We start from the raw sequence: 69,938 nt of genomic DNA on the forward strand, positions 1-69,938 counted from the left end.
CTTGGCAACCAGTTGCAGCGTCTCCCAGAAAGGTAGACAGCCTCTCTGTGATGCCACAGCAACCCAATGCAACATCAGACAGGGAGGCATGCTACATTATTAACCAGAAAAAGCCAAGAGGGGCTGTCGAAGACCAGATCATGGACAGGAAGGGAGAGAGTGAGAAAGAGAAGTGTGGGTGGAGGAGAGTGGGTGGGTGTATGAGCCCAAACTGCTGGTTGTTGCAGTATGAACTTCAGAGGGGAAACAGCACTTCCACTTTTGTCTTGACATGCATGACTGGACATGCATGTGTGTACGCTGCAAAGACATAGTAACACACACGCACGCACACACACACACATGCAAAGAGAGAAAAAGAGAGTGGCTGAGTTAGAGAGAGAGAGATTTTGAAGCGGTTACATTCAGCCAAATCCACAGGGGGATCAATAAGGAACATCTGGGTCTGGGGTGGACAGGCCGGCTTTTGTTTGCAGGCAGTACATTGGCCTGACACCTCACCCAGATTCTCTCTGGGTTTCTACACAGAGGGAGGGAAAGAGGTTGGGAGGGAGGTGAGGAGAAAAGGCTGGGGGTGCAATCGGGAAGGGAAAGGTGTTTGCTTTTCTGCAGGCATTTGTCTGTTCCAAGGCCAAGGATTTACAATCATGAGTACGCAGACCATTGTATGTTGGGAAGAAATTCTATTTTTATATATATATTAAAAAAAAACCCACAAGCTTTATTTTTTATATAAAAATGTTTTCATCTTTATTTTCAACAGATATAATGACATGAGGATTCAGCGTCTTGGTGATAAGGACCTGGGGTATGTTTGGGTAAGATTGCATCAGGACTGCGAAAAATTTAAATCCCCCAACTGTATTTCTGTCATTCAGAGTTTTCCTCTATTTCCTGTTGAGACAAATTAGCATATGACATTTAAATGTAATACAAGTATGATACTAAGAAAGATATTGCCAGTCTGTATGTTGAGCAGGCAAAATGTTCACTATGTTTATCGTCTTAGTTTAGCTTACCACCGCTATTAGCTATTCGATTAGCACTAAGCACAAAGTGCACTTGGGTCTGATGGGAACGCACTGCAGGTGTGATGATTGCAAAAGATGCAAACTTTTGAAGACCAAAATGACCAAAGTGAAACGTCCATGATATTTGTTTTACGTTTTCTAATACTTCCACCGTTGAATGCACTGTATTTGCAGATGCTGAGAATTTACGGCGGTGTGATAAATTTGCAATAGATCTAATTACCACAACATCATTTTCAGACAAGGAACCTAGGGAGTGTTGGGGGCCTGAGGGCAGTTGTCTGGTTCACCTGTTTTGTAATTCAGCCCACAGACAACAGGAACGCTACTGCTGTAGACTGTAAAGGCTAAAGGGATAAAATAGCTGCAAACAACAAACCTCTGCGCTTAAAGTTACCACTTACATGCTTTGTTGTTGACAACAAATTAATTAATACTTTCAATACACTCTTATAAATAACCGGATGTGGGAATTCTCTATTGAGTTAAGAGGGCGAACTTTAAAGAACTATAGAGCTCGGCAAAGTCACAGCGACAGAAGCGAAAGATCACCTCTTCTTCATCAGGTAAATCAAACAATCCCACATTCTCTGCAATTATGTGCAATAAAAATCTTGCCGAGGGGGGACGAGACTGAAGTCTTTATAGTTCTCACACACTTGAATCAACTTCAAGCTCTTATTACTTCCCCTGTGTCTATGTTAGGCTTCCTAAGGAAATGTATTTCTTTCCTTTGAACTGTTATAGAAGGGCTTCAGTTTCCACAGTCAGATGTCTTTAGATACATACAGCTCTGGAGTAATGGCCGCTCACACTTCTCTCTAATAGCCCCACAGAGTGTATGGACAGGTGACTGTTTGAGCAGGGAGCCAGTTGGCAGGGCTCTGGGGTTAGTGTTGTGCGGCGAAATTTGTGATGGGTCATCTCCCCATCACATAACGAGGCGGTGGGAGGAAGAGTTGGGAATTACTACATCAGATGTAGACTGGCGGGATGCAATCACCTTGGTACGCCTATCATCAACATGTATTATGCATGGGCTGCTGCACTGCAAAGTTATACATCTACCTGTCAGTGAGTTGGCCAAACTCCACCAACCCAGCCAGCCTCATTGTCTGACTGGGACTGGCTGAGCCAACCCCATTTATATTGAACACCTTTTTTTATACATGTATGCAATGCAGTTATAATTTTTTCAATGCATAGAAATGTTTAGTTTTGCAGCATAAAATATCACTGTGATTGAACAATACATAGTTTGTTTGTTTGTTTGTTTGTTTTTTTTTTTTGAGAACTAAAATTCCAGGTAGGTAGTTGAATCTGCACTCTTGTTTCATGTTTACAGAGATTCGTGCACTTTCTTCAGTCTGCCCTGCTTGTTGGGGTAGGATAGAGAGACAGACGGGGAGAGCACAAATAAAAGCTGGGGAGGACTGCAATGGAGGAGATGAGAGACGCTGAAGTGGAAGGAGAGGGAGGAAACTAAAAAACAGAGAGAGAGTTGGAGGGTGGTTGACTTGGAGGTAGGTGGGGAAGAGGGAGGGGGTGTGTGTGTGTGTGTGGTGGGGGTGGGGGGCAGAGGAGAGGTAATGAGGCCAGTGACTGGCTTTACACCTCGTCTCTGTGGAAACTAATTGGGAGAGAGCTGGAGGGCACTAATTTGAGCACTCTGCTGGGTAAATGTAGTGCAACGAACTATGAAGGGTAAATCAATGTACTACCTCTCCCAACACCTCGCGTTCTCTCTTTCTCCACTTCATACTCCCCCTACCATTATTATTTCCTAATAAAAATTCCATTGACTTCAACTATGCTTGTGGGCATAAAGGTATTGACCTGCGTAGATGTGTGATGAGGCACAGCTCGCTAGAAGACGAGTTCGCCTAGTTAACCAGAAAAACATACTGAATCAAAATAACTGTTCAATCAAACCAGTGCCACGAGGTGACAGCGTTGTTCCCAATGAGCTCTGCTCAGCGGTACATGCTGTTTAGTTTACAGTACTGTACGATCAGCCAGTGCACTCTACAGTTTGGAGATGTTTTCTTCCCACAGCAGCAACATCAGAGGGATGAAGCGATCGAAATAGAGCGATGCTTACTTGGAGTGTATTCTGTACAGCGTGTGTGTTCTCTCCCTTAGTGGCATGGCGTCTGATGGGAGAAAGGGAAACATAATGTATAGTAACCCCCTGTAGTGAGCCAAAGGGTGAGAGAACAAGCCAGAATTTGGGAAGTCTTAAGGGGAATTATCCTCACCCTCGGGCTCGGGGATACAGCCGGCTTTTCAGCTGCACATAACAGAGCAGCCCTGCTCTTCATTGACATACACAGTGAGCTTCGACACTGCAGAAAGACTAAAGGAAAGAAAGACGGAGCTACGTGCTTTACTGGGAAGAGGAGCTTCAGTGCTTGTTATTCATCAGAAACACCCATTTTGTTCGGACGTGTATGTATAATTATTGATGTTGCTTTATTTGCTTGGAGTTATTAAATTAAGAGGACAAAAAAAGTTGCTGCCTTTGAGGTTGTACTACATTGAGTGATTATGTGTGTTTGTCTAACTCCACCTTTCATTGTGGGATTTGGAGGATGCTGATCTGCTCTGTTCAGCGCCATCTGCCCCCTCTCTTAGCGACTGTGCCTTGCAGCTCGGCCCCCTGGGAAATAGCTGTGGATAAGTTATTCAATTAGAGGGGCATTATTGGCCCGCTCTCTCAGAGGACAGAGCTGATGATGCTGTGATTATACCGCTCTGCATTCCTTTATGGCTGTGCACTCTCTGACTGTGTTTGCCTCTGGATGCGTGTGTGTAACTGCAAATCAACAAAAAATGTTTATATTTTGAATGGACATGAGGAGGGAGGAAGAGAGTTTTTAAAATAGTGGTCTATCAGAGGTGCCTCAGGGATTGCAAATGAGCCCAACTAAGTTTGAGTCACACACTCAATCTCACACATAATGGAGGACCTCATATCGACTCAAAGAGGATGATGTCCCTTCTGAGTGACTAATAAGTGTGAGACAGAGATTCTGAGAAACTTCCACTGGTTTCTTACTCTTCCATGATTGAAGAAGAGATCTAGATACTGTTCAATTCAACTATGCCCATATGTTTGATTGATTCATTCATTTTATGGGTTTGCAGCTGGTTTCGCACAAATACAGCTTGTCTGAGTCAGTACTGGGGCTGAGCCACCTTGGAAAAATGTTTATTCCTGTTGACGATGGGCATACTGCAGCATGGCTACTATGGAACTATGAATAGTCTTGTATAAGATTGGTTAAGTCTCCTTGCTCATTGCGCTATGGCTTTCTCAGATTCTTGCAGGAGTCGATTGATTTGTTTTTGTCACCAGAGCTATGGTGACAAAAAGAAACAGTGCTAAAGACAAAGGCACGGACAGAGAGACAGCTCCTCTCAGCAGGCAAACACAGAGGCCCACACACCCAAATCCAAACACATCCCCTCTCTGCGGACCAGTAAGGTGGTCTTTAAAGTGCTGCCATGATGGGACTGCCCTATCTGCCCAGTGCAGACCCACAGATGCCCTCCCGGGGGGACAGGCTAGAGGGGAGCAGGGCAGCGGGCCTAGAGCCTCATCTGCTCTGCCCAGAATACAAATAGGTCAGTGTGTGGTGGGAGAGGAGGGGCACAGAGAAGGACACACACACACACTCAGACACAAACACTGACCACGAGGAAGAAGGGGGTTCTGCCAGCTGAATTCCTCCATTGGCCATGATGGGAAGGGCCATCTGGTATCAATGTGGTGAAGTCAAGCAAGCTTGCGCACACATTCGCATTCACACCCACACACACTCACATCAGACATGACTTTGTTTGATCTATGAGTGATTCAGGGCAGCACCTGAACATCATGTTAGTGACCTTTCACTCAGACTCTCATATATGCAGGACGCACCTCCCAGTAGCGCGACAGTCTTTCATCTTTAACACCATTCATCTCGGACAGATGCTTTAAGCGTGTCGGGCGTGGACACGTGCAAGCATTATGTTCATCCGGTGTTCATCCATCTTTATTTCTTGTTTTATCATGAATGGCGTTTTTAAAACAGGACATTTCCTATTAAACCGTTTATCTATCAGATTCGTGGGAAAGGGGGGCTGCTGGAGCCAATCCCAGCTCGCAGCTTGCAGCTCGGGTGAGGGCGGTCACCCGGGATAGTCTATCACAGGGCCAACATATAGGGACATATAGGGAAACAAACAACCCTTCACACTCACAGCCAATATACAGTCAACACTTAATCTAAATGTGCATGTCTTTGGACTGTGGGAGGAAACCCACGCAGACACAAGGAAAACATGCAAACCTCCACACAAACAGGCCCCAGGCCCAGGCATCGAACCCACGATGATCTTACTGTAAAGCAACCGTGCTGAACACCATGCTGCTGTGCCGCTAATTGGTGACTCAAGCCAGCTCAGTATCAGTGCAGGTATTATTCAGGTTATTATTCTTATTCTTGTTAGTTAAGTACTTATACACAGAAATCTGGAACTAGTTACTCTGACAAGGACACCAAACCCTAATGGCTCCAAATACCAGCCCCCTCCCCCCCCCGAGGAGTGTATAATCTCTGTGTTGACCTTGCTTTAAGCTTGCAGTTTAATTCAATTTTTGTTGCACTGTACTCAATCCTTCAGATTTCTCCTGTTTTGGAAATTCCTGGAAGTAAGAAAAACTTTTGCCGGGGTAAAAATAGACATTGTTTGGCTGTGATGTAATCCTTGGTCTGTATTCTGAAGTTTTCTTTTTCACTGTTGGTGCAGGCTCAACGTATCGCATAAAAAGGGAAACTGATTTATTTTGGCTCGATATCAAAACCCTGGCCTGATGAGGGAAGGCTTGCACAGAGTAAATCAAGTAGAAAATAAGCCAGGCTGAATTATTTTCAAAAGCCAGCATACTATTAAGACAGAGCAGGCCCGTGGCTGCAGCTCATGAAAAGAAAACATTTCAGGTTTTCCATCATACAGTTTCTTGTAGCTAATATCAGCACCTCTTGGTAGATACATAAACTTCCAGAGGGATGCCAAGCGCTTTACATCAGGCTACTGCAGAAAGTGTAAGGAAACACGTGCACCGCAAAATGTGAGCAAGACCCCTGCTATGTGTCTATGTGCCCGAGGCGAATTAGAGAGTTGAAGGGGTCTGGGTAAGCACTTGCTCGTGTACTTTGTGCCAATGTTTCAGACACTAAAATAAAAATTGGTTCTTGGAAGTAAACCTTCAGAAATTAGATTGAGAGTGTGCTTGGAACAAGGAATTGATTTGTCTCCCGGACATTCACATCCTCTCACCGAGATGCTACAATTGAAATTATTACGAGTTCAGTCTTCCCTGCTGCACTTGGATTAGCAAGATAAGTTCAGAACCACGGCTCACAAATATCTCAAGCATCCTTGTCTCCACCCACCACAGTCTTATGTTTGGAAAAAAAAAAAAAAAAAATCATTTGTTGTGCAGCAATCTGCGTCCTTTTGATTAACACCCCCATTCTACTTCCTTGGCATGCCCCCGCCTCACCTCTCTTTCTTCCTCCTTCTCTTTCTACGCACATCCATCTCTATGATTATTTAAATGGGTGCCAGAAAAACACTGTGACCCGTCTAATTTGGGCTGTGTGAGAGCGTAGACAGGAGAGAGGGGCCCTGCAATTCTCCACACTCCCTTTTACCGAGCGGGGAAGTGGCGGGTGAGAGAGAAGCTGTTGCCATGGCTACGTGCTGGCAGCTTCTGTCCTTGTGTTTGGAGAGCACTGGCTGTTCCCTCTCTACCCAGCGCCTGGGAGGGAGAGGAGGGAGGGGAGGTAGGGAGGGAGAGAGAGGTGAGCGGAGGATGGAGGTGAGGAGGGAGAGTTTGGGAGGGGTTGAGCTGCCAAAGGGGGGGCGGGGGGGGGGGGGGCAACACGAGGTCTCACCGCAACAAAACCAAAGGGCTGCTGGTTGGAAAAAGAGCAACAAAAGAGCAACACTGAGGGGCTCTGGTGGCTGGTCAGCCCCTGCCCCTCTCTCTCTCACACACATCAGTGTTGATGGCAGGCTTTGACAGCAGCGGGGGGGTTGTGGAGGTGTGGAGGTGGGTAATTGCTTCAGTGCTGCCACACTATTCAGGTGTCTCCGTCTCTCAGATGATGAGGCAAATCTCGCAGCCGCCCCTTCGCTGTATCTCCTGCTTAAAACACAGATTTATTATCTCATCATTTACTTTTTAACAGGTTTGCCGTAGGGAACCTTTCCATGCCTCAGTGTAAAGGTCTTGCATTTTCACGCGGTGGCTTTGTAGATGTCTGATATTCAATTACAATCTTTCCATGCTGTCCTTGCAACATTTCTTGCGTGAGTACACGTGATAATGTATTTTCAGGAAAGCTGTGGTCTTGCAGGTTCCTCTCTGGGTCTTCTCACCCACTAAGGTGATCACAGTACTGGACACAATACGGAGTTGGAAGTTTGTAGTTGCTTCTTCGTCCTCTTAAGCTGCGATTGCTTGGTCAACTAATTCAAACTATCTCTGTCATTTTTTCTTTAGTCTTTATGCATTTACATATTGTAGGAGGTTTACTACCCCCCCCCCCCACTACCTTCAAAATGCCCTTACATCTATCTCAGCTTGCTTGTTTGCAACTCTACATTGGTGTTAAAGTTCATTATAGTGGTGTAAATGTGTGCAAGAGTTTTGCAGTTGCTATTAGACACAGCAGGCTGAGGCCCTGGTGGTCATGAAGCCCCCCCCTCCACACACACACACCCGACCCCGCCCCCACTGGCAGGAGGCTGACCTTGGCAGGGCCTGACAGAGAGCTGGCCTGGAGGGGGATCCACGGAGCTCCACGCCAGCCCACTGAGCCAACCCACTCAGTCTGTGCAGGTGTACTGACGCCTGGACAAACACATGCACACACACACACACACATGCACGCTTGCATGCATAGCCACTAGACCAGGGGAGGCCCCCTGAGCGAGCAGATGTCCTGACGCTCCAGTTTTTGTTACCTTTTCTTTTGGATTCCTCATGGTCATTCTTTTTTTCTTTGCTATTTTGTTGTGCATTTTAATTTTTTTTTTTTTTTATTCATTGCAGGTTCTCGTTTTCTAACTCCTTTTTCTTTTTTTATTTGACTTGATCCTACACTATCCCTAGCTTGTATTCTACTTGCATACATGTCTCCACTTTGTTAAATATTAAAAGATCATTGAAACGTAACTAAATCCCACCAGTTAAAGCTGCCATATATAACGACTTGAAGATTCATGTATTCCATGCTTTTTCTGTTGCCACTGTGCAAATTGTTTGTATCTTTAAATCAAAGAGAGGCCTTCCTTGTTTTCTTCATTGCTAGCCTGTGGACTGATTTCTGTGTAAAGGACTCTGAAATTTTTGTGATGATGATAATGATGATTATGATGATGATGATGATGATGATGATTGTTCCAGCGCCACTCTTCTGTTCGCTCACAGCAATGTTACCTTACAAAGTCGATCCGCTTATGGCTCCCAGCAGAAAGTAAAAAACATTTACTCCAGTTTTAAATTACTCATTGCACTCCCAGTGATAGTTTAGGATTACCACTGACTCAACCAACTGCCTGACCCACGCAGTGCAGTAAGACTGAGCCAATCATAATTTTGCATGGCCAAATCTGGTGCAGTCTTAAATAGAATTTAGAATTAGAAGTTAAAAGTAACACGTTATAACTTTTATCAGAATGAAGCCAATTACATATCATGATGTCACAGTTTTGGTTAATACCCAGGAAACTCACTTGCACCAGCCCATGATGTCGAAGCACACATGCAAACAATAGAATTATGGCTGCAGTTCACTTGGCAGAGCCCAACGGTGTGATTCGCCACGAAGGTTTTCTGAATGTTACAGTAAATTTAAACATTTACATTGTAGTATCTTCTATTTGAAGCATATGATCATTTTAAATATTTCTATCCCTGTAATGAACCAATGTAGAATTACAGGTGTAAATGCATGTAGGAATCAATAATTTACTCCTTACGCCTCGTTTCACCGTTGATCAGTATAACAACATTCACGTAGTAGAATATTGTATGACTTGAGAGAGGGCAAATCATTTGGGAGCTCAGCTACATCTGACGCAGAGGTCCCTTTGGAGACGTAAGCCTCAGCTCGGCTACATACTGATGTGGCAGAACGAATGTACTCTTGAGTTATACATACTGCAAACACTTTCTCATCCCAACTCTCAGCTGGCATCATTTACTGTGGAATTTCAGTGATCTATTGCAAAAAGTCATCAAAATTACGTCGGCTTATTAGATATATCATGGTATTCTATCATACTGGCCCCTCTGAATCCGCTGCAGCACTGAGCGAAACACAATATATGAAAAAGTCAACTGATGGCTCCATCTTTCAAATCAATCGGGTGTATGAAATATTTTCTATCAATCTTGTTTCCTTTCTCTGTTTCTTCCAACATGAAAACAAATATTTGTGTTGTGTGTTGTAAGTTGTGGCTTTGTTTGTTATCTGCAGGAAGACGATGTCATCACGCTCTCTCATTGGTTAAGTGTTAATCACCAAGCAGAAAACTAAAGAAAACAAACATATATCAAGCCAGAAGGGAAAAAGCAGAATTTCCACATTTAATAGAAACATCGTCCTGAAACCTGAAATACTTTTATGAATACCAACTTTGATTGTTTTGACTGTTTTGATATATATGGGTTTTGCAAAATGAAGTGGACTGCTTTAATGCCCAGCTCAGCTCAAAATTATGTCTTTAATAGTCTAATCTTTTCACAAATATACTTTCAACATGCCGTCCTTCTGCTCTCTGCCCTTTTCTATTTCCTGTCACTCTAAGAAATAAGTGCATAAAAATGTCCCAAGGTAAAAGAGCACATATAACCAGCAGTGTTCCCTTTTTATTGCATAGATGAAAAGACTGGATATTTAAATAATTCTGATGACTGCCAAAGTGGAAATGTTCATAGTTGTCCCTTCACATTGGGTCACCTTAAATTAAAATTATAACATTGAAATAGCAGACACTCACCGGCCATTTTGAGTATGTCCCGACAAAGTTATTGTTTAATAACTTTGTTAAAAGTTCCTTTATGCACAAAAATATGTTCAGCTTGTTGCGACTTCATTCTGATATTCAAGCGTCACGGTGAAGAATGATGTTTGTTGGACACTCCTGCACGTGTTCATCTTAGGAAAGAGGAAGGTTTTTCTGTTCTCACTTTAAAACGGGGCTGGAGCAGTATGATTTTGCAGCATTGCAACGAGACAAGAAGCCAATCACATGCGCACCGTGACACAGAAATTGTCACGTTGAAGCTTGATTCCTCTGCTGTAAAATATTTACCTATTCATAGTTTCATGTCAACAAACACATCAAGAAGTCAAATCAGAAGAATTGATCAAAGTTCAGTCAAAAAGGAGATTAAAATATAATTAATAAAAGTATATATTTTGCCATTGCAGCTGTACAAAATGTTGGAGTGGAGCTTTTCATGAAAAACACAGTACAAAAGAATCTGTGTAATCCTCAGATCCAACAGCCACAAAACGCATCATTGCCTAAAGTTTTGTTGAAATTGTCGAAGTTATTGTGCGTGACAGGCAGGCAGTGAGACGAAGAGGCTGAAGCCAATCCATCCATTGTACTTCTTGGATTTCATTTTGGAGGACAGAAAACCTTGACTCGCAAAAGCGTTTTTCATTTCATGTTTGTAGCCCCATTGTGTTGGGCATTCACAGCGAGAATAGAGTGCGACTGCGGAGGATAAAGAGACGCATCAGAGGTGAGCACTTTATTGCCCACAAACCGGAGCTGTGTGACAGCATGAATATATATATATATATATATTCTTGTCCATCCTATTTTCAAGGTTTCAAGTTGATTCTTCGCAGCCATTGTGAGTGTTCCTCCCAGCACTTTACTTTTTTATTCTTTTTGATTCCTATTCTGTTAGTTTTTAACTCTATACTGTATTTTAAAGCCTTACAAATATTTTAAAATGAACTGTGAAGTATTTTTCACTGCGTCCTAAAAGGGAAAGGTAAAGTTCAGCTCATTGCTCCCTCACGAGTTACTTTGGACAATGGTTAATGAAAAATGTGTCCTTCTATTTCATATGTAATGATCATAGTCACTCAAAGTCAACCAACTAAAACAGAACATCCTCCTCTTCTTGAGTGGTTTTTCCTCCCCCCCTGTTTTCACCCCCTCCCTCCTTCCTGACTGTGCAGTAACAGGCTGTGTTTAGCTTCTCCGCTCTCTACTTCCTCGTCTGGCGTGTCTGTTCTTTCAGTCCGGAGTCTAAAGTTCAGCCAGAGACAACAGGAGGGGAGCATCACATCGCTCACTTGTAGCAATCCGAAATTCAAAACACAGACACAAACACCTACGCACACACATTTTCCTTTTTCTTTTTCTTTTTTTTTCTGCAAAGTCAAATAGAGTCTTCTCCAGCACAGTAAGAACGCTCGCCCCCTCTGCGTCGACATTTTGCAGCGTGTGACTAAATGATGAATAGTGTTACAATAATTTGATGAGATTGGGTGAGATGATGCAAGGGAGAAGTGTGTAATGATAATGCTCTTCTTGATGTCTTACAGCTTATTATGCCGCATCACAAATGATTCCCCCAGACACCCACGCCGTCTTTGAACTGCTCCCACCCCAGGGTGATGTATTAGCAACCTGTTTGGAGTTGGCATAGCCCTGGGAGAGGTGCTTGTGTCTCAGGTGCTTAATAAGCCCTACTGGGGGGCGACAGGATGAAGCTGGTACCCCACCGCCTTCAGAAAAAGCTCCCTTCAAACACCCCATCCCAGCCTTGCTGTGACCCCTCCCCCATGACCGTCAGGCCATCTCTCATCATCCTCTCTCATGCTTCCTCCTCTTCAAACTCTCCTCGACAGATCTCTGTGGCCGCCACCTCCCTCTTCCATCCGCACTCCTCCCTCCTCCACCTCCCTGAGAGTGCCTGTTTTGCGCTCTGCTCCGCTCTTCCCGCCTGCCTCCCTTCTACGCCTGCCAGGACTCCTCAGGCACCAGTTACACAGTGAGGATTTCATTTGAAAGAGCTCCTCGGGACGTCATTACAAGGATCATCACCGGGCCTCACAGCTGATGTTACATTAATGTTCCATCACACATACAGCCTTCAAAGCGCCTATTAACTAACCAGCCCTCTCATCACACAGATCAGGATTTTCCTGTCAGATTGGTAATATCACATTAATCTCACTGGATACCAACGGATGAATAACTATACGTTAGGTGTTTGCTGATTTCGTCCAGCTGTACGGCTTCGTGCAGATGAGGAGACGGCAGACATGTCAAATGTTTCCTGAGAGGAGATTGACAGTGGAGGAAGTAGGATAATGTTTTTCAACCAAGTCCAGCTCAGTGATTTTGCCACAGACTTGATGGACTCACGCCGTCTGAGGTGTACGATCCCTTTTGTTCGTCACTGATATCATCTTTGAGAATTCAATGTTTGTGCATATTTTTTGTCTTCAGTTATGGTCAGTTTACGTGACCACGTTTTCATGCTTCATGTTTTTTCTCTCGACTGATTTCAAATGTTGTCTTGCTATGAGATGGTTATTTCAGCGATCCCACTAGACAAAACAAATGTTTAACGGCACGTCAGTTTTATTCAAGTCTGGTTATGTTGTCGTGTTTCAGAAATAACAACTATTCTTACTTTTCACTGTTGATTTTGGTGGCTATATGTGTATTTGCAGTTGATCTCATAGAAGCCAGACCACGAACAGCTTTTTTCCAGGTTAGCTGATGGTGCAACACAAACGTTTTCACTCTTATAAATGAAAATAGGGGAGAAATTGACGAAACACTCTTTGCTAACCTTTTAAAAACGTATTTAAACATTTTAATCATTACCTGTCAAAAACATCTTTAAAAGAATGACTGATGAAATATGTATTTTGTAATTATGCACAACATTACAATACCTCATCTCTCCCCATCCCTCAATTCATCCATTTGTTCACCTGCCCCCTCTTCCCATTGGACATTTGGAGCCCCTCCTATCGAGGCAGCCAGAAAATGCTTCTTAATTCTCTCGTATACAATCGCCCACCTCCAACTCTCCATCCAGCACATACAGCCTTATTAATCGTGTCTCTCTTTCCTTTGTTCCATCCAATTGTCTCTACCCAACCATTTCATCCTCCATTCATTGCAAACAGAAGACATACAGTACTATCTGGCATGAAACAGAATGAATATTAAGTGGGTAGCAGTTGGATCGGCCTTACACTACTACTGTAAACTGTCTTTTTTCCCTCTCTCTCTATCATCTCTGGCTCTCTCAGTCATGCTGTTCCAGCTCCACGACAAAGCCTCGGCTGCATAAAGTGGTACGAGCTCCATCAGCCATGCAGATGAGCCCTGCTTCCTTTACCTTAATTAGAGGTCCCAGGGGAGCGGCTGTGGGCGCTCTGCAGCATCAGCATCAGCCTCTCGTGCCACACAGATACCTTTCATCAAGGCAGAGAACACCGGGAGGAAAAGTGACATGGGTACAAGTGGCTCAGGCACTACACAGAAGAGAATTTAAAAGCAGTCATTATGTGAAAATGTTCCAGCATGTTGTTCAAAGATAGTCACTTAAACACCAGGCAGAAATGAAACATTTCATTGTAGGACCAGAAACCAAAATCCCACAGAGAAGATGGAAATAGCAGCTCTATTATCCACACAAACTCACTTCTTTGGTGTGAGAATTCAGGAATTCAGCCAAATACAGCTGATAAATTGATCGATGAATAACTCCAGAAACAGAAAAAGTGATTTCCAAAATTGTAAATTACTAGAACTTACCAACAGCCATCTAAAAAAATCTGCTTGTTTTATTTAAGCAAATTATTTGTCAGTGAATTAAAACTAAAATGTATCATCATTAAACATATAACTCTGTATATAGATCATACAGGTTTTCTTACATCTGTGATTGTTGTATTTCTTCAGCTGTAAATGATTAAAACAAACAAAAAAATATTCAAGTCGAATTATTTCTCCTCCTCAAATCTTCATACATATACACACACATATATTGTAGATTTATGACTAAACAGGCTTAACTATGAAAACTTTCCTATGTCCAATTATTCTATTGTGTAATCATTAAATATATGAATTACATTTGTAGAGCTCACTGTGACATAAATGAATTTCCCTCAGGCTACAGTCCAACATGTGTATCATGATGAAGGAAAGCCTCAAATCTTCAAACTGAATTAATCCCATTTGGAGCATTTTTACTCGAAAATGGCCTAAAACTAAAGCACTTATTTTTATTAATGAAGTAGCCCTTTCATTTCCTGTTCCAATCGATCAGACTCCTTTCTGTTGCAACTCTCATAAAAAATGATTCTCGTTGTTGAGTTAAAATATTTGAAATAATTGAATTACACCCAGCCTACAGTTAGTCCCAAATGGAAACACTTGACTTTAGTCCCAGGCCTGTAGAGATTCATCAAATCTAATCAAACTTTATTTTTTAAAGCGCTTTTCATACAGATCAGCAACGCAAAGTGCATCCGACCATTAATTCTCTGTGAATATCACACTGCTTATCAAATGACTATTCATGCACGTCACACAGGGTTGAAATGATCCACCGGATCCGGATCTGGGTGTGTGTGTGTGTGTGTGTGTGCACCTTCCTCTCCGGCCCCTTTAAACGGGGAGGTGCTCCGGTGCTCACCCCCAGATCGGGCTCTCCGCTCCGGGAGGGGTGGAGAGGGAGTTCGGGCTGCTTGAGAGCGGACGCGTCGGAAACCTCCCCGGAGGGGCCCCGTGTAATTCGATGCATGCTGTTAAAGCTTAGAGTATATTGTCTTCCCTTTGCTTATGAAGCCTCCACCCACCGGCCCACCCTACATTTAGCGGATCATGTGACTCGGGGTAAGTCATTTGCAAGTACAACAGTTCTCTGTGCGCTCCCATTCATTTCCTGAGAACTGCCTAAGCTGAGCAGCTGAGAGGCAGAAGGGGAGGGAGCTGCTCACTTACATACACTCACTCACACACACACACACACACACACACACACACACACACACACACACACACACACATATACACACATATACACACACACACACACACACATACACACACACACTCACACTCACACACACACAAACATACACGCAGAGTGAGAGGACAGAAGAGGAGAGGAGAGGGAGAGGAGGAGAGGAGGCAGAGAGGACTGTAGAAAAAGGAAAACAGTGTCCCAGTCTCCACGGCTCTGCAGCTTCTGACAAGGTCTGTGCATTTTTCTCGTCCTGTTCCTCTGCTGGCTGGCTGGCTGGCTGGCTGGCTGGCTGGCTGCTGCTGTGTGCTTCATTTGTCACGTTGCTGGGCTTTGTGCTTGTGTTCAGTGCGTCTCGTTCAGCTGTCATTGCTCTGTCAAAGCAGATGACAACTCAGATCACCTATGGCATTGTGTCTGGTGTGTGTCAGCGGGGGAAAATAAGAGACCCTGCGTGGTGCCGACTGGACATCTAACACTTATTCCCCATGTAAATACATAAGCTGTCATGACGAGAGAGGGAAGAAAAAGTGATTATACACTGAATGGCTGGGGGCAGAGGCAGCATCCTGACTTTACTGTGCCGGCTCCGGCTGTGAAATCTCTTATGTGTCACTTATTTACTTGTAAAGCAACTTCAGAACCTCTCAGCTGAGCAGCGCAGCGGTGTTGTGCTGTAATACTGACTGGATATCTTGGGGAGGAATATGAGAGTGTGGTGAGACAACAACAAACTCTCAGCTTCTTCTGGCTGGAAAAAGTTTGCTGCTTGTCTTGAGAGAGTTGTGTGTGTGTGTGTGTGTGTGTGTGTGGGTGTGGGTGTGCATTTGTGTGAAGCATTGTAGTGTGTGTATGTGTGCCTATAGTCTACCTACTGTAGCAGCTTAGAGACAGAGAGAGGCTGTTAGCAACGGGTTAAACATTAGGAGGCTCGGGTAGCGGAGGAAGGACACTGGGGGGTGTGCTTGTGTGTGTGTGTGTGTGTGTGTGTGTGTGTGTGTGTGTGTGTGTGTGTGTGTGTGTGTGTGTGTGTGTGTGTGTGTGTGTGTGTGGGAGTGTTGCAGGGGTGGTGTCTTGGATGTCATCGGCAGCGCTCTCACTTCCAGGGTAATAGTCATTGGTATTGATGGGTGGCTGTCAGAGAGGCAGAAAGCCACCAGGCTGGGGAGAGTGGCCGGGGGCTGGCCCTTGGCTGTTATTTTCAATTACAGGGGACCGGGGCAGAGCTGACAGCAAAGGCATTTGTAGATCCAGCAAGGGGGAGGAGGAGGAGGAGTGTGTGTGTGTGCGCTGGGGGGGGGCAAGAGGAGTGGAAGGAGGGAGGGAAGGAGGTAGAGAACAAGTGAGTGAGAAAGGTGGGAGGGGATGAGACACTGGCCTCTGCTCCTGGGTTTGATGTGGAAACTGAGCACTGACCTCTGTGACTTTACCCCCGCGTTGTCGAGAGGCCCTGCTTTGCCTTTAACTGTGTAACAGCCGTAGGGTTTGTGTTTGAGTGAGTGTGTCTGTGTGTGCATGTGTGTTTAAGTATGGGTACCATCACATCAATAAAATTGGGTGGGGGCGGGGGGAGGGGGGACCCCCTGCAGCTCACGGATGTTCAGCGAGTGAGATTAGTGTCCATTTAAACTCTCAGTTAAATCCATTTACAAAGGGGCCTTCTCCCTGTGCATGAATAAACAGGCTGATATTACCACACATGTAGAGTAAACTCCTCCATGGTGTGTTTGAACAGCGTAGAAGACACGCACTGAAACAGGTAATGTATAAATATTCCCTGGCACTGATGAAACAATCAGCTGTCCTAGGTTGCTCAGAAAATACTGGAGAATAATATCTGAAGATATGTGATAGAAATACCTCCGTGTCGATACCCGCAACATTGAACTCTGTGTCATCATAGTCAGCGCTAGATGGACCTAAATGAATCATTATTGTGACTGCGACCGGCATTGACAGCAGAGCTGCGACACACAAAAAGTCACAGAAATAAACAGAATGGGCCGCTGAGCTGCTGATCCTGTACTGAGCCGAACAGACTGAACGTACCATTCAGTTGCTGATGTACAAAAAGTGCCTTTGCAGTGTGACACATTACAAAAAAGTGAACAAACCGCAAGGTCAGTGACTATGAGTTTTTATTTTTAACATTTTTTTTTACTGGATAAACGAAACAATGTGAATCAGGAGAGTAATTTGTTGCTGTTGGCGGATGTGTGGTCAACGAAGAGTTTTTCAAATTAAAAGACAGAATCTGCTGCTCCGCCTTTCCCATGCTGTCATCACTGGCATGAGAGCACCCAAATGAATGCTACGGTCAAGGCTTGGTTTAGCTTTAGGCACAAAAACAACTTGGTCAAATTTAAGGGAAGAACATAGTTTGGGTTAGAGTGCAGCTTTGTTAAAGTTAAGGGAACCAGTGTCATTCCTACAACAACAACCACCATGTTATGGCTATGAACCAGTTGTGGTGATGGATGTAAGAATGGGAAACAAACAGCAGGCTCTGATGGCCGATGCCTTGTTGATCCTCCTGTCCACCCCAACTTCCTCCCTCTGCAGACTTTGTGGCTCTACAACATCATACAACTTTTTATTTTCCTGCCGCCAGCTTCGTCGCGTGAAGGTGAGCATATGTTGATTCCAGGAATTTGCCGAAATGGCTGATGGTTGTTTTTCCTGGGTCGCCGTGCGTCGATGTAAATGGTCTGTTTAGTTGTTTAGACCACACATCAGCTTGTTCTCTGTAGTTCTCTTTGTACTCGACCAGGTGTTTCAATTTTTGGTAGTTAAATATGTTTGTTTTTCTTTCATTTCGTCATGACGTAATGTTAAATTTGATTGCATTAATGAACAAAATCATACTGCAGACGTCTGATTGCTTCTCCCCCTGACATCAAACCACCGCTGCCACTTCGATTCCATCAAAGGTTCAACCCCCCACTCCAAGACATGGTCCAAGGGCTTATGATAGAGATCAGTGCAGGTGGGGGGAACTCAATTAAAAAGCCAATCACCCAAGGATAGACTCTATCTGTCCATCAACGCCGCTCTGCCCGGCACATTTAATTGCTCGGCAGGATTCCCCCACTAAAGGCATCATCTGTCTGCCACACATCACAACACATAAATTGGGTGCGTGTTGACAGATTGAATCTTTCAGGAAGAAGTACAGCGCTCTTGGATGTGCACTCCAACCACATGCCCTGTTTTATGCGAGGTGATGTGAATTCCCTGTATTACCCCTAATCAGCCGGGTTAACTGCTGGCATATTGACTGACTGCTGAATCATTGATCCATGTAGGTGTTACGGAGTGTATCATCATTGATCGCAGATAGGCTGCAGTGCACGGATATGGTTGGACTGTATGCCGAGGAAATTCAAGGTTCAAGGTGCATTCTGGGAGATCATATGGCAGAGCTGCTGTTGCATCTCCAAAGCTGTGAAATGTGGACGGTCAACCCGGAGACAAAGACACAGCCACTCAAATATAACCACAAGTTGTGGCAACAGATTAGTGTGTCAAGGTCTTATATATACAATGTGTGAAACAGACAGCAGCTAAATAGATGACTTTGCATATTGTTAGCTGTATCTGCCATTAAGCCAACTAAATGAAATAGAAGAAGAGGTCACAGATCGAGAGGGATAAACATCCAAACCATCCGCAGATACTTCATCTGCTGCAGTTTCATTCTGGCCATCAGGCCTGTGCCGGTGGTTATCTTGAACTTGCTGCACTTGAAAAAAGACTAATATTTGTAGGTGATAGCTGCAAACTGAACTCCCTGTGCTGTTATTTCATCATGTCAGAAGATGACAAAATGTTCTTTTCCCTTTGCATATTCTCTTGTGGATTCAACCTTTGACCCCGGCAGCCAGCCCACGTTTGTTTACCAAAATTGAGTTAAAGGCTGTACATGGCGTGCTAGAGCATTGGTGTTTTCTGACTAAGAGAGAGAGCGACAGTAAGAGCATGGAAAGTATTGTGCAAAAGTGGTGGCTCGGATGTTGATAATCTAAATATTGACCACAAACAGAGAGAACTAAAGGCTAACATTGATGATTACAATGTGACAAACATCAGTGTGAGTATTTTGAATTTTTCGGTGCATTCCCCTTACAAGGATCTACTCAAGAGAAACCAAGTTTATCTTTGACAAAAAAAAAAAAAAAAAAAAAAATCATCAAACTACAAGCAGATGTGGGGGAGGGGGGGTGTAGATTTTTACATGATGTTGTCTGGCCAGAGCAATGATCCAAGTTTTGCTCTAGTAATGACACCATCTCCAGAGCTGCACACTCAGTGCTTACTGGAAATGACTCATATGTGCAGAGCTTACCCCCAGACTCTGATTTTAAAGTTGCTCGACATGTTTCCATGGCGAGGACGGAAAGGTATGTCAATCCGTCTCTCTGCGGCGATGTTTCCTCTTTCAACCAAGTGTCTTGTTTTGCCTCGGCCAAATATGGTGAGTTAATAGAATGAGGGAGAAACGGAAGGAAGCCAAGAAAAGAGGAGGGAAGAGCGTTCAAAGTCAGCATTTTCAGATTGTTTTGGATCACTGTGAGATGGTATCGCAGGAAGAGTTTCCCATCACACAGTCTCTGGGTTGCTGCATCTCTCCAGCGTCAGTGCAGATGGTCTCAGCAGACCTGCACAGGGATGCTGCATGGATCAGTGTGAACTTTGTTTCCATTTGTACTGTAGGTCAACTGTTGGGAGAGGAAATTATGCAAACAACATGTGGAATCCATTTAGGGCTCGGGGGTGGGGTGGGGGGGTTGCCTGTGCCTTTTGGCATTCCTCAGGCTCTTTGGCTTTAATGTGATCAAACGTTGATCTGTTGGTTCACGCTATGTACCATAACTCCTCCTGATTTGCTCTTTCAACCAGGTATCAACGCGGCACAGCATAAGGTAAAAAAAAAAAAAAGAGAGAGAGAGAGAGAGAGGAAAAATAATCGAAGTGAAGGCATGAGTTGATGAGTAATAGAGGTAAACACAGCTGCTGGCTTTTACTGAGTGGTGCTGGAGAACTGGAATGGGTCAAACCAAGGGGAAAAACTTAGTGAGCGAAAATAACTGCGCACACATTTGCTGTAATAAGTGTCAGTGTGTAGGAATGTTTTGGTTGGTCCGTTGTAGTCTGTTTCCATATGCTGCGTGTTGGTGTGGATTCAGTTGTGTCAGCACAAAGTGAGGTTAGATAGGGTACTCACTCCATGATGCTGCATGAAGAGGACCCTGGAAGACTATTAAACACTGAAGCAAAGGCACGCATGCTCGTGTGTAAAGCGTGTGCACAGCATGCATGTGTTTGTTTGTATCACAAGAGATATCGGCTGGGATGAAAGGAGAGCGGGGAGAGAGAGCCGGAGAGAAAAGTGCATGTTTCAATGTTTGAGCTGCTATTATTTCTATGTGAGTTGCTTACAGTAGATACTGTAGATGAGTCAGTATATCGGTGCCTGTGCATGCTTGCATTGTGCAATTATTGTAAAACATGTAGGTCGATCTTTAGGAGTGCATCTCGGTGCACATGTGCTGTGATGCATTCAGTAGACAGGCTATTGTGAGTCGTATGTACACAGTACATATGTAGGGGGAGGATGTGGGAGTGCTTTCTCTCTCTCACACACATTCAGACATACATGTTAGAACATAAGGGCACACACATACACTATCAGAGCCTCGGGGGATAAAAGGCAGAAGCACAGTCAAAGAATCCCCCATTAGAGCAGGAGTGTACTGTCATCCCTTGGGCTGGGGAGGAAGAAGAGAGGGAGAGTATGTGGGTGGTTGGCAGTGATAGTGGTGGTGGGAAGGATGCAGGTTATTGTGAGGATGCTAATCTAATGCATCCCACCTTCCTGTAAGGGCAGCAGATGAGAGCAGGGATTCGTTCTGACCCTCAGTTTGAGTAAGCAGGGAGCAGATATAACCTTTGCATGAGACTGAATGCCTGGATTCACTCGCATATATGTTCACGTATTTTCTCGTGGGCTTTTATTCTAAACACGCCGTCTATAATAGACACATCTCTCTTTTGGTGTAGTTCACACCGGGGCTGTTAAAGCATTCAGTCTAAAAAATTCACAGGGGTTTCACTATTTTATTTACCATGAATTCAGTACAGGACTGTGCCCACAATGCACCTCTGTCAGGCTGAGATAATTATTAAGTGCTGCAGTGTGGTCACCTCAGCCCAGGACCTGTGCACTGAGAGTAAATAAGAGACGAGAAAAGAGTCGCTTAGTGCATTTTTTATTGATCCACTGGAGCTAACCTCTTTCTCTTTATCTAGCTCTCTCTCTCTCATGCACACATACAGTATAGGCCTACAGTGTGCAAACCTCTACATAAACATGCGAAGAATATTGCAGTATCTCTCAAAGCGGCTGCGCCAATTACTCCATGTGTTTATTCGCATTTGCTCAGCTCCACCTCCCCCTCCTTTGGTAAGAGTGAGGTTTTTGTGTCAGAGGCTATTTTAGATGCACAGCCACTGACCCTACTGCATTTACTGAGGTCTGTGTGTGTGTGTGTGTGCGTGTGTGTGTGTGTGTGTGTGCGTGTGTATGTATGTGTTTGAAGGTTGTTGTGGAGAGGTCACCTGAATATGTTGAAACAAGAAGACACCGTAGTTTAGGAGCTGTTTTGTGGTTTCTCTTTGTTGTTTCTTCAGAGTGGAACTTGATCCAGCCCTCATGCAGAATATTTAACTTTATTATTTCTCATGATTACATCAAAATAATCTTCAATTGGATATAAACAGCCTTGAATGGCGTCACAAATTGCTTTGACTTCTGAGTCAAAGCTCACTTTAGTAATGCCACCTCACTTTAGAGCTGTCACGGTCACAGCTTGTTTAGCTGTTTCTCTGCTCCATTTGAGGCACATGATGCAAGAGGATGTCAGACTCTTCTGTTTACCTCTCTCCGGAGCTCTGTGGAGGAGTGTGTGCGTGTGTGTGCATGTGTGTTTGCGTGTGATTGCGTACTGTAGGTGTGTGTGGGAGGCTTTTTGTGTTGAATGGGCATCTATATTCCTCTTTCATGAGAAGAGCTGCAATATTGAGAGACAGAGTTTTGTTTGTGTGTGAGTGTGCGTGCATGGGTGTGTGTGTGTGTGTGTTAAGATAATTGTGGGTGCAGGCAAAGGTCACAAGGTTTGTGTCTCTGCATGCATGTGTGTGTGCACGGTAGTCGACTAGAACTGAGCAGGGGCTGAGGAAGTCGTCTTCATAAGAAGTGCAGACAGACACAGACAAACCAGACGGCGACCGACTCTTTTCGTTTTGAGTATTTCCGTTCAGAATAAATAGCTTCTTCATTTCCCATAGTTTCACAAGACCTTAGATGGCTTAGCTGGAGGTGGGGATCTTTCACAAAGACAAAGCTACAGAGAAAATGATAAAATACGCAAAAGAGTTTCCCTTGTAATCATGAAAACTGATATTTTAGAGATAGCTGTTGAGTTGCCATCCTAATATTTGACGTCAAACTGAGATTTAATGTTTATCTGGGTTTTTAAAAACTCTACATTTGTTTGCTTGTGTTGTGGTGTGGTTGTGGTGCTGTATGTAACAAAGTGTTCCTACAAATTATTTGTGTGTGTGTGTGTGTGTGTGTGTGTATACACAGCAGTGTTTGCTGTTGAGGGCAGCGGACTTGAGCCGCATCCGGCAACCTCATCTCCCTCATCTCGGCAGGATTACTGACATAGGATCCCCCTGCCCCTGGCAGAAATAGCAAAGACCCAAGGGCAATCCAGCAGAATATGGGAACTTCCGTGGGCCTTGCTTTGGAGTGTGAGTGCGTGCATGTGTGTGTGTGGTTTGTGTTTTGTGTGTTGTCAGTACATTTACATTGGTATCAACTCTTTAAATGGAGCTGGTTTCCCTCCCAGGTGCTAAGCTCCCTGATTCAAGAGTTCACACACAGACACACACACATACACAATCCCTCCCACTCCTTCTCTTCATTTGTTGCTCCTGCCGTAGAAAAAGTTGGACTGTGTACTCCTCGGTTAACTGTATTGTATATTAGTTGTGAACAGGAACTTCCAGAACGAGGAGAGGAGGAGTTTTAAAAATGAATTGCCACAACAGACTGTTGCTGAGCTGATTTCCACAGCTTGTATCGAGTCCTTCATTTAATCACAACATGCACTATTTTATAGCAAAATAAATACTGACGTCCTCCCTAGTAAAACACACCAAAACAAAAAAATAAATTGACATGTAACTGGAACTGCACAGAAAGAGTCCCACGTGGCATCTGTTTTTCTTCATTGGGTCACAAACATCCTTTTTTTTTTTCTTGGGGGTGGGTTTCACTTCAACGGAGCTTGATTTGCATTCTGAAATACAGATCAATCAAATCAATGCTCACCCTTCACTGTCTCCATTCAGTCACTGCAAATGGATTTGGTGTCCATTTATGGGACCATCTCAGTGTGTTTTCCTCTGTGTCCTTGGGTCTATAAATGCCAAGGGGTTGTTTTTTTTTTTTTTTTTTTTATTCTATACATGGCATTTTATTGACAGCCATTTTGTCAATAATATCCCCGCTCACAACCATCCCTAAGTGTGTTCATACAAGGCGCTCATTAAGTCACGAGGCAGTCTGTGAGCATCAGAGCCATATTTTGTTGCTGGTAACAGGCTCTTTAATGTAACATTGAAAAACCGAGTCAGTTTTTGTGCCTTGGGTGTCATCGGGGAGCCCAGTCCCTTATGGCTACCACATCAAATTCAACAACTGCTGAAACCCGGACAGGGTCCGACACATGCAGTATGAAGTTTGGTCTAACTTATCATGGGACCTGATAGGCTCCCCAAGTTTGTCTGTTTGTCCCAGAGAACATTCAGCGCATGAGACGTGTATTCTGTCTAATAATAGCTACGAAGAGATCTGCGTTGTCCCTCTGTGGAACTGATTTATTCCCAGAGGAAACGGACAGGGCATTTTAAGTGCATCAGTTGAGTGCCTCTCGAAGGGTATTTTAACCCTAAAGGGAACTGATTCCTTTCCTCGTCTTTCAAACTGCAGTGCGCATAAACTGCTGTGATGCCGTTGTAGTTGTCGGGGAGGTAAAGAAGTCCACGCCTCTTTGAGCAGCAAGGTAGCAGCTTTCTGCTTTTTTTTTTTTTGAGCCCTGTTCAAAAATGTCCCAGAAATATCCCAAAGACTTCACTTGCTGCTTCTGCCAAGGAAAATACGACTTATGAAATGGAAATTCTGAGACCATTCACAGAGTGCCAGGAATGATTAGAAAGAAAAGAGACTGTCCATCTCAGTACCTCCAGGAGTGAAGTTGTTTGGGGAAAACACACATCTCCTCCTTCAACATCAACACAAACGGCATCTGCAGGGTTTACCTGCTGTGTGCTGTTTGGAGTCAGATAGTTGTTACAGTACAGTTCCCCAAATTTAACTTATGTTGTTGTGTGTCCTCTGAGGATCTACACCTTTTAGTTTCTCAAATCCGCTACACAATGATGAACGGTGGACACACTTACAAGGCAGAGATGTTCTTATGTAAGGAGATGTAAAGAGACGGCTCCCTGGAAGAAGAGATCTTGTATCTTCTGGATAAATAAAGGCTAAATAAATTGATGTATGTAATTTAAATTCATGTGTGCAAATTTGATGCCCAATAGTCAAAATCTTTTGGCATGTGTTGTCTTCATTTTGATCAGCTACGCTGCATGCTTGACTGCACTTTTAGGAATTTCATCTTACGTTTTAAGACTGTACAGATGAAGAAGCTCACTTAGGGGGGCACTTCTGAAGTTTACCATTTGATCCTCTGAAAGGGTCACTCATCGTTAGATCTTCTGCAGACATCAGAAATCACAGTTCGGTATTTGAAGAACATCTAGCTGTGTAAAGTGTAAAACTTTTTTTTATCCTTTAAAATGAAGATCACCCTACATCAGGACAGGCCAAAGGGGCCTGGCTGTCTGTTGAACCTTTGACCACACCAGGTGCCGTTTCTTTGGCTGTGTGCAGTTACTCTTTAAGTAGTAACTCTGCAGGGAAGCATTTGAATGGCTCTCAAGACCAAAATGAGGCCAACAAGATGAGGTCACAAACAGACACGGCCTAACGTGAAGCAGACTGAGGTTTAGATTGAAATCAGCTGTGATTCAATTGTTTCCCTATTGTGTCTACGCTGAGAGCAAATAAGATAAATGTTTTCTGGTTGCTGTTGTTGTTGTTGACATATATTAGACCTGTGTTGCTCAGCTCATTGTTGTGTTCTTTGTGACCTATAATGAGCATGCAATGAGCGTTCTCGGCTTTCACTGCTTTCTAAAAGTTTTTTCATGCAGTTTTTCAAAAGAGAGGAAGTGGAGGAGTTTTCTGGTGAGCGAGTAGATGTGGGCTTGTTATCAGGCCAGTGTGTCACATTGGGGTGTCCAGGGGCACAGAAGAGGGAAGTGAGCTGTGGCAAAGAAGCCAGCGGTGCAGGAGAAACACAGGAAATGCTTATCTCACTTAAACTACAATGCTCTTCTTTTCACGCATTTCTACATGCAGCACTGGTCAAATATTTGTTTCTGATTTTGCTACGTTAAAAGTGCTCCCCCTTGCAGTTTCTCTTGCTTTCCCCCTTTTCTTTCTCTCCTCTCTTTGGAGGAGGACCGGATGGGAGGGGGGTGTTGGCATTCTTGTACCGTGTGCTTTGCGCTTGACCGGGCCTTGGCTCAGGTCCATATTCCCTCTCTACCCTCTCTTGCTTCTCTGACTACCGCCCCTCCTCCTTCCCAACTAACCCCCCCCCAACCTCTTCAACTCCCCTTGGTTGCTTCCCTACCCACCGCTCCTGCCAGCAACTCCGTGCTCCTCAACAAGCCCCCACCCTCACTCACTTCTCTCACTATCACCTTCCCTAATCCTTCCTTATGTGTGTACCACACCCCCCCAACAGCCCTCCCCACCCACCTCCATCCTTCTTCAGCTCTCTTCCATCCCAGACCATGGCAGCGGGTCCAGCCTCTGTGACACAGATGCACCCAGTTGCTTTGGGCACTCAACATGGGAACAAAGCATTTGCGGCGTCCGTCTGTTACAGTGTGTGTATACTTCATGGTCTGTCTGTGTGTGTGTGTGTGTGTGTGTGTGTGTGTGTGTGTGTGTGTGCGCGCACACGAGCGCACAAGTATGTGCATGTCGGAGAAAGTGGTAGAGGGATAGAGATGAGAGAACCTGCAGAGGAGAGCACGCAGACGTTAGATGCTAAAACTGCTTTTATGAGTTTGTTTAAGCTTAACTTTCCCCCTTTTATATAAATATAAATGGTTTCATTGCTGTATGAACATCCAGAGCTGATTTGAACAAGGATCTGCCTTCACATTCGGAAGTGCTGGTAAAATATGAGCTTGCAGTGATTTATACCACCCACTCAGCCACCACACACCTTTGAGCTTTTGTCCAGTAAAGGTACCTCCTGTTTCAAGCTCGGCAATTGACAATCAATAAGTACTTTAGAGAATGCAGCTTGATTTGATTTATATTTGAATACGGCACATCGTGAACCGAGTCCTTCTGTGGGCCTGCTCCTTTTGAGGTTTATTTGTTGCTTATGTTGTGGGATTGTCTCCACATGTGTGCCAGAGTGGATGATGTCACTGCGGGTGAGGTCAGCATCTGGTCTCCGTAGGTCAGAGGTTCGTCACCTCTAATTGATCCAGCCAGTCTGTTGGGGTTGGTTTGGCTGAGCTTTAGCCTTTCAGTCCATCTAGTTGCTATCGCTTCAGTCAGCACAGAGCCGATAGCCATCAGCAAGCTGGGAGACAGCGAGCTGAGGTCATAGATGCGGATGTGTGGTGGGAGTTTCATTTCGTACTTACATTAGTAGGGACGCAAATAAGCATAAACAGGAAAGCAGAGAGAGCAGCAAACACTGAAATATGTTTACGTCAAGCTTTTTTGCTGGTTAAACTGGCCTCAATCTTCACCTGCTCCATTTACTTTTTTTATTTTTATTTTTATTTATTTATTTATTTTATGGGAGGGCGGGTAGGAGGGAGAAATGACATGCCTCAACACTCCACTGCCCTCCTCTCCATCCAACTCCCCCACACACCTGGGATGGCCATTTCATTTCAGAGTGCAGCAAATGGAAAGGTGATCTTAATCTACCCTGTTTCCCTCTAATCCCCCTCCCTCTCTCCATCTCCCACACACAGAGCCTCATAGCGCTGATGGACAGCACACTGCTGGTTGCTGCGGAGCCTGCCGCCAGCACACCATATTTAGTGATAGGACAAGACTGTATACACATTGGTTTATTACCTTCACCAAATTCTCTTTGTTTCAGACTCATCTTTGTCCTTATTTTTAATCTTTTCATTTGATGATCCCGAAGTGCTCGCCGGCAGAAATGACCCTTTTTCGCGGGAGCAAAAGTGGTCAACGGTCGGAAACAGTCACAGTATTTCGACATGAGATCCTCAATACACAGCGCCCCTCTGTTAGCTCATTACTCAGAGTTCGCTCTCCCCCACTGCTGTTAGCTCTTTTTTTTTTTTTTTGTTACAATCACAAGTACATGTTGCCTTGCCATTGATTTCCTGTGAATAGCTTGCAGTAGGCCAGTTCATTAGGCACACCACTGGATTATCTGGACTGTGGGCACATGGAGAGAGGTTCTTGCTTGCGTAATCCCGACTGTGGCATACTGAGCTAAATTAAAAAGTGCTGTGAGTTCAAATTTACTCTTTGGAGTATATGAGTTTTTTTTGTTAGGCTCAAAAATGAGTCTTGTTAAGAAATAAAATAAAATAAAAAGTGTGGGGGGAAAAAAAAAAGAAAATTCTCAGAGAAAGAGAGGACGCCTCCACCACGATGAGAGTCACCTGGAGTAAAACATACCTCACTTTCAGCCACTCTTGGTGCACTCGTCTTTCTTCCTCTCCTCAACACATGGCTTGAGGCTGGACTGAGGCTGCAGTTCCACCCGCCTAGCCGTTACTATGGCAACACTATCTGGGCCTACCAAGACCTGAAGCCGAAGGACATCCTGGACAACAATACAATAGCAGCACAGCCAGGATACCTGAGGGACTTAGACCTGAGAGGCGAGATCTGGTGTGTGTGTGTGTGTGTTTGTGTGTGTGTGGGGGGTTACAGAGTAAATCCTCCTTCTTTCTCTACCTCCTTCGCACACAAACACAGTCAGGATTAGCTTTTGCTTGAGAATCCAAGAGGTAGTGGAACAATACTTGGCATTAAATGATTCTGTTGTGGCAGTTTTGAATGAAATCCAAAAAATAAAAAAATAAAGAATGTTTTTTTTTTTTTTTTTTTTTTTAAATAACTATTTTGAGTGGATTTCATGGTGAGTACAGAAACTTTATTAGTGGACAGGCCTCATCTTAGATGTTTGGTGCAGTTAGATGCTGGGACTCTCTCACTACGCAGAGAGAATACATGCCATTCATGATTGTCTGAGGTTTTTTTTTTTTTTTTTTTTTTCCTCCTTCCTATATCTCTCTCTGCACGAGAATAGTCACGATGCTGTGCTGCTGCTGACTTCAAGGATTGGGGCCACACTATCCAGCTGCTGGTGCCAACAGTGAAGAGTAATGGAGATGTTTAGAGTCTATTTGCCTTGCTTGCATTCCTCCATGTACTGCTGCTAAAATAATAAGAGGGAGGGTTACCTCAGGTCGGCCCCAGCTGAGGGATACGGAACATGCATTGTTGTCATTGGCTCCATCTGAGAATCCCTCTTAAAGCCACAGCACGGAGCTGAGGAGCCGGGCACTGCTGCCCACTTTACAGAGGCAGTGTTCGGAGATAGCACGATGCATGTGCACAAAAAAGTATGAAACGTGTGTGTATATATGGATGTGCCTCATTTTGCTTTTAATAATGCACATATCATTATCAGTATTTATGTGTCAAATGTCCATATTCAACAAAATTAATGTTTAAAAATAGCGGCTAGAGATGAAGCTGTGTGGTTGTGCTGTTGCCGTTGCTGTTGAGTAACTGCATATCAAAGCAAGTGCTTGTATTCAATTGAAGCCTTAAGAGGATTTTATTCAGCGTTATGAAGTGTTATTAGCCCCACAGCAGCCCACCAGGCAATTGAAAATCTTTATTATGGAGAAGAGGGAGTCATGCTGTGCAGCATCTGAGTTTCTTCACTTTGTGCGCATCTTTTTTTGTCCTGCAGCTTCTGGTGGTTTTGGAAACATTGGTTTGTTTAAAATGTGCTTATTTCTCAGCGGGTGCGTGCAGAACATTGTAGATGTGTGGATGAGTGTGGTACCTGCTTAGTCATGCTAAAAACACCCGTCTTACACCTCCTCTGTGTCCCTTCACAGGCAGTCTCAGAAACAGGATGTTAATGCTGGATGGAATGCCTGCAGTCCGAGTCAAAGCTGAGCCCCTGGAATCGGAACAAGGGGTAAGAGAGCTGTTGTTTTCCAGACAATTCCCTTTTTTCCTCCTGCTTTCCTTTCCTTCTCTCCTCCTCCCGGCTAAGGGGCCGATAATCACTCCCAGGCTTAAGCAAGTGAGTGTGAGAGCGACTGAGTGTGGGGGCTAAGAGGAGTGGTCGGAGAGCATGGTAGTAAGCAGGGAGAGGAGAAGAACCCAGAGGAGGAGGAGGAGAGCCACAGCTGGGGCAGGAATGCATTTGGGGGAGTTTCGGGGAGGTGACGGGGGCCAGCAGAGAGTCTGCGCTGGCTGGGGGTGATTGCGCAGATGTAGTCACTGCTCCGGGGAGGAGGGTCACATGGGAACCTCTGAATCTTATCCATCTCTGTATGTTCCTGCCCCTTTGTGTCTCCTGATATCCCATCATCCTCCGTTGCCCTTGTTTTTCAAAAACACACTGTTCATCTCATTTTAGCACGCATATGCAAATACACACACACACACACTCAGAAGCACAACACACCATGGCATACTCAAGCTCTGCAAACACCATCAACATCATTATTTTTGGCTTTATTGTTCAATTAAAGAGTGCATACTGGCCATGTTGGGTATAATTGAGTTACCACACGCGGGGTTTTCACGGCCCACATACAGTATCAGTGCTCTCTGGCCCGACATACCTCGAAATAAAGTGGTCTTGTTATGGTGAGGCTGTTGCTAGGTTACCAGGGCTTTGTGTTGCTGCCACAGCTGTGTGTGCAATCGGTGCAGGCCACTTAATATTTGTAATCATGATGAATTAGTGTGCTGTTATTATCGATTCCCATTCATAACATATCAATAATATCGTGCCCCCCTAATATATCACCAAGAGTACTCGGTGGGAGAAGGGCAAAGTAGTTTCTGTTGAGACAAATCCGAGAGCATTAGCCTGTGATGGATGAGAAAATTACCAGCTGCTGATAACCCATCAGGTTATCTCGGGTCTTGTAGAGGATTGTTTGGCTGTGGAGGTGCTGCGTGATGATAAGAAGCGACTGTGTCTCTCCACATTGGAGAACTTGACAGAAAGGCGGCAGGTGGTTACTTTCTGGGTGTGCTGTTCTCATCTATGGCTCCGGGGTTTGAGAGCCACGCTCTAACACTGCACCACTATCTAATACCTGGAGTTTTCAGGTCATTCCCCATACATGCAGTGATGTCAGTCACAGACAGGATGTGAGCGCTGCAGCCCACACAGCTTTGAAGTGCACTGAGATCCAATCTTGCCCTAACAGACCGAGCTTTCCTTTAGATGGCAGATGCAGACAGACAGTTTAGGCTGCTGCAGAAATGTGGTCCTCATTTGGGTGGCGGGGGGCCAAGGGCTTGCTGGAAATGGTCTGCCTCGTTAGACAATTCGCCCGCAAGGGCCTGGAAAATCTGCCCTGCTACACAGTATCCCCTAATAAAGACAATGGCATGAGGACAGAGGCAGGCAGGCGGGTCGAGCATATCTTTATATGTGTGTCAGTGCGTGTAGGTTTGAGCGCATGCGTGTGTTTGTATCTGTCAAATTGAAAGTGAGGGTGGTTTAAGTTTTCCATTTGTGCCAGTAAGAATCTGCCTGAGAACCTCAAACCAAAATGCAAATACATGCCTGTTTTTCACTTTTGTTGAAAACCATATGCTGTTATTTAGTGCTGTTCCCCTTTTTACACAGCGGCCTCAGAGGGTTGATCAATTTCAACAAATTTCTGAGTCAGAAAGTTTATCCCTGCCTGTCATGATCATGGTGTCACCATGTAAGTGAGCATAAGATTTCTGAATGCAAAGATACAATCGTTGCAGCACGTTCTTTTTTTCTTTTTTTATGCTGATGAAAAGTGGAAAATGCCTCCTCACATTACTTCTCAAATGGCTTGATGTCACCATTAGCCGTTTAGCACAGGACGCTCAGTAGGTTCAAGGCAACCGGGAGCACAGTGGGGCTGACAGTGACAAATTTAAATACTTGCATGTCAGATGTTGCATTTTTTCCTTTGACTAAAACAAGCCAGCTCTTTTGGATTCGACCGATAGCTAAAATAATGTTATTAAACAGCTTTTGTTGGGCTATTTTTCTTTCCTCTGAACTATATTTTGTGTCACACGTACACTTTTTTTTTTTTTTTTTTTTTTGTAGTTTATCTCCTTTTTTGGCATTTTTTTAATGTCTACCATTTGACTTCCTCGCAAAAAACCTCTGATCAAAGTAGGTGACCAAAGTCGTATGGGCCCAGCACTTGGGGATGTATCCTGCATTTAGCTACGTTGATCGTACCATAACCAAAGAGGTCAGGTGCTCACAAGTAGAAAAGTCGACAATATTCTCTCTGTTTTTTTTTTTTTTTTTTTTTTCAGTCATTAGCCTCAGAATAATCACATGCTATATGAAACATTTCCTCAAGTCACTCTTATGAAAGACGCTCAGAGATGTTAACAGTTGGCATCCGTGATCATAAAACTTATCTTTATGATGATATTATATGGAGCCTAGCGGTGCAGATATAGTGAGAAGTGTTGAACTTCAGCAGCTGAGGAAGTCAAGATTTCCAACACACTGATGTCAGCCTCAGTGGATCTAATGGCTTCAAAGCCTTTAGGCAGTACAGCTCTAGGCAGTCTGCAACTCTCACATCCTATACACAGCATGTAAAAAACGGAGAGATCACATGCTAAAGCAGCTGGAGGATCGCTTCAGGCACTGTCAAGAAAGGCTACATCAGCAGTTGATGCAAGGCGAGCGCCGAGGACATTTAATACGGCAAACTCACTTTGACAATTAAGAGATATTTCCACGAAATATTTTGAAGTATAGAGCAGCAGATACAGCATATAGCATAAGATAACCAGGGGCAAAATCAGTTTTTACAGCTCAACAGCCAAAGGACAGATTTCACTCAACCATCCTTTAATAAGGAGGGTCAACAGTGACTCTGATTCCCTAACAATTACCCTCAGGCTGCTAATATTTAACTGCATTTTTCAGTTGTTCATCTTCATAGGTTTGATGGACTCAACATGCTTCTGTTTTAATACATCCAGCTGTCTACACATCATGATAATGGCTCACGTTTCACACAGACTGTATGCACATAAGTGTATTTTTACATTCCAAGTGTGCTTCCTTCAGTTTCACACGCACACAGTGAATCTGTGTTCAGTTCTGCAGCGTGCACTCGATACTGTCCCTGGACGAAAACTATGGAGTTGCAGATGGAGCAGTGAAGCTGCTCTGCTCACATGCTGTTCACACTTTGCCTCCTGTGTAGACACAGAGTTAACTGTATGAGTGGAAAAACTCAAAAATGGAGCACTGCGTTAGTTCAGAGCAATAAAGTCGAGCCAACATCAGCTGATTAGTATCAGCTGATTCATTCATGCCAAACTGTCAGTGGCTCATTTGTTACCTGTTTGGCCACCAATAGATCAGCACACTCCAATATTCATAGTGTATAAATAGTGCTAATGGGAGTTGGTAAAGTGTTATTGATATCAATGTCATTTTCAATTCTGCCTGGGAGTTGATTGCTTATTGATTCCCACAGTGTGGGGGGAAATGTTGGCCACCACAGATTTTTAAACACATTCCAAACCATTTGCGTTATCAGTGAGTGTAAGAATAATAAGACCTGCATCAAACAGAAGGAGCTACAAGTAAAATATTTATTGAACAGAAGAGGTTTCGAAGATAAGTGAACATCACATTAACAGAAACATAACATTGTAGAAAACATAAAATGTAGAAAGGCGGCAGAGTGACATAGTGGTTATCAATGTTGCATCACAACAAGAAGGTTGTGGGTTCGGTTCCCGGCCTGGGGCCTTTCTGTGTGGAGTTTGCATGTCCTCCCCGTGCCTGCGTGGGTTTCCTCCCACCGTCCAAAGACCATGTTTAGGTTAACTGGTGACTCTAAGCTGTCTGTAGATCTGAGTGTGAGTGGTTGTTGGTCTCTTACTGTCTCTGTGTGTCGGCCCTGTGATGGACTGGTGACCTGTCCGGGGTGACCCCACCCCTCACCCAGTGTGAGCTGGGATTGGCTCCAGCACCCCTCACGATCCGGAAACGGATAAGTGAGTGAGTGAATGAAAATAATAAAATACAACAACACGCTTTGGCCCTGATGCCTGATAATTAGTCCAGTCTTCACAATGTTATGCAATTAGCTTTGGCTGTACAATATAAACATAAGCCTGGAGGCTACTGATGCTGCTTTATTATTGATTAGCTGTTAATCAGGCCCATTTAAATGGCCTGCTCCAGATTGCCTTTTAAATGCAAAAAACTGTTTACTGTATGCCATGGTTGAATAATGGATGATTATTTTGTACTAGAGATGTGCATCCATTTTGCCCAGGAACATCACAGTTTAATTAAAAGCCTATATCAATCACTTTCTTTTTATCCCGCCTTATACCAGGGCTGTAACCAAAACAACTGAGGAACTGGATAATCGTCTTCATTTTAAATGATGGGCTCCTGTATTCTCTGGACTAGTTGCACACGTGGACACAGGTTGATATGCAACGTGGTATTCTTTTCCGAACTACAGTCTATATCAATTGTTGCCAGTTGGCGTTTAGTAAAAGTAATAAATAGTTGTATTTTGCTCTGACTCCAGTCAGACATAAAGTCAGAGGACAGAGCAGAGACAGATGCCACGCCCAGCTCGGGTGGAGACGGACAGGGACAGATGCTCTGTAAACTAGCACTTATAATCTCGGCCTACTGTTATTTGATGACATCAAACTTGATGAGGAAAGAACAACTTTTCCTGACTCCTTGTGTCATGAGAACACAATAGTTTGCTTCTCCCTCTTATCAGAGTTGTCAACAATGTCGCCTGCTGTGATGCAAAGCAGAGTTGGGAGTCTTTCTGTCGTTTTGTTTAGAGCCCATATGTAACGTGCACGAGTTTTTATGTCGGAAACCTCCCTGAAAACATGCCAGCACGGATAAAAGGATCAATAAACATTTGATTCTGATGGCTCAGACAGCTTAGAATGATTTTTAACATTTAAAACCTTTATAACTTTACTCCATTTGTCCATCTCCAAAACTTCAAACATCTCCTATTGATGCTTTCAGTATTTTAGGCTAATCTATAAGTCAGCCAACCACAAGGAGCTGGTTGCAGTGTTGCTGCTGATGTATGTGTTTATTAAGGTGGATTAGTTCTCCCAGCTGCGCTTCCAGAAAACACGAGATCCTTTAAAAAGGTTTCTTTTCTGCCAAATATTGCTCAATAACTGTTTGCTACAAACGGTCGATTCCTCGAGGGAAGTGCCCCTAACTGGGCTGTTGTGTATCCATGAAGGAGGTGTGATTGTTTTGTTTTTTGTTTTTCTTTTTCTTTTACAAAGATTGTGGTCAAATCTATTCCAGGTTTGATGTGTAATGTTGCTTGTATTGTCTAAATATAGAATAAAAAAACAACAATTGACAATTAAAATGTTATTCCAGAAAACGCGATTATATACAGTCCAGCAGAGACCCAAAAGAAAGATTAGTGGGTGGTATGCTGAAGCAGGCCATAATGTGCCGTGATCCTTGACCTGACACCAGTGACCCTGAGCTGAACCCCACTAAGGTCTTCAGGTCATCAGAGGGCATATTTCATGGGGTAGGGTTTGTTTTCCAACTGAGGAGGAGTTACACAGTGAGAAGCACTTTTTGATTCATGGGGTCGTACCATTTCCTGTAGGCTGAAAACGAGTATACAAGTCTGGAGTAAAAATAGCAGCCTACTACATAAAAGAACACACACACACACTCTCACACACAGACATACAACTCAGAAAAATTTGTAATATACCGCAGATCCACTCTCAGCCAGCATTACACAAGAGGAGAGAAATGTGAGTCTGAAAAGCAAAAAGCGAAGACAAATATCCACAATACAGAGCATTTTTCATTTCTGCTGCAGCCGGATTTTTCCTTTAACTTTAATGAGCTTTTCCTGTGTGATTAGTAAGAGTCCTGGATGTGCTCACTTTCTGATGGCCTTAGCTGTGAGTCAGCCTCTGAAAGGCTCCACTGGGAGGATCAACACCGCTCACCACACACACAGTCAGGCACCCCTCCCACCTCAGGCACACTGAGTCTAGATCAGCCACATCACATGCAACGTGTTTAATTTGACATTAAAACAAAGACTCTGATGTCAAAGTGTGTCCAAAGTTTGGGAGGCAGGAGGAGCAAATAGTAGCAGGGTGAGTGTCGCTTTTCTTGCTTTGTATGTTCTCCATTATCTTTTCCAAGTAAACAGGTTCCTGAAACTTGTGCAGACAGATGGGGCGGTTGTGTTACAGTCTGCTCGGTGTTAAGCGAAAGATATGTTGAGGGATACACTGAGCCACCAGCGTTGGCCTTAGGAGGCCCATCACTGAGAGACAGAGAGAGAGAGACGGTCAGGAAATTGAGCCCATATGATGTTTTTCCACCGTCACAAAGGAGATTTAGGAGAGATACAAGAGGAGCCAAGAGAGCTGCGTTTCTATGGGAGTGATGGAAAACAGGAGGAAAAGAGAGAGAGAGCAGCCCACGCCAAGAGAGAGTGAAAGAAGGCGAGAGAGACAATATCTTTACTCCTGTATTTCATCTGCGAATGACATCATGCAAACTGAAGGGACTTCACAGGAGGAGATGAACACTTCAATGAACATGAGAAAAATGACTGTCACTGTGTGCAGCTCTCTGACAGGCTTCTATCATGCGGTATCAGGTGCTGATGACACAACAACAGTCGTCCTTGAGTGTAGTGAACAACATATCACTTTTTGGTTGAAATTATTAAGCAGAATATAAGTGGAAATGTGAAATTTAATGCCATTATGGACGTGCCTTGTTGGCAAAATGTGGGACTCATCTTTTTTTGTGTGTTTGTAGGATGTTAAATGACAAAAAGAAACCGGTTGAGGGAAAATCTGACATCGCTCTCTTTCTTTTTCTCCCACAGTCACCTAAAGTGCGCCCTTATTCTGCGATGGACGGCGTCCCTTTCTTCCTCAGTAGAGTTAAACCCGAGCCTCCAGAAGACCTGCTCGCTCACGACCTGCACTTCCACACACAGACAGAGCCTGTCGACCTGTCAATCAACAAACCCCGCCCCTCCTCTTCTACCACCATCCCCACCACCACAACCTCATCGTCATCCCCTCTCAGATCTGCCTTCTCTCCATCTTCTTTATCGTCGTCATCCTCCTCCTCCTCTTCCTCCTCCTCCTCCTCCTCTCCATCAGTCATCACCTCAGCCTCATCGGTGCTCACACCAGGCCCTCTGGTTGCCCCTGGCACCGGGGTGAGAGGTCAGCCGTATTTGCACATCCTGCACTCTGTGCCGCCGCCTCCTTCCAGCCCTCTGAGCCTGCAGGGAGTAGGGAAGCTGGCCAGCCATGTTCACCGCATCCCAGTTGTGGTACAGTCATTGCCCCTCATGTACACCACTGCAGTTCGATCGCCCTCCAGCCTCAACAACGCCATCATGCTACCTCTGCTGGATGAGGTTAAAAGCCAGAGCAAAGGTGAGGCCCTGCTTTTCCATATTCATGCAGCTGCCTTTGTTTCGATGGGATTTCTATTAATTCTAAATTTCAGGTAGAAACACTGTAATTTCTCCAGTAATTAAAGAGACACTCTTAAATCTCTAAAGGAAATGATTTAGCATCATGATTCAGACTTTGTTCTACCATTTCATGAATACATTAGTTTTACTTTGTAACTAAAGCACTCAAGAGGCAAGAAACTCTAGCCTCTGGACACTTAACCACTTACTTAACCTACTAAGAAATTTCAATTAGAAATGTAATAAAATGTAACAACCCAAACACCACAAAATCTGCAAGGCTCTTTTTACAAAACAACCTAAGCCAATTATCTGTTCAGAAACATGCCATGACACAGACAGGTAGGACTTTGCTCTAATACCTGTGTGATGGAACATGGCAGATCGTATTGACAGGATGTATACTGGTCCTTAGAATGGCCCTGGGGCCACAATGTTTCCCCCGTCATAGTGAAGGCTCAGAGTTTCAATGGCTGCAAAGATGTTTTAAATAGCCTGCTCCGGAGAGAAACAAACATCCAGGGTGATGTGAATATTGGCCCTCTTTGGCCGAACCTACACAGTGTCATCGGTTTACTCGCTGGGTGTGGTTTTATTGCTAACCACAGCGAGCGAGCCCACAGTAGGTGTTTCTCTGAGCTGTACAGCAGGGCAACTGTTATTTGTAAAAGAAGTTTCTCCCTGTCACTCCCTGCAGGATGGACAAACACACTCAGACATTAAGCAACGCCCGTTTTATGCTTTAAGCGTACATGCGAGCAAACAAACAGATGTGTAATTAGAGCATGCGCGCAGACAGACACTTGGCTGACGGGGTGGGGTGGTCCTCAGAGATGGGCGTTTTAAGTGCTGGATGTCTGCTCCCAAGGAGAGGAGAGGGAAAAAAGAAGGGACAGGAAAAACAAGACTTGCATAAGAGGGTGTGGATGGACATTGAAGATGGGTGGCACTTCCCCAAACACATGCACACACATATGCACAGTTAGCTGTGCCCGGCTCCAACTGCTCCAAACACAAAAGAAAGAGGGGGGTGAGTGAGAATTAAAAACACTGGGTGTGATGGATGGCCACTTTTACTCAGACCGCAAATACAAAATTTAGTTTGAACTTCATGTGATGAGAACTTTTACGTACAATTTTCCAGCCCCTCAAATTTAAGCATCTTATTGTGTTCCAGTTTGGCTTTAAGTTGGTATTTTTGTGTTTATTATGGAGTTCTCTCTGTCAGGCGTGACTGTTGCTGGATGGCAGGGTGAACAAGTTGTTGACACAAACTGAAGCTCTTTCTGCCCGTGTGAAGTTTAAAGCAATTATTGATGCTCTCAACACAGATACAAAAACACTTCCATGCGCACGTTCATCCACTTTCCCACGTGCACGCACGCACACACACACAGGTTGGCCATCCTCTTTAAGAGAGGGCGGGTACCCTTCCTTTCACTGCTGTCTCCCTGTCTCCGGCAGGGGGTTGCCATGGAAACAGGGCTTGACTGGAAACAACAGGAGAGAAAGAAAGAAATCCGGTGCTCTGCCCACCTCTCCACCACTCCTCCTTTGTGTCCCTCGCTCCAAATACCCCTTTCCAACACACAATGCATTTCTGGCTAATTACAGGTTTTCCGTGGGGTAGGCGAGCTGGTGACCACTCTGCATGTCTTAGTCTGCTACAATAGTTAGAAACCTTTAAAAGCAAAAGCTCCAACAGAGTCACTGCAACCCCCCCCGCCACCCACCCACCAGCCCACCCCCTACAAATAATAACACCATGTCTGCTGCTAACTCTAGACCCTTATTACGGGACATTATGGCCACAGTCTTGGCTGAGAGGGCAGAGGAGGTGAAGTCTTGATAGCTTGTGAAAGCATCAGGATTACAGTATACTGGGCTGTTACAGAATTCAGTATATCTTAATATATTCAGCGTTTGCGATGATGACATCTTCAGAGCGGAGACTAGTTACTATAATATCTCGGTTATGTTGTTTCGCTGTCTTCTTTTCTGTTGAATTGTTACCATGTTTCTTGATCAATGTTTAATCCAACACTGTAGATTTATGGTAACATTTCTTTGGCAACGAGTCAGCAGCAAGTCTTTACTTTTCTGCTGGTGAGGATGTGTGCAGCCTGTGTCTATGGAGACAGAGAGGACACGGTGGCTGAGGACTCTGGCTGTGTTTCCAATGAGCTTATCCAGGAGAGAAGTTGTCACAACTTGTTGAACAAATGTAACTTTGTCATGTAGAGACAAAGACCCCTGTGCTCACTGGCTGAGAGGGTCATGGTTTAAAAGCACACTGGATATACAGCTAACTTGCTAATTATCGCTGGATTTTCGGGGAAAAGAACAGAGCGATGAAAAGATGTGGTTTTGATTCTGCAGGCCGGCTTTTATGGCCAGATTTTTGTTATGAAGAATAAGATTCTCTGCGACTTGCAGCGCTCTGTTGAGTTGCACTCATGTGCACGTGTACTTTTTAACTTGGGTATACTCAGATACACACACACACACACACACACACACACACACACACACAAAGTAACAGACGCGCAAATGTTTCCACACACCACACAGAGACAACAAAAACGCCCAAACAATGCTCCACCCAGCTCCTTATCTCTTTGGTTTAAGCCTGATAAAATAGACATGTCTGTGTGTGAGTGAGTGTGTGTGCGCCTGTGCATGTGTATGTATCTATTTGTTTACCCTTCTGTGTATACATAACCGCTGGGTAGGCCGTCCTGTCTTCAAGTTGTTTCACTGAACAGGCTGAAAACACCAACACTGAGGTGACACAAACAGCCATACACACACAGAGACACACACACATACATGTGTGTGTGTCTCTGTGTGTGTGTGTGTAAAATAAATCATAAAAGACATAAACGACAAAAGCTCATTTGTAAGACACTTCCTTAAAGAATGACGGATGAAGAGAACATCAAGTACGGAGCTGATTGCCTCATTACAATTAGAAGCACTTTCCTACACACACAATGTGATCTGCCTTATAAGTTTCCAGGGCCAGCTCCAGTGTCATGTGTCTGACTCCTGTGTCTGTGTCCCGTTCTCACAGCACACACAGACCCCAATGGCCTGTCGCCAAGGCAGATCAAAAGTGACAGCGATGACGACGACCTGCCAAACGTGACCTTGGACAGTGTTAATGAGACCGGCTCCACTGCGTTGTCTATAGCCCGCGCTGTACAAGAGTGAGTATCATGATCTGTGTGTGTGTGTGTGTGTGTGTGTGTGTGTGTGTGTGTGTAAGGGGGGGTCATCATACAGTAGGGACATTTCCCTCCTGTAATGACCTTAAAAGCTTAAAAACACACACACACACACACATATCTTTGCTTTAAGTTGTTATTTCTGTTTTGTCTCATCAGAGGAAGTCTCTTTTGGGAAGTATAGCTCTGATACTCGTGTTGCAAAATGCCTATATGGGAGTTTCAGCCTGCTCTACTATTATAAAACTGCTGGTGTTGGAGAAAGCACTTTTTTCACGTTTACAATATCCCTAACCTAAATAAGAAATAGTTGCCTGTAGCCATAGCTGTTTGTTGAAAATAAATTATTTATTGAAATAAGTGCTTTTTTAGCACTTTGGATTTTTATCACCTACCAAATAAAAAAGGAAAAAAAAACAACAACAACATAATAACTATTCATTTTCACTGGCATATTAAAAGTGCAGCTAGTTTAATAGATGTAAAAGTTATTATTTTGGAAAAATATTCTAACATCTTGGAATATGTGCAGGTTTCTATTAAGCACTTTTATTTTGAAGATGTAATGCACCTAATCCACTACAGGCAGCCAAAAGTCCTATTTGTCCCGGTGGACATTAGTCTTTGTCTGAACTAGTAAGGTATGGAGTCTTAAAATATTTAAGAAAGTTTCAGTGTAAAAGGAAGTAAACATAAACTGTGTGGAAAAATGAAAAAGGTGCATTTAGTTACAAAAATGTAACACATTTCCGAGTTCAGAGAACAGAGGTTGAAAATGTTTTCGCTGACGCCTTGGATGAGCGAGCTGTTTACATATGAACCGAGTGTGAGACCCAGCATTGTGAATTTCACTGTGTGGTTTTCTAAATGATCTTCCACTTTTGGATGCAGTCTGCGTGGGTGTGCATCTATATGACTGCATATGGCTCAGACATACTTTGTGGCCTGTATGCCTACAGACATTCCAACTCCTGCAGTGCCAGTCCATCTGTGTTGAATGAAGACTTCCCTCCCCGGTGAATGACAGCTCACAGTTTTCCGATCAGAAACAGGAAATCAGATGCAGAGAAACATTTGCCCTAACCAACACCTCCGTTTTCTCACCTTGCCACCCATAAATTCAGTCCTAACTGGCAGCCTTGCCAGACTCAAGCTAATGCAGATAAGACTTTTATTTAGACCAGCTGCAAGGAAAATATTCCAGGACTCTGCAAGAATCCTACTAATGATGTCGCAGTGTTAACAAGGCAGAGGCTGACGGCAGGTCAAAGCCGGCTGGCTGCGTCTCAGTGGTAACACACCATCACACAGAGACTGATATTATGCACAGGGCATTCTTCATTGGTGTGCCACTGTGTGTGTGAGAACCCGTGCACTAGTGCAGCCAAATGAGTTATTGTGGTGGCACTATGCAACACACTGTGGTTAAAAACTAGAAGTGAAGCTGTTACAGTTTAGTGGTACAAGGAAAGGTTGCCATGTTTAAAGGAAGAGGCAAACACACATACAAACACACGAGCACACACTCAAAGATACCCACTGGAGGACTCAGGTTTCAGTGCAGGTTATTGAGAGGGACAGGCGTGCCCCTGAGTGCCACACGTGGGCACTGGGTGGTCAGAGGAGAACAGAGGTTGGCAGGACCCAACCTTTCACTGCCCAAGCTTTCACTATGGAGATAAATCACCAGCCAGGCTTAGCAAAGCCCTGCCAGGGCCTGCCCACACATTCACTTCTCTGTGTGCAAAGTGCAGACTTTGCTGTGTGGAAACTGTGCTGCTGTGTATGCAACTGTTTGTGCGAAAAAGTATGTGTTCACGTCCGTAAGTGTTAATCCTCCGGTGTATGTGTGTTTGTACTGTACGTATGCACGTGTTTCTGCACAGTGGACAGAACAGCTGGTTCCAGAAGGAGGTCAGCCATTGTCAACAGGAACACAGACTTGCATGTTTGTCTGTGAAAAACAAAGAGGTCTGTAGTCTTCTTGAGTTACTCGCTGGAAGAATGTGCATTCTGTATTGACACAACACATGCGCTCAGTGGACATCTGCACTGCAACAGAAGCCGACGGCTCGTCTTTGAAACATGCCACTCTCTATTGTGTTGTTATATTTCTTCTCTTTTTATTTAAACACGTACGCTGTGAGTGCAGGAAGAGCCGCTTTATGTAATTTAGTATCCATATTTACCCAAGCAGTCATCCAGGCCACGTCGGGGAGGGGAAGTCTAAGGGTGGAGGACAGGAGTGCCTGCAGCCTCCAATCCAGGTATCCATATATAAATAAATGAGTGAAAAGGGAAAGTGAGAGTGAAAGAGAGCGAGTAAGTGTGTGTGTGTGTGTGTGTGTGTGTGTCGTGCTTCTTGGGCAGCCTCCTCCATATTCATGCGTTTCCCTGGGGACCAGTGGATAGGCTATTGTGGGAGAGTGCAAGCGAAAGAGAGGAAGACAGTTAGGGGAGATAGGAGAGGAAAAGAAGGTGTGTGTGTGTGTGTGTGTGTGTGTGTGTGTGTGTGTGTGTGTTGTTGGGGGCAGGGGCTTGTGTTGGAAGGGTCTCTGTTGAAGTCTGGCTTGTCCCCAAGGACCTGGGGGCAACAGACCAAAGCCGGTGGAAGGAGGGGAGGAGGGGTGAGGTGAGGGGTAGTATCCTCGGACAGGTACAGGAATGCCCGGTGGGCAGTCTTCCAATACATGCACACACACTCGCACACAACACACAACACATTTCCTTTCCTGTTTTCTTCATAATTCCAGTTTTACTGCAGGTTTGTTCAAGAACCACACAGAACTGTTGCTGAGTTGAATGTGACCCCGTTTCCTTTGGGAAAAATATGCATTGTGTTTGAATGGAGGGAAACCTACTATAGGTGACACACACACAGCGTCTGTCTCTCTCTCTGCGATGATGAAAGGGGAATAAAAGGGGAAATGAAGGAACCAAACAGAGGTCAGCTGTTTGAAATCCTACCTCCGCTGTACTTCCCATTTCTCTCGGCTGCTCTGGGAGAGAGAACCAAACACATTCACGCAACCATGTTGACACAGAGTTCAAACTAGTGCGACTGTGCCTCTGGACTCACATGAGAAAACTCACATTCTCACACAACAGCTACTGGATATGTTGTTGGTGTGAACACATAAGGCAAATCTTTGCGTATAATGCCATTTGCCACACTTTGCAATGAATTATTCAATCAAGTTATTCATCTGAACTGTTGAGAGAAGGACAATCTGTCAACGCAATTTTATGTTGTAACAATACAAATATGAGAGTACTTTAAGCCTACGTGGTTAACAAGCCAATGTCTATTTAGACTTCTTTGTGTGTGTGTGTGTGTGTGTGTGTGTGTGTGTGTGTGTGTGTGTGTGTGTCCTTGAATGTGTGTGTCTGTGTGTTGCTGTGTCAGAGCACCATTTGAACACAGATCTCTCTGTGTGTATTTACACACAGAGTGAACCTTTTGATTGGCCTACAAATAACAACTTCCACTGCTGGAAGCATCTTTAAATTACTATCTTTAACAGACCAATAATGTGAAGACAAATAAAAATTCCTCCTATTGTAGCTTGAACGTAAAAATGCTGAAGATAAGATATATGTTTTATTGTTGTAATATATTTTTGTGTGTTTATCTTTTTTGACACGACTACACTACATAGAAACAGTTGAAATTGCTGGTTGTCTTTATAGCTACAATTAGTAATTATATTTTAATGAATTCCAATAATTGTCTAGGTTTATTCTAACTCATTGCACTTCCTTATAGCCCAAAGTAATCTTTGAAGATGTATTATTTTGCCCGACCAACAATAAAGAATATACATATATATGCTTTAAGGTTATCCTGATAAACAACAGCTCTTACTTTAGTGAAGCTAAAACTGACAAATGTTTTGCATATAATACTTAAAATGACTCAAATTTGATTCATTTCATTTGTGCATTTGGTTCTTTTGTTTCTTGACTAATTTCCCCTCTGTGATCTTTAAATTCTAATTTAAGTGAAGGGTCAGGGTTGTTTACCTTTGTTACATTGACCACACACCTGTGTTTAACATTTGGGATCTAGTAGGATTTGGAGACAAACTACACGTACATTAAACACACAATAAATAAAGCCAGAAATCTCTCACCGGCTGTGAGGTGGTGTGGCGATGACAACAGTTATTGACAGCAGGGGAGAAGAAAGGCAGCTGCATTAAATGAGGGATGAGTGATGATTTTTTTTTTTTTTTTTTTCTGTTTGTTTTAAAAGTTGTGTACTCAGACCTCCCTAAATTATATCATAATCATGGACTGACTTTATGGGTGAAGTCAGAATGTAAACATCCGCCTCATCCGCTCCGTGGCTGAGGTCAGAGTGTTTCCACTGTAAATCCTGCCACTCTTCCTCACGCGGGACTAAAGCGCCTCAGATTCTAAACATCATCTACACTTCTCTGTGAGATTAGTAGATGACCCCGTAATCACCTCAACAATCAGTTCCAATCAAGCCTTGCAGTCTGCCTCTGGCCTTGCGATTACACTTCATTGTCTTATTGGTCCGTTTTGACACCACACTGCGGTGTGAACTCAGAGACTCGAAGTAGAGCGAAAGCGATCAAGAGAGCAAGAGAAATGAGAGGGGAGATAGAGTTCACTTCATATCTGACCCGTGTGCTCATTTCCTGCACAGCTTCAGTTTGGCAGGAAGCCAAGAGCAACAGGTGATCTGTATGTATGTGTGTTTTTCTGTTATTCTGTGTATTTGTGCAGCCCGTGTGTATGTATATGTGAGCGTGTGTGTCGATCGCACGCATGTACACACATACGCGAGTCTTCGTTTGACAAAGCATGCCTGGGTGAAAGACACAGAGACGGGAAGTAGCCTCCAGTTGGACTGGCTGACTGTCCCTGCTGCTCTTTCAAATCCCTCAAACACAACTCGAGCAGTTCCTCTTCTGCTCCCCCTCGTTTTTCTCCCCCTCTTCACGCTCTTACCTTTTTTCTCAATATCCACAACAGTGGCTCTGAGACCTGAAAGAAGAGCATTTGTGCTCCTCCAGGGCTGAGCGAGCTCTGTTAAATATATCCCACAGATATTACTCCTCCCCTCTAGTAAACAGAGATGTTCTTGTTTTCTGTCTCTACTGTATCTTTCTCTTTCTTGCCAGTGTGTGTGTGTGTGTGTGTGTGTGTGTGTGTGTGTGTGTGTGTGTGTGTGTGTGTCTTGTGTTTATAGCTGTGTGAAAGGTGTTCGCCGTCTCACAGTTAATCACTGGTGAGACCATCTACCACTTCCTACTTACGTACCCTTGTTTTGCTTCCTTCCAGAGATTACAAGTGTTTGTTTTATGTGAGTGAATCGAAATTTTCCAGAGATACAATACTCACACTCACTAATAAATCAGTCATGCATACACAAACACACACACACACACACTTTATTGCGTGGCTCCAATGCTAGCAGTAACAAATAATATAATCAACAGCATTATTGATTACATATCGAAGAGGAGTTACCATGATAAAACGTATTGATTGTGAAAATGACTCGTGTCATTAACCTCACTGAAAAACACAGAGGAAATAATAAACAGTTTCCACTTTTGATTGATGAAAGTCTGGGAGCAACATGAATACCAGCCTTCTGAGCTCATCTGCTGACTGAGTGATGCTGCTGAAGTGTGACACTGCCGCCTGCTGGTCGGGGCTCCGTCCTGCCATTTATGCACAATGTGAGAGTAAAGCAACACTGTAGTGTGCTGTTACCAGGAAAATGAACATATTTAACAAGAAGTTATGGAAGATTTGCATCTTGGGATGATGTTCGGTTTCAATTAAGTTTCATTGTACGCAAATACAAACAAATGTTTCTTTTCACAAGAATGAATCATTTTTCTTTCTGGAGCTGTTTCCACAAATTCAAAATTTCTCTCTTGTTCCCAGCTGTGTGCACTGTGCACTCAAGTTGTTTTGTTTTTGTTTTTTTTTTTATCATTAATACTTCAATTTGTCAGTTCTTTTGTCATGAAGAGATTGTTACGGTCTAATAATGTGTTTACTTTTATTTTCCCTTGCAGTTCCATGTCCCCGTTCAATATTGACAGCATACGGCGCCCCCGAAGGTCAGAGTCACCAGATTCCAAAAAGAGAAGAATCCACAGATGTGACTTTGAGGGCTGTAATAAGGTGTACACAAAAAGCTCCCATTTAAAAGCACACCGAAGGACACATACAGGTCAGTAAGAGTTTATGTGTGTGTGTGTGTGTGTTGTGTTCACTTCCTCAGCATGTCCAACACTGATGCCATCCCATATTGATGCTGTTGCCAGACACAGACGAACAAATATGCCCGTCAAAATCACTTTCCGGTCTTTAGTTTGTTTTAAACAATGTGTATATTTGGATTTCAGTCCAGACCACATAAAGTCAAAGGTCAGTCCCAATCAATCAGTGATGAGATGAAACAAAATGTTCAGAGTATCCCTGGTGATCTTAAAAAATCTGTGCACATCCAAAGCACCAAGCTCAGGCACAACCAAAATGGACCTCTGGGAGGTGGCTTTAGGTTGTGTGATGGTGAAGTCTGCACTTGTAATTTTGATGTGTTCCAAAGCATTGTGCTTTATACAGTAATATGAAAAAGGAGACACTGTAAAGGTCCTGCAGATTACTATCTTCATGATTCAGAAGAGTACGATCATGTATAAGATATGATATAAAGTCTTTTAGCTCCTGTTGGCATGCATAATGAATGTGAATGTCAGAGAAAGTTGCTGTGTCATCATTTACAAATCATTCAGGCCAAACAGTGGCTGTTGTGTCTGAGATCTTCATGCTGATAGACGTGCACCGTGTTCTGTCTCTTTCTTCTCCAGGGGAAAAGCCATACAAATGCACCTGGGACGGCTGCACGTGGAAGTTTGCCCGCTCCGACGAGCTGACGAGGCATTACAGAAAACACACGGGGGTCAAGCCCTTCAAGTGTGCAGACTGTGACCGCAGCTTCTCCAGATCTGACCACTTGGCTCTGCACCGGCGGAGACATATGCTCGTGTGAATCAGATGGAGAGAGAGAAGATAAAGAGAGAGAGAGAGAGAGAGAGAGAGAGAGATGAAATGGAACAAACACACCCTGACACACACACACACACACACACACACACACACACACACGCACGCACGCACGCAGGCAGCCGGGGGAGCGGGATCTCCCTATGAATGTTTTTCAGCTGGCCTGGATGTACACACACACACACACACACACACACACAATCACGCTCACAAATATGCATATATAGACACGCACACACACACGCACGCGCGCACACACATTCTCATCCATCATAAGGAGAGGAGGTATAGAGGTGCACAGAGGTGGTGGAGCACAAAACAGGGTCTCTTCTGGATCCTCTTTGGGCTGGAAGGAAAAGACGTCAGGATCTTTTATTGTCATTGTTTGGAGTACAATAGGGAACTGTCTTTTACAGCACTGTTCATTAATGTCTCACTTTGATTTTTAAAATGAACTCGCACTCGTCATATGGACAAAAAAAAAAATCTATATATAATGCAATCGCAACTGTCTCATTTTTTATTTTATTTTTTTTCTTTGGTATCTTTCTTTTCATCGCTGTTCAAACGGCTGCTTTTCTCGCATTCATAATGTGAAAGATCCGGTTGTATGGAATGGATTTTTCTGTGTGAGCAGAACAAAGTTAGGCCCAGATGGATGACAGAAATCCGGGTCTGGCTGGAGTCGCTGTCCTGTCAGTGCAGTACAGGCAGTATTGAGTCGTCGTGCCTCCCTGTGAGTCGGACTTAAGACCAGCAGAGGGTGCCATCTCATCACAGATGGTTTCCTTTGGCTCAGCTGGAGTTTGCTGGGTTTTTTTTTTGTTTGTTTTTTTTGTCAGAGGTGTCCAGTGGTAAGAGCTGAAAGAGGGCTGGACTTTCACCTTTTTACCAACTGCCAGCAAACAACCCGACAGCATGACCCACAAGAGCCACAGCCTGATTGGATCAACCTCATCACCACCTCTGCTACTTCAGATATTCATGGCTTCATGTCAAGCGATGGAAAAATGGACACATTTATCATCCCACCAGCAAAGAAAAATCCCATTTCTGAGTCTTTGACAGGATTACCCCAAATAACATCAGTGCTATTCTTTATGTTGAGCCTCTTGAAATCTTCGGTTGATTTTGTGCTGTGATTAGCAATCAGTAAAGTGCAATCTTAAAGGATAAATATACTTTCAGTATGACGGCGTTTGTTTTGTTGATTTTTTTTTTTTTTTGATTTTTTTTTTTAAATGCCTGCTTATCGCATATGTTTGACTCAGAAAAATACAACCCCTCATGTACAGTGAACTTTGAAACAATCAGAGGAGATCTTCAGTATGTGAAAAAAAAAAAAAAATAATAATATTAATAGAGGCACCTTACAGACTCATGCTTTCATTCTGTCCTGGTCTATCTGTTTTATTTTATTATTCTGCTCTGTTTTCTCAGCTGGGTTTTGACAGTGAAAGGAATTTGTGTTGGTGGTTTTTGCACAGCAGCACTTGACCATAAGCTGACATTGACACCAGCTGCAGTGTTACAGGGATAGCTTGGTACCTGATGTACAATACTGAAGAGCAATACATTTTGAACAAAGCGATGAGAAGGAGCGTCACCCTCCTCTTTGTTCGGTTTGCTGATGTCAATATTCGAGGAGAAGTTTCTAGCTGAGCCAGCTCCTCGCTCAGTACCATGACTCCCTTGTGTTACCGATTCAGTTCGTAGCTCCAGCACGAGACACAAATCTGATGTATCTCAGTTAGTGAGTCACTATAAATCATCTTTTTTTTACTTTATTTTCTTCGTCTCAAATGCAGAGAGTCACTTGAAATGTTATCACCTCAGAACATTTTCTGATTTGCCTGAGATTTGGCATAAAAGGCTGAAAAAAATGGAGGACTCACATGTGCATGCTCACACAGGGCATATATAAAAAAATACCTACGCTTGCACGTACATGAATATATTATGTATGTTCATTAGGGCGACATTTTAAATGCAGTTGCTGGCAGATATATTTCTTCAAGAACATTACTTAACTTCAATCAGGAAGCTCGATTTAAAGAAATATTTTTATACTCATAAGAGGAGACCTTTTTTGCACGCTCTTTAACTGAGAAAGCACTGCAGACATAAATTGAGAGCATCAGGCCAACCCATATTATTTGATAGTGTTGCTAAATGTATTTATTGGACCGAAGCCAGTGAAAAGAAACAGTAACCTTTTTGATAATAGCACCTTGAAAACGACCTTATACAGCACACACACACACACACACACACACACACACACACACACACACACACACACACACACACACACACACACACACAGCTGCATGCTTGCATTGAACCTCCTCACTTTCAGTAAAGTAGCCAAATCCAGGAAGTCATTTCCACACAATGTATGTGACACCCCTTCCTCCCCCCTTTTTAATGTAATGGAGAATGGTAATGTATGTTATCATTATTTATGTATATTGTTTGTGCACAGCGTCATTAAGCCCAGTTGTATTAACATTTTTGGCAAAAAGCATATCAGCACCTTGTTTGTTTATTAGTATGATTTCTTTTTTTCAAATTATTTTATTTCAGATGTCGATTTATAAACAAATAATCTTCATGGTATTTTATCATCCATATAATGTATAAGATTGTTTTATGATTGAGGGGCACTTCGTCATTGCATATAACTCTTTTTCTTCTGTAAAAAGGATCTTTTGAAATGTTGTAATATATGTGATAGTGAAGATAAAACTTATTACAAAGTTCTACAGCCTGTATATACATTGGAAAAATAGGGCTTTTGATTGGTAGATGCAGGAAATACATTTATACATGTAAAGTCTTTTTCAGAGACTGTAATTTATCTAATTTGATATACAGTGAAATGGGGCTAATGGTATTCATCATGTAAATTATCATATGTGGTGTTATATAAGAGTTTTCTCTCTCTCTTTTTTTTGGGGGGGGGGGGGGGCGGGGGGGGTTGTGGTTGAAGTTCATGATCAAATCATTTTTTTTCCTAAGGCTGAACCAGTGTTTGCTATAATCAACAAGTTATTTATATACATTGACCACATTAAGGTACTCAATTCCCTGTGTTGCTCTTTTGCTATTCCCAGACAAAAAAAAAAACACAAAAAAATCTATTGATCAAGCACATATCAACAACACATGTACTCTCCTAACCAGTATATGACGTTGCATGCCTTAATACAACCGTTTTTTCAAAAATTCAATTAGACTTGAAGGTGGTGTCTCCACAGGACAGGGTGAATTGTATTTCCCTCCAGCTCTCTCTCCTCGTTTTAAAAGCATAATTTTGTAACGGTAACCAGGGTCAAAGTTATGCAATAATAATGAATAGTGCCTCATACCACACACTTGTAATATCTACTGCTCTGTGCAGAGTTTCAATTTCAGCATGTGTCCTCAAATTAATAAATTTCAAATAAGAAATCCTGTTTTTTTTTTTTATTATTATTATTATTATTATTAGTTGGTGTTTTTTTGTTGTTTTTTTTTTTTGGGTGGGAGTGGGGGGGGGTTTGGAAGCACAGACAACATTATGCAAGTCGGACCTCTAATGTTTCACTTTCTTTTTCGCACTGAGCCTTATGCCATCGTGTCAAATGCAGCATCTTCACATTTCACTTTCACAGGCTGTCCATAGCACGCACCGCATTATTACTTTGCTTGCAATAAGTCACATCCTCTAAGGGGGGAAAAAAACAGAGTCACAAAGGCCTCTTGATGCTTCTGCTTCAGCACATGAAGTCAACATAGTGATTCCTTGGAAGATAATGAGGGATCTTACTTGTCGGAAAAAGAAATTCTGTGGCTGGGATTCCAGAGCGATGCCTTTTGTTTATGATCCTACACTTTGTATCAGTTCAGTATCTATTTTACTTTCTGTGTAACATCTGCTTTTGATTTCCTGGTTTTGAAAAATTTAAATAGTGGAACCAATGCCTATGTTTCCAGTTTGCTGATATTACGTACAGTAATTGTTGTTCCTGTATTTATGTAAAGTGAGTGTAGTGTAAATATATTCAGATTTTTCCATTCTTGCCGTTTGAAAAAAAAAAAAAAAAAAGTTGTGATATTGTGAAGCACCGCTTCAAAAGGGAGATTCTGCTCATGGAATTCCACATCTGTAAAAGAAAATTTTTAATCCTGATATTTTTCAAAACTTCAAGAACAGATGTCCTTTTTTTTCTGTTACACTTTTCCTTTCTCCAAGAGTTGTTTAAGTATCCAGTCAGTGTTTTTGCCTTTTTCTCTGTATTTTTCATATGGATGGAGCTGTGAAATTAAAATAAGTTCAAACATATACATGTATATTAATATGAATGGAGGCATGAAGGTTAATAAAGTTGCATTTTGTATGTAACAGTGTTGAAACTAGTTGCTATGTATGACAGAGCTGGGTGGTATGTGGATTTGATGTCGGTGAGACATTTGAGCACCGTACTCACATTCACTGGCATTCAGAAACCTAATCTTGGTATTAGGGAAGCCATTTCAAATGATAGCTGACATACGGCACACAGAGCGTGCCTGATCACTACGGGACGGAGAAAAAATGTCGATACAACCGTAGACATATAATAACGACTTTTTCGTGTGTGGGGAGGGTAAAAAAGTCACGAGATAAAAAACTTTAGGTTGGCCCGTGTACTTAAACCTCCAAGGAGAGCATCATGTATTTGTGTGTGACCTACATTGTTTGTTGTTATTATCTATCTTTAACGTAGTGTGTAAAAAATAGACCTCCTGAGAACGGGTTGCACTTGAGAGAAAACGCCCAGTACATACTGTACAGTGCTCTATCAAAATGGATCCTGATGAATGTTTCTGTCTGCCAGTAAAGGATTCCAATGATTACAATAACAAGGTTTCAATTCCCACTCTGCTAAGATTTTTTGGTCCGCACATACATCATTATTGATTTATTTTTCACAACAACCTACGTTGTGCAAGCTATACTGTACAAGTGAGGCAGAGCACAGTGAGAAGAAGCTAAATGCGAATCAGAGATGGTGTAACAACCCAGTCTGGGAACTTCCTCTGAAACAGGACAAGTTCAGGCATCTTCTGTGGTTTGTTTAGTTTCTTTTCGCACCTTTTGTCATCATTTTAATGGGGACTCGCATCAAGGAAGTTTTCTGAGGCTCGTTATGTTTTAATTACACTGAATTGTTAGTACAATAATAAGTATATAATGTAATAAGGGTGTGCCCCTCAATAATGACAGAATATTGACGCCACATCAAGGCTCATTACGCCAGTAAAGATTGGGTAATGCTGCGAGAAGGTGAGCGGTGCATATGAAGTGTGGATTTTTATTTTAAAATGAAACACTACCAACCAAGTTTCTCTTGGTTGTCTATCATTACTGAGAAATATCTGCAAAAACTGGCGTTGAGGTTACAGTACAGACCGCCAGTACAGTTACAGCAAGAAAACCAGTGGATGACTCATGGTTTCATCGAATGAGTCACATTCATTTTTAAATTATAACTGAAAATCGATACTGATGACATCAATCTGACATCTGAGACATTTAACTTCGCTACCAACAGGAAAAATAATGATATCCACGATATCGATACATCCATGCAAATCGTTTTTTTGAAGAATGCAATATTCAATTTTCAGTTATTACCTGGAAAGACGTGAAAAAGTGAAAAATCTGTAAAAAAGCAGAAAAAAAAAAAAAAAAAAGTCAGACATTCAGAAATATTCATTGTTACAATATTCAACACAAAACTTTTATTTGCAGAGAGTCACATGGCTTTGTTTTACGTTTCTTTTTTTGTTTGTTTGTTTCTAAATCAGTTTGGGTTACATCTTCATGTTAAGAAGCTAAGACACAAAATATCCAAACCGACTTTTTATGTGTATCAACCATGTCAAAATATTTGTCTGTATGTACTTTGTATTTTCCAAAGTATTGCAATAATTCACTGGCACACAATCCACTGAGCTGAGAGCTGCTTGGCTGGAGAAAGTGATGATAATGTCAGACTGTAACGATATTCAATAATTTGATCCATCTCAGACTTTGCCAAAAATAAAGTCTTTGCATTTTAATACAAAGTTAATAATCATTATACACCCTAAAACAATCAATGGATTCAATACTCAAACAGCAGACACAAAATATATACATCTTAAGAAATTATAGAAAATCAGCTTTGCTCAACCAGACACGAATTATGAATTAAACTTGGTCATAAATAGAAAATAAGGAGGGGCAGCCAATGTACAGCATCATTTTGGCAGAGTAGGGTACCTGATAAAAGAACATTGTCCCAAAGGGGCAGCTTTCTTATTTTTTCATTTATCCAAAAAAAAAAAAAAAGGAAATAAAAAGCAGTTAAAGGCACTTTGAAAAGGTGTTTGAATACATGGATGGCAGTCAAAGAAACTGAAAGCTTTCACCGACGTTCAGATTGGCTGGTCTTCAGACTATGTTGGAAAAAAAACCCCTCAAACTCAGAGACATCAATTTGAAATCACTTGAGAAGACAGATTGCTGGCGATTTGATGTTGTAATCCTGTTGTGAGCAGAACAAAATATGTAACGTTGTGAAACATGATTTGCAACCGACACAAAATCAAGATGAACGTCAACTTGTTGCCTTCAAGGGGAACGACAAACCCTCGTTCTCAAAGCTGTATGTCTTACGTGGCTGAAGTTCATGTGGGCTAAAACCAAGTCCTTAAAATAACTTCTTAACCTCTTAAGTAATTAAATGAAATCCATGTATTGATCATAAAAGTCCTGGAACTGAGAAAAACATAAAACCAATAATGCATCAGGAAATATCTCTGTTGATTGTGTAACTATGTGTGTTAGGAGAGCAGAAATATAGATCCAGTTGTATATGATGAATATCTCTCATCCATTGTATCTCAGATGAATACAGATTTCGTTTTGTTTTGAGTGAAGCTCCTCTGTCTCTGGCAGTGTTTAAGTCGGGCTGTGAGCCCTGAACGCACCACGCTCTTCACCAGCTGGGAGACAGCGCTCATACCAGGATTCACTTACTCATTCATTTCTTGCTGCGGGGCCTTTTATAAAATCCATTTTTTTATTACAACTTTGCTACTTCTTATATTACACCTCCTCCCCCCAGCCAAAACAGCACATCTCTTTGATCTCCCTGTTGCTAACAATACTAGATCTTCCTCGGCGCTTACACTATGGCAGTATGTTATGGAAGCTAATTAAATAAATGCCCATATGACACAGATGAAATCTGTACAGTGAGGAAATTGAAAATGAGAGATTGACATTTCCTGAAAAATTGCTTGTAATCTGATGGAGATAAATGTTTGCAAGGATTAACTCTAGCTCCATCACTACATTTGGCTAATGATTTTTTTTTTTTTTTTTTTTTTGGACTGATACCTTAAGAAAATGGGCACACACATGGAAATAAAATAAGGCAACAGTAATATTTAATCTTTTTACAATAAAAGAAATAATGACATGTGGGCCAGCACTGCTAAGATCATGTCCACTGGGAAGTAGAGTGGAATAATCCACCAATTTTTAATTTGTCTGTCTGCTGATATGTAACTGGCATGTGTTGTCCGTGGTTACTGGGGGGGGGGAGGGAGATTGACTTGATTTGCAGGCGGGTGTCTCTAGCGCTGGTGTCTCTTCATGTGCAGGGCCAGGTGGTCCGAGCGGGAGAAACAGCGGTTACATACTACACACTGGAAAGGCTTGGCCCCCGTGTGTTTCCTGAAATGGCGAGTCAGCTCATCAGAGCGAGCGAAGCGCCAATCACATCCCTCCCAAGAGCAGCGATACGGCTTTTCTCCTTTGGTGAAAAACACACACACACATATACACACAATGTGTCTGAATCCATTTCAATTAAAAACAGTGAATATTGTCTTCATTTCTCAAAAGACAAATAAGAGTTTTGATGATGAAAAAACTGATACCACGCCTCGACTGTGAGCCATAAATCACAGTGAGTCCCGTCTTTCCCCTTGCCCCCTTTTATGTGAGCTGCAGGGTTTATGTGATTTGACAGCAGTGAGACGGGGGCCAGGTCTGTCAGCACACAGACTGCATCTGCATGCCAAATATATTTCTCTGCCTGGCAACATCACCACTTTCACCCCAAAACAAGAATGCAGCTCCAAACCCTTTACCTGTGTGGGTGCGTAGGTGGGCTTTTAAATGAGAAGACTTGGTGTATACTTTCTTGCATCCTAAAAATAAAAGAAGACAGACTTATCAATAAGTTGGGGTTTAAAAAGGAACTTTTGTATTTCTAATGCTGCAAAAAAAACTGAAAACTCACCAGGGACATCACAGTGATGAATCCGCCGTCTCTCCAGATCAGGATTATTCCTTCGATTGTACTTGACTGAAGCTGACTGGGCCAGCACTGGGGACAGCGGGCCAACACCTGGCGTTGTTGGCACCGGGGTCAGACTTGAATGCTGGACCGGTCCAGCTCTTGGACTTTGGACGAACTCAATGCTGGAATTTTGGTCTGGACTTTGGATTGGCGCTAAAGTCTGTCCTGGATCGATGTGATTAGGGGTCTGAAACTTTGAGGCGACGCTGGCTTCGTAGGAGGGAGGTGGGGACAGATTGTGAAGGAGCTCTTTCCCTCTGTCTGGACTTGGGGGCTCGGAGTTTGGCGGAGAAGGCGGTAAATAGGTTGGTCTCTGCTGATGGCCCAAGTGTTCGTTAAATTGAAAACATTCACCGTGCGGAGTGCCTGTGTGTTTAGCAGAATTTTGCACTGAGCCTACATGGACGTTGCCATTTGGAAGATTTAATGGGACCATTGGGATGGAGTTCAGCTGCGAACCATGAACAAGCTGCTCCAAATCAGAGTTCAAAAGCTGAAACAGCGGAACCTCTTGAAAATCTGGTACTTCCTGTTTGACGAAAAAGTTACCAGTGGCTGTCTCACCTGCATTGAAAACACCTGGGAGCGATGGCGGCACGCCATTGACCTGACAGGTGGGGTGCATCAGAGAGTGTGACGGCTCTGTTTTAATCTGTCTCATAGTCCTGCAAAGACCCGGGTGAAGATACGTGATGTCAGGAAGGAGCAGGCTCATGTTGACGCTGTAAGGAGAGGCGAAGTCCTCAGTGAATGGCAGCTCGTGCATCAGAGCACCATCCCTGCACAACATTTTGGAATTAACTATGTCCTGAGGGTGAGACAGGTAGCTGTCCATCTCTGCCTTCCCCTGAAAAAGAAAAAGCAAAGGAAACGATCAGGTCAACCAAACACAAGTATCCAGTGATGGATTCGGGCTCCCATGTCGTGAATCGATAGGGAATGGGAGTCAGCTCGTGCTTTTCCCTTCAGCTCCTGATTTTACAGCATTTTAGACTCGGCACTGAGTTTGACATGGACCTCGAACAGCCCAGAAGGCTCAATTCCGGGACACATTAAAAAATAAAAAGACGCCCTGCCTAATGTTAAACCATAACCAGACTTTCCACTGATGCTACACAACAATCATGAGACTGAAACAATAATAAATCAACCTGCTGTGAACGTATTTGTGGATGCATTTGGGGCCTGCACTTTCAACCCCCCCCCCCCCGCCCCCCCTCCCCTTTCAACACACACACACACACACCCCTCCCTTTACAAGCAGCAGACACTCTTTCTGAAACGCACCAGGCTGAGCTGTTTGGAAATACATGGCTGAAATTAGAACATCCAGTTGCTCTGCAGCGTTATGCATCTCTTCCTCGCAAGTTTTCGGCAGCAGGGTGCAACGCCAAAACGATTCACCATTCAGCCTGCTCGGTGAATGTCAGCATCAATGGAGAAATTCAAAGCTGTGAATGTCAGTGGCGGGATGGGGGGCGAGCAGCCGCATGTATGAGGCTACAACGAGTAAACACACAGGCCCTTTACCGCTAATGTTGGGCTCAGATCTGATAAATGAAAACAGCTTTTTGCCTTCATCAGCAATATTCGACATTTCCACGTCAAAGCAGCGGGCATCAGTAAACACTGTGATGCTCCGCGCTAGATGCAGATGCAGAAGAAGAAGAAGAAATGATGATAATAATAACAATAATAATAATAATAATAATGCAGTCCTCCCTACCAAATTGTAATCATGGTACGATGAAGTTCCCGGGACATCCCTCGTGTTACAGAGCACTTGTCCGTGATCTTCAGCTCTCAGACCGTCGGCTGTCTGTGGTGCGGTGCTTTTCTGGAGAAACTGCGCGTCCTGCCCCGGAGCGACCCAAACATTATTCCTTATGGCAGCGGCCATAAAAGCAGAGGAAACTGTCTAACTACCCGGAATCTTTCACAAATAAATGACGCATAGGTGTATATATATTTAAATATGATATTTAGCTTTTTCGACACAATCTGCACAAGCAAAGCGGCGGCTGTCAAGCGCTCATTTCTTCCCCCCCTATTTTGCGCTGGCTTGTCAAATTACGCAACTGCGTGGTACGAGCGCGTCTGCAGGGCGGGGCCGAACACGCACAAAATAATAAACAGGACAGGATACACCTAGTGTAATGAATATTGTGGTGGTGTGATGGGGAGAAATGGCTGAGGAAGACTTGGGGAAATAACACGTGGGGTGTAAAGATGAAGGTGGCAGGTGTTAGTGTCCATAAATGAAGGGCTTATTCGCAGACTCCAGTGTAAAGTGAGTCACCATGGTCAGAGCAGAGCAGCTTTAAACTTTTGTGTGACTTGTCCAAACTGGTCATAAACCTCAGAGACTTTTCAGGTCAAAGGAGGATAAACGAGAAAATCCTAATTGTGATGCAGTTTTGGTATTGCCTTTTTTTTTTTTTTTTTTTATATTTAAATGCGATTCAGTTCTTTCTGACCTCTGTGACTCCTCAGGACAAATTAAAAGTGATGTGCTCTCTGCGTTTCACCCTCAGCCGATCAAGTTAGTATTCCTATCATCTTTAGATGCAGTTTCTGATTTTCTTTGAGCCTCCAGCACACTTGGGTCCTGGTCTGGCATGTTAAAAACGCCACTGCAGTGCAGCTGTCTGTCAGGGCTGCATACTTGATGCCAACATTCCTGAGCCAGCAGTGAAGCCTGCACACACACACACAAACACACACACACACACACACACACTGGCAGTTGATGTTTCCATCAAAATAGCCCAGCGTTTCACTCAAAAACAGTACCACACTTTGACTTGGCGGCAATGATGAGGATGTTCTGAAAAGCTGCCTGCTCTGACTTGAACTTCCACAATAAGCCAAACTAAACTGTAAAAGCTGCGTTCATTTGGTTGAATTTCTTACCTTTTGTTGTGACCGCGTAGGAACTTTGACCTGATGTTTTTGTTTGCCTCCTTTTGTGTTCTTTATATCCTCAGGTATAATCCAGATAGTTGGTTTAGTGAAGAAAAAACAAACATTAATCCAACATGGAGCTCCCTTGATATCACACTGACAGCAGGTTTGTGCCTCAGCTTAACAAAACAGAAGTGACTTGTCAAGATTTTTTTTTTTTCACCACACACAGTTACTATTAAGTTTTAGCTCATGTCAATGTTAATTCCAAGAAAACGTGCTGGAACTGGAAACACAGGTATGACACAACACTGACATAGCTGTGGAGGCTAAACAAGATTTCACCATAAGAGAAAAAAAAAAAAACTGTTTGCCAAGGATGTTTTTTTTTTTCTTAAATGTGACATTTACTGCCACTCCCATCTCTGTTTTTCTTCAGGCAGTGTTTGTCCTCTTTTTAAATACTGTAAGTGCACAGCTTGCAGGCTTGACTGAACACGTTTCAGATGTGAGTATCTCTGAGGTTAGATTGGGTCATATTTGAGAGCTAAACATCCTGAAAGAAAATGCTTTATCTTGTGGCCTGCTTTTTTGTTCATCCTCACATTTTAACTCCTGCAGTTTTCATTTCATTTATTGCATCACTTCTGTTGTTGTATTTATTTATTTAGTTTTACAGTTTACTTGAAATTTGTATCACATTTTTCAGTAAAAATGTAAGTATTCATAGTATTTATAATATTATCATAAAGAATACAGCTTAAGAACAACATAAGATACATCTTAAAAAAACTTTATGGTTGGAGTCTGCAGCAAAAAAATCTTCACCTATATATATATATATATATATATATATATAGGCATTCCTCATTTCATTTATATATATATATATATTCAAATGACTGCTGATCATCCAATTAGGAGTTGACTGATTGCTTGTCATGTGCTGCTGACCTTTCAAAGTGCAATTTAAATCCATGGATGTCTCAGCTCCAAGAGGAGCAACTGTCATTCTTGGCCGTGGCTCTTCCTGTACAGCGAATGTGAGCCAAGCCCTCCTCCATATCCCCTGTATTAAAACCTCACAATATGCCCAACAACTGCACAGCGGAGGAGAGAGAATGCATGGTATGTGCTTACAGCATCACAACTCCTCTCCGCTCTCACATGGACTAATATGGCCAACCCAAGGGGGCAGAGGACAATAAACACATGCAGCACATTGCTACTGTAGGCACTGCGTGTTGCTTTTTTATTTATTTCGATAGGGTGAAATATCTCTCAGTCATCAGATCATATTATTCGGGGTGTCTTGTTTATGAAATTCACATTTCCACCAGAAAGCATTCATATGCAGATGCCCTGTCTTTGCTCTTTTGCGCGTTATCTTGCATGTTATGACATTTAATGCGACACAAGAAATACAAACAAATTTTAAATATGCTCTATATTTAGTCTGTCTTCAAGCAGGTGCTTGGCATTCCCAGCAGAGGGCAATGGTCAGCTGCAGTTGAGCTTCACTTTTGCATTTACGTACTGTAGCTTTGTACTGCTGAACCATCAAACTAAGACTGTCATGCATTCCAGTTTTATATTGTGTATAATTACCTTATATTGTCAGTGAGTGGAAACAGCAATGGGGTGTTTCTTCATGCAGTAAACTGACACTTTGATTCACTGCTGTTAGTTTTTAAATTAAAATTTGCCTGAACACGTTTTTAAAGATACACACAAGCCATTTTAAAAGACTGATTAAATTTTTAAAAAAGATAAAACATGACTATACATATTTATACAAAGATCATTATATTAAAAAAAAAAACTAAACAAACAACCTTTTTAATAGACTGTTTGACTTTCTATTTTCTATTTCAAGGAGCAGGCACTCAACATTATAATTTATTTTGATGCCAGGTTCACAAAGCCTGCCCTTGAAAAAATGCAATCAATAACTTCTTCTTTGGCTTTATTATTTTGTCTCAAGTTTGGCTCCGTTACAAGCTTGGCTTGTTGACTCTGTACAGCATTTATCTGATCTGACACAGTTTCATTAGGCATTAGTAATCATTTCCATAGCACACAACATTAGAGTACTCCTGTTTGTAAAACAGCAGATGAGGCTAATGCCGTTCTCTGGGGAGAAATTCAATATAATTCGTTAATTAAATGGAATAATTTAATTACAGTAACTTAGAAAGCATTCATCAATATAATTGTTTCTGGAGCCACCATTATAATTGAGGTTTAAGTGAAAACAAGTCCGTTTCTAATGTTGGTAATGTGCTGACATAGTTCTCCCACCCTCCATTTGTTCCTCTCTCTGATCTTCCACCATGTCGTTTCTCCACAGTGTTTTCGTTTGATAGCCAGCCATACCACATCAGCAAGACCAAAACATTTATTACAGCCATTTAATTTAACCTCTCTACAGGCACGGACAAGAAGACAGAGATGATAGCACCAGCCGCACTGAAAGACTCTCGCTGTACTGCTTCTAATCTGATCCTCTCTGTTGCCCTTTCATAAAGACACAAGAGTATTACCCTGACTCCAAACATACCTCTGCCATTTAAACTGTCTTGGATTTCACCACAAAGACGGTGAAAAAGAGTCCAATTCATTCTTCAGGGCCTAAATAATAAAACATAATTTTAGTCTAATCTGCCTAAAGAATGTCCTCTGTTTGAAGTTGACAGTGCTCTATCTTCTGGGAGGAATAATTGCCTTTTGAGTACAGCAGCAGAGGCCACTGAGGTAAGCCTGCCGACAGTCTGCACCTTACAGGTGTGCCCTTGGACAGACAACATCCTCGTTGTTCTGGAGAGAGACAGCGAGAGAGAGGAAAAAAAAAAAGAGAGCGAGAGAGAGAGAGAGACGGGATAAAAGCCAGACCAAAAGTATTCATCTGGCAGTTGAAACTTTGCAGGGCTGAGGCAGAACAGCACCACGCTGCCTTCTCCTACCGCTGTGTGGCCTAAAGTGAAAGCGAACAAAGAGAAGCTTGAGCTCCAGTAATTCTTTCTGTGTGATACAAGCTGACAAACTCTTGTCATTAAAGTTTTATCATTTTGTTAGACAGGGTTTGTGAAATTGACCCGCATGTAATCTGTCTGATTTGGACAACCAGATTCGCAATGACGCCGTTGACAATTATTGTATTCTAGATATGTATGTATGATTGTGTACTTCCTGAAGCAAATTCAATACACCAGCCCACATGGACGTTTAAATCCTACGCAGCTATAGATTATGAAGATAAGCATTAATTTCCTAATCATTTTAGTTAAAGTGTAGTTATTTGTCAGCTATAGGCGAGAGCTTCATTTCCACGACTAACTGCATCTCTGCTTCATTTGTCAAACTTCTCTCTGATTTTTAATGGGGCCTATTAATTTAGCAGAAAAATCTGTCCCTTTCTGAACATGGCATTGAAAGCTGCTGAACAGCTGTCCCAGCTCTGGAGAATCATATGGAAGAATGCATTATCGGCCTTGTTTGAATATTCCCTTAGATTTGGAATAATCAGGCAGCTATTCAGCAGTGAGATGGCCACGCACAGATGCCAAAGCACAGCTGAGGGGAGCACAATGGTGCGATGCTGCTGAAACACACTAAACCAACGGCATGAAAGACGTGAATAATGCAGGTATGCTTTACTTCTGTATGGTGTGTTTATCATACATAATAGGCTAAGACACCTTCTTGCAGTCTTTTTTACCTCCCTATATTTCTCTCTTTCTTCTTGTCTTGTTCAAGGTGATCCTCGCTTTGCATATGGCTGATTAATCTTATTGCACAGTAGCTAACATTGATCACAGAAATGATTAGAAATGCATTAGTCAGCAAACTGTTTGGAGTGGTTGGAGTTTAAGTGCTAGTGCCAAGCCATTTTCCATAGGTGTCCATGTTTTTAATTTTGTTATATAGAATTTTGCAAATGGATGCACGCATGCCGCCCAAATACAGCATCAAAGCTTTAATGCTTACAGACATAATTTAATCTCCTAGATGGCAGGCCTGATGGACTGTGTAGAGAAGGCATCCCTGCTAAATTCATTATGCTAAAAGTTGCTAGAACTCACAAGCTGATGAGAGAGAGAGAGAGATAGAGAAGCATAACCTGTGTTTGTATTTTGTGCTGTATAACAAATCTTGGCTCTGCATTGCAATGCTGATGAAAGCAATGTGTATTTTGCACTTTTTTTTTCTTTCACTAAGTTAATGAAGTGAACAATAGCAAATGATGCATGCAGTTACTGTAACCATAAAAGGCTTTAATCAAATGTTTCCCTCTCATTTTAAAAAGTGTGGTTGTTTCTCTCAACACAAATAAATCCGGCAGTGTAATCCAGTAAGCAACCTCACCGTTGCTGACCACATGAATTTGTTACTACAGTGCTAATGTTTTTAAAAAGTGACACTGCCACCTAGTGAACCAACAGACGACCTGTTGTTTCACAACTTGAATTGATCATTAAGACGTAAAAGCAATTAGAACATCCTTTTGCTTTGGGAACAGTCCTAATCACTTCAAAAAACAAGCAAACAAAAAAATAAATAAAAATCAAATACCACCATCCACATTTTTTGAAGCCTTTCTTCAGTTTCCCTGACCCCACTGACTACAGCCCCTCCTCCTCACTCATGGCTCAGATGTCTCCTTTAATCATTAAACAAAGTCTGTCTTTATTCACAAACTTGTTTTCATCTGCTGATTTCAGAGGTAATGGAAGGTCAAGTTCACTCTAAATGCCTCTTAGGTTTTATATTTACTGGGCTTGGCTATATTTCTCTGTATATGAAACCCCAAAGCAAAGCTACAGAACGATGTAGTATTCAGAGATCATAAAAACAAAGAAATACAGGCTGAAAAACAAGGATTACTGCAATTTTTTAAATTTATAAAACAAACTGCTCGGTTACAGCATATTAAAGATAACAGAATTAGAATCTAAAAAACAAGTAATCCGTCATGCTTCTTAAATAAATTGATTTGTACAGTTTTCTAAACAATAAAATGCGCTTGATTACTTAGCAAAGGGACACCTTTACAATTAAAAAGCATGGCATCCTTTCAACAGCAGAGGTGCAACTCATAAGGGTCCCACCAAGACAACTCTTGCCACATGTTCAACACTCCCCATTAAAAACCTGGGGAAATTAATGAGCTTCCATTGGCACCCTCACAACAAAGGGATCTATAAAGCAGCCTTAATGTTCTCAGGGAAACTTTACTCTTCAGTAGTTCCCAATCAACCGGTAGCAGCAGATTTTGTTTTATTTCCCTTGTAACCTACAACAGGAGCTAAAAATGCTATTCACTTACTCTGCAACTTTACATAAACATTATCCTTGATTGAAACTGCTTTACGCTCCTTCTTAATCAAAGATTTGTCAATAATTAACCATGTTGGGCTCTCAAAATCCAATTCTGTATAAGTATACTGTAGGTATATCTTTAAATAACAGCTGAGTGGTGTTCTTTCAAAAATCTATAAACGTGTGAAACACTGCTAAACAACAATTATTTGTTATTCATTCTCAGTTCCACCAAGAGTTGTAAAAAAACAGCAAATGGTGTACATGGAAAACTAAATTCTCTCATGTTATGAGCACTGCCTTGTACTTTCTACCTGCTTGTATACAATTAAGAACACTTAGGAATCAAAGAGCTCAGAGGTTTGCAGAAAGGTATTAATTAGAACTTTATTTATGCAGATGCTTTGTAAATTTGCATAAAAAGCAATTCCACAGATGGGTTTATGGCAGTAATGACTGTTCCAGTCTGCAATAAAACATCTGCTTAATCACAACAGAGACAGTCAATGGCTGCTGTGAAAACAGCCTGTCCAAGTACATCTCAAAGAAAGTACTGAGGTGAAGAGCTGGTGTGGACAGGTTAGGGGTAAAAAAAAAAACTGAAGAGAGATTTTAGAAAAAAAAAAAAAAACCTGTTCAAAAGCACCGTTAGTTAAAAGAGGCGCACTTTTCCCAAACATTTGCTGGTGGTACTTTGAGTGCTCTGATGTTGAGAAAAATACCCTTATCGTGTTGGCAGAATAATCCACTTACTGTGTCTAAGAGAAGAGAGAATTTTGTTCCAAGTCAAGCCAAGTCTTTGTCTATGTGTGCCAACTATTTTGAAAAATATTCCACTTTGTGTCTTTTTAATCCATGAGAGCCACACACAGATAGGAGCATGTGCACAAACACACACACACATACATGCTCTCTCACCCACACATACATACACACAGAAGTGTGGCTGCAAGGTCACTCCAAGTATTGATAAATCACCCAGCTGTGATTCCCTCCTGACAGCTCAAACTAACATCAAGCTGGATGGGGGAGAACAAAAGACCATCAAGCGGCCCTTTTCCTGACACTTTTATTCAATCACGGCCAGATTGCTTACGACAGCACCAGCAGCTGTTTCGTCTTCATCTTTCCCCATTTGATAAAGCGTGTCAAGTCATATTTCTGTAAGTACTTCACCTCACCCCATACTGTGCAGATCCGCAGCGATTCGGCATATGCACATTCCACATGAGGGGATCGTCAAATGGGTCAGAGAGTAATGACACCTCTCTGAAGGTCGCAGCACACTGGCGTTGGCGGGGTGGGAGCAGGTAGGTTGGGTGGAGGGGGGCTGTGTGGGTGGGGGGTGACGACAAAGCAACAAGCTGAAGGTCAAAGATAAGAACAGCTGCAGAGATATCTAAGATAGCCAGCAGAAATTAAACAATGAAGGAAAGGCAGTAGGGCTTTGATTGTGTGATTGTGTTGTTTAAGTGAGAAGTGGGGGCTGTCGGTGCTCGGGATTGTTATTTTGGGATCGCCATCCCATTTGGAGCTCCGTTGACCTTGTTCACCATGGGATGGAGGTCGGTGATAGGACAGAGAAATATTGCAGATGTCTATTGTTTGTTTTTGATTGGACATCAGCCTGGAGAGAAATTAGATTTCCATTTTGCAACTGCCTTTTAATGTTAACACTAGTCCTTTTACAGGCCCCATGTTCCTGCACAAGTATCTGATGACAATTACAGGTGTTTCACATTATTAGTAAAGCAGGTGAATGCCAAATTTGAAAATTAAGACTAGAGTCAAGGATGAACAAGACTGTCATTGCTTGGCACTGATTAATTTCATGTAACTTCTTAAGTCTTATAAGTAATTAGTTAGTTTATTAGTTATTACTTTAAGATATGAACTGTTCTCCTATCATCTCCTTCTTTAACCTCAAAAGCTTTCACTGGGTGCTTTTAAATGAATGACTTAAAACCTAGAAAATGACATGACCCATCCCATACTACCCATACCCATAATAAAACTAAAGTTGTAAACATTGTGCCTGCAAAACATAAACATGTTAGCATGTCATGCCAAACTACATCCTTACAGAGATGCTAAAGTGCTCATAAATTAGGCCCAGTTCATTTGTTGAAGGGTAGGTGCAGGGAGAAAGTCTCTTCTCTTCAATTTTAAAAAATGTATTACATTTATTTATTTATCATAACTTGACAATTTTGAAAAACTGCAAACTTAATGAAAATGTTCATAGGGGAAATTTAGCTACAATCATTTGTGTCTTCTCTCATTCATTGTGGACTTATATAGGGCTCCCTGACTGGACAGTTTAGTATCTATCAGACGTCCAGCGTGCTTCATTACAACAAGCCACTAGAACCTGGACTGTAGCTCTTGAAAAGTGTGTCACTGAGAAGATACAGTTACACAGCTGCTCGGGTCGCACACCTTATAGCAGCTGATCTGAAACATGCTCCACCTCCACAGCATCTTTCGACTGAGAAAAATGAGTTCTTCTGAAGTTGGGTACTGTTTTGGCCTGAGTAAATGGCTGCTAGTTTTGTGGAAAAAGAGACATGTAAATCAGGTGGAATGCAGGAGACGCTTATATCAAAAATGGGGCAGCTCACTCCACTCAGACTTGGCCTGGATCCCAGGAATGCAGTTAGCTAGCATACAATCACTGCCTATTCACGATGGCACAGCTGCTGTGGACATATGTTCCCCACCAAAGGAGGAGGACATCAACCAGACACACCTTGAGCAGGTTAGCAGATGAATGGCGTTCAGTCCTTTGACAGGCTGCCCTCGTCTCGCAGTATTTTCCCTTGCTCAACAAATAAGTTCCTCTTCAGTGTGGTTTAAACTTTTCCCATTCATTCATCTGTGGCAAACTGAAGGAATCAAAACGAAATGGCAGCAATATTGTTTTGTTATCACTCCTTGGATAACCCAAACTAGTGAAAACTTCTGCAAATAAATATCTAAAATCAATGACATTACTCAATTATTTAGGGTGGCAGAAGTACAATGAGACTCAAGGAACAGTAATATGGAATATTCATAGCAAAAGCGCATACAAAGACTTTTTTCCTAGCCCTCAGCAAATGACCAAATGTGAGAGAAAAGATTACATTTATTCATAGCTGTCTTTCATCAAGAAGCTTAAAACCCAAACTTTGAATGTAACCCCAAATTATATGCATATTGAGCTGACCTCTTTCACCCTTTTTCTTAAAGCCATGGAGGAGGTGTGATATGCAAAAACCCACAGATCCTTCAGCTCATCATTTAGACGATTTCAGCACTTTTGGTTTTCCAGCCGTCCAGGGGTGATCACGTTAGTAACTAATAGATAAAGAAGAGGCTCCTCCATTAGCATGGAGGTCATATGTTTAATGTCAAAAAAAAGAAAGAAAAAAGAAAAAGAAAAATCACAAACCTGGCTGCCATTCAGTGGCAGGAAAAAAAACAATCTGACTTAAACTTGAAATTCACTTGATGCAATGTCAAACCATTCAAACCCTGACACACAGAAAGCACCAGATAACTGCAATCCGTTCTCACATTATCCATTGTTAACACTCTTTTGTCGAACGTCTCTGCAGCTATGATCTATTAGTTTTAGTGAAGTGCTCTGAGGCCACAGAGCCATGTGAAGGTTGTTCACCCATCCAACAGGGCCATTTACACAAGAGAGGCCCCAGAGCTGAGCCACAGCAGCTCTCTAATGACTCTATCAGCTACACTGATGGGAGCAAATGGCACCCAGAGATTTCAACACATTCCCTGAGCAGGAATTACATTTGCTCTCCATATATCTGTTATTGTGTTGTAATGGTGATGCATGTATGCATGCAGGGACATTGTAAAACACTTGACACTACGCCATTGCAATATCAGATTTTTTCTGTTACATTTAGCACCCTCCCACAGATGCACATGCACACACTGCAGTGTTCCTTCAAAGTAAATACGGTATGATTCCACTGCCATCTGAAGTTGCAAAACACATTTTCAAAAGATCCGTTAGCTCTTTAACCTAAATCCAACCTCAGTATAATTATTGTGATTTCCAAGGGAAGCAGGGCTGATCTTGCACCTCAATCCAACAATTACAGGAAACTATGTGTAAGATAAAAACAGAATATGTGCTTCCCTTTGTGAGAGATGGTGCGAAGTCACAGGAGTATTCATTAAGGCCTTTGTGTCCTGTTTGAAATAGTGCTGTTAAAGGCTTTAGCTGTGGGCATCTCTCTGGAAGAGATATAATGATCCTCCAATTAGAGACAGAATCATGAGACCTGTTTATTAGTCCTAATTCATCTCCTCATTGTGCTGAGCATATCAAATACCACAGAGGAAAAAAAATCAACAATTTGCCCACCATAATTACAGATCTATTAATAGTTTCACAACAATGACAATCAAAGCTATTCACATCATTTTCCACTGTCAAGAACAATATTGCAGCACTGTCATCGTATCCATTAAAGCCTGCATTTATACCAGCTCAGTGACATCTTGCATTTCAAAGATGACTCTGAGCCTCTTTGGATAAATTACACTTTTTCATTAACAAGAATGGTTTTGGTATTATTAATTCTCAATGTTTTTTCAGGCACCTCCCTACATTTGTAGCTTATCATACAATACCAGGCATTGTGGCTGTAAATGTATTTTCCATTAAGATGAAAACAAAAAAAAAAACAAAAACTGCAATGCATTGTTGAATTTTCAATTCTAGGAGCCTAGTGGTAAAGAACACAACACAGCAAAATAATCAATGAAAATCACTATATCCAGCTTGAAATAAAAGTAACATTTGACAAAGCTCAAGCTTCAGTCGCATGAAAACCTTTTATGCAGATTGTTTTCCTAACCCTTTGAACAACCCATAACACCTGTATTAATAAAGATTAAATGTGGATTTGGTGTCGGGATAGTTTGCATCATTGAGGGGAAATTCTTTATTGAGGTGTGTTAAAGGATAAAATCGAGGTGGCTGTCTGCCAGCTGAAACTCAGCAGAATCTGCAAGATACAGAGGGATAATTACCTTTAAGAATTGAAGTAAATCTATTACAGAATGAGTTCAAACAAAGAACCACCTTTTCAAGTGGCCTAGTCAGAGCTTGGCCTAAAAAGAGTCAATCACACTGGTCATTCTGTGAATATGGATGAGACAAAGCAGCTCAACAGTACAAAATGCCCCCTGAACATTGTGCAGGCCTGGACTGCCACTGCTGGAAGTGCTTGTTTGAGGTTATTGCTGCCAATACAGATTTGATCAGTTATTAAATTAAGCTGACCAGATTTCTGAAATGAAAACCAACAACAGTTCTAGTTCTGTGGTCAGTGTATCAAAACAATACCCTCTGTTTTTATCTATGAAATGAAAAAGATGGACAGTTGTGGTATGATTTTGACAAAGGTGTATGGCTGTATGCTACTGTGAGAACCCCCCCATGAAATAAGTCAGGCACTTTTTTGTCATGTTAGACATTGTACATTATTTGAATAGAATTCAATGGCAAAATAACGTTTTAACTCGGTCGAAAAAATTAATAATAGATTGGATTTTGATAAATTGGTCTCATCAATAGAAAATTTCCCCACCAAAATAAAAGTCGGACATGTTTTTCCCTCCAACGCGATGTTATATGACGTCACCGCTCCCGGGCCAATCAGGGAGGACTGAGCGGCTGCAGCTTCCGCAATCTGATTAAAACACAACAGCCGCCCTTAGAAAGTGAAGTTTTAGTTGATAAGCTCTGATTGTGTTAACCTGAACATTACTGATCTGCACAATAGCATAAAAGCTAACTGCTTCGACCGAAAAATACGTACGAAATGTTAGCTAAGATGGCGTCTGTCCATAAACGTTATTTTGACATGAAGCTAATTCAGCTCACAGAGTTTAATGTCATCTTGAGGCTAAAGCTAGC

At 42.6% G+C, this 69,938-nt stretch overlaps 2 protein-coding genes across 3 annotated transcripts; one reads left to right on the forward strand and one right to left on the reverse strand.

Annotated features, from left to right (window-relative positions):
- Window positions 1-14,833: 14,833 nt before the first annotated feature.
- Window positions 14,834-50,581, forward strand: klf12b (Kruppel like factor 12b). Its single transcript, XM_029531009.1, has 6 exons — window positions 14,834-14,987; window positions 29,467-29,549; window positions 36,505-37,069; window positions 40,184-40,319; window positions 46,400-46,557; window positions 47,198-50,581. The coding sequence occupies exons 1-6, from the start codon at window positions 14,894-14,896 to the stop codon at window positions 47,377-47,379; spliced, it is 1,218 nt and encodes a 405-aa protein (XP_029386869.1). The 5' UTR covers window positions 14,834-14,893; the 3' UTR covers window positions 47,380-50,581.
- Window positions 50,582-54,775: 4,194 nt separating this feature from the next.
- klf5b (Kruppel like factor 5b) lies at window positions 54,776-58,859 on the reverse strand. Of its 2 annotated transcripts, none has more exons than XM_029492984.1 (4): window positions 58,691-58,859; window positions 55,718-56,624; window positions 55,566-55,625; window positions 54,776-55,225 (listed from the first exon to the last, which is right to left on the reverse strand). In XM_029492984.1, exons 2-4 carry the CDS (start codon window positions 56,610-56,612, stop codon window positions 55,047-55,049), a joined length of 1,134 nt encoding a protein of 377 aa, XP_029348844.1. In that variant the 5' UTR covers window positions 56,613-56,624; window positions 58,691-58,859; the 3' UTR covers window positions 54,776-55,046. The 2 variants fall into 2 exon arrangements, with proteins under 2 accessions (XP_029348844.1, XP_029348843.1); XM_029492983.1 differs by lacking the exon at window positions 58,691-58,859 and adding an exon at window positions 57,504-57,830.
- Window positions 58,860-69,938: the final 11,079 nt, after the last annotated feature.

Source organism: Echeneis naucrates, chromosome 21 (assembly GCF_900963305.1).
Source record: "Echeneis naucrates chromosome 21, fEcheNa1.1, whole genome shotgun sequence".
Lineage (NCBI taxonomy): Eukaryota > Metazoa > Chordata > Actinopteri > Carangiformes > Echeneidae > Echeneis > Echeneis naucrates.

Bases quoted from the DNA above. Each gene is read 5' to 3' on its own strand.
- klf12b (XM_029531009.1), top strand. From the start codon at position 14,894: ATGCTGTTAAAGCTTAGAGTATATTGTCTTCCCTTTGCTTATGAAGCC. The intron at 14,988-29,466 runs GTAAGTCATTTG...GTCCCTTCACAG, and splicing joins AGCGGATCATGTGACTCGGG to GCAGTCTCAGAAACAGGATG. The intron at 29,550-36,504 runs GTAAGAGAGCTG...TTTCTCCCACAG, and splicing joins CCCTGGAATCGGAACAAGGG to TCACCTAAAGTGCGCCCTTA.
- klf5b (XM_029492983.1), bottom strand. From the start codon at position 57,677: ATGGCCGCTGCCATAAGGAATAATGTTTGGGTCGCTCCGGGGCAGGAC. The intron at 55,626-55,717 runs GTGAGTTTTCAG...TTTTATTTTTAG, and splicing joins TCATCACTGTGATGTCCCTG to GATGCAAGAAAGTATACACC. The intron at 55,226-55,565 runs GTAAAGGGTTTG...TTTTCACCAAAG, and splicing joins CCACCTACGCACCCACACAG to GAGAAAAGCCGTATCGCTGC.